The following is a 72,089-nucleotide window of genomic DNA, read 5'->3' on the forward strand; positions in this document are numbered from 1 at the left end:
AAGATAAGCGACCCAAGTGGCCGACACAAACACCTGGCCCATCTAGGAGTGGCACTGCAGTGTCACGCAGGATGGCCCTTCCAAAAAACACTCCCCAAACAGCACATGACGCAAAGAAGAAAAAAAAGAGGCGCAATGAGGTAGCTGTGTGAGTAAGCTAAGCGACCCTAGTGGCCGACACAAACACCTGGCCCATCTAGGAGTGGCACTGCAGTGTCACGCAGGCTGGCCCTTCAAAAAACTACTCCCCAAACAGCACATGACGCAAAGAAGAAAAAAAAGAGGCGCAATGAGGTAGCTGTGTGAGTAAGCTAAGCGACCCTAGTGGCCGACACAAACACCTGGCCCATCTAGGAGTGGCACTGCAGTGTCACGCAGGCTGGCCCTTCCAAAAACTACTCCCCAAACAGCACATGAAGCAAAGAAGAAAAAAAAGAGGCGCAATGAGGTAGCTGTGTGAGTAAGCTAAGCGACCCTAGTGGCCGACACAAACACCTGGCCCATCTAGGAGTGTCACTGCAGTGTCACGCAGGCTGGCCCTTCAAAAAACTACTCCCCAAACAGCACATGACGCAAAGCAGAAAAAAAGAGGCGCAATGAGGTAGCTGTGTGAGTAAGCTAAGCGACCCTAGTGGCCGACACAAACACCTGGCCCATCTAGGAGTGGCACTGCAGTGTCACGCAGGCTGGCCCTTCAAAAAACTACTCCCCAAACAGCACATGACGCAAAGAAAAATGAAAGAAAAAAGAGGTGCAAGATGGAATTGTCCTTGGGCCCTCCCACCCACCCTTATGTTGTATAAACAGGACATGCACACTTTAACCAACCCATCATTTCAGTGACAGGGTCTGCCACACGACTGTGACTGAAATGACGGGTTGGTTTGGACCCCCACCAAAAAAGAAGCAATTAATCTCTCCTTGCACAAACTGGCTCTACAGAGGCAAGATCAGGGCCGGCGCTTCCATTAGGCAGCTTTAGGCAGCTGCCTATGGGCGCCTGGACATGAGGGGGCGGTACGCTGAGGCTGCCAGCCATGTAACCCCCACGCAAAATCAGCAGCAGAGCACCCGGCGGCATAGACACACATAGCAGCGCTGCGGGTAGTCCTGCAACGCTGCTAAGCCAACTGACAGGCAGCTGATGCACTACACGGTGTCCCGGGATCCACCAGCGATTTTCTTTCACTCACCACCTCTATGCAGTGTGAGCAGAGAGGTAGTTTCCCCCTTGGCCAGTCCCGTGTTTCTGACCTTACCTCTCTGCCGGACAGCTCCATAGCCTACTGTACTGCTTGATGGTTTTTTTTTAAAGGGGCGTGGCCACACCTCCGTGATTAGGCCACGCCCCCGAGTATGCTAGGTTCTCGGTCTGTTGTTCTGCTGCCTGGCATGGCTACTCTTTCGGAGACTGACTCCTGTGATCTGAGCTGCATGGAGGTTACTACTGTGCTAGTGGTGTGTGTGTCTCAGTATGAGTGTGTGTGTGTGTGTGTGTGTGTGTGTGTGTGTGTGTGTGTGTGTGTGTGTGTGTGTGTGTGTGTGTGTGTGTGTCTCAGTATGAGCGTATGGGTGCCTCTGCCTCAGTATGTGTGTGTCTCTCAATATCAGTGTGTGTGCCTCAGCATGAGTGTGTGCCTCAATGTGTGTGTGTGTGTGTGTGTGTGTGTGTGTGTGTGTGTGTCTCTGTGTGAGTGTGCCTCAGTTTGAGTGTACTACATGTGCCTCTGCCACAGTATGAGTGTACGTGTGTGTGTTTCTTTATCACTGTGTGTGTCTCAGTATGAGTGCGTGTGCCTCTGCGTCAGTATGAGTGTCAGTGTGGGTCTCAGTATCACTGTGTGTGCATCAGTATGAGTCTATGTGTGCCTCTGCCTCAGTATGAGTCAGTGTGTGTGTGTGTGTGTGTGTGTGTGTGTGTGTGTGTGTGTGTCTTAGTATGAGTGTATGTGTGTTTCTGCCTCAGTATGAGTGTGTGTGTGTGTGTGTGTGTGTGTGTGTGTGTGTGTGTGTGTGTGCCTCAGTATGAGTATATGTGTGCCTCTGCCTCAGTATGAATGTCAGTGTGTGTGTGTCGCAGTATCACTGTGTGTGTGTCTCAGTATGAGTGTGTGTGCCTCAGTATGTGTCCCTATGCCTCAGTATGAGTGTCAGTGTGTGTCTCAGTATCACTGTGTGTGTCTCAGTATGAGTGTGTGTGCGCCTCTGCCTCAGTATGAGTGTCAGTGTGAGTGTATCTCAGTCTCAGTGTGTGTGTGTGTCTCAGTTTCAGTATGAGAGTCAGTGTGTGTCAGTATTACTGTATGTATCAGTATGAGTGTATGTGTGCCTCTGCCTCAGTATAAGTGTCAGTGTGTGTGTGTGTGTGTCTCAGTATGAGTGTGTGTGCCCCAGTATGAGTGTATGTGTGCCTCTGCCTCAGTATGAGTGTCAGTGTGAGTGTGTCTCAGTCTGAGTGTGTGTGTGTGTGTGTGTGTGTGTGTGTGTGTGTGTGTGTGTGTGTGTGTGTGTGTGTGTGTACCTCTGCCTCAGTATGAGTGTCAGTGTGTGTGTGTGTCTCAGTATGAGTGTGTGTTTCAGTATCACTGTGTGTGTGTGTCTCAGTATGAATGTGTGTGCCTCTGCCTCAGTATGAGTGTCAGTGTGTGTGTGTCTCAGTATGAGTGTGTGTTTCAGTATCACTGTGTGTGTGTGTCTCAGTATGAATGTGTGTGCCTCTGCCTCAGTATGAGTGTCAGTGTGTGTGTGTGTGTGTGTGTGTGTGTGTCTCAGTATCACTGTGTGTGTGTCTCAGTATGAGCGTGTGTGCGTGCCTCAGTATGAGTGTGTGTGCGCCTCTGCCTCAGTATGAGTGTCAGTGTGAGTGTATCTCAGTCTCAGTGTGTGTGTGTCTCAGTTTCAGTATGAGTGTCAGTGTGTGTCAGTATCACTGTATGTATCAGTATGAGTGTATGTGTGCCTCTGCCTCAGTATGAGTGTCAGTGTGTGTGTGTGTGTGTGTGTGTGTGTGCGTGTGTATGTGTGTGTGCCTCATTATGAGTGTATGTGTGCCTCTGCCTCAGTATAAGTGTCAGTGTGTGTGTGTGTGTGTGTGTGTGTGTGTGTGTGTGTGTCTCAATATGAGTGTGTGTGCCCCAGTATGAGTGTATGTGTGCCTCTGCCTCAGTATGAGTGTCAGTGTGAGTGTGTGTGTGTACCTCTGCCTCAGTATGAGTGTCAGTGTGTGTGTGTGTCTCAGTATGAGTGTGTGTTTCAGTATCACTGTGTGTGTGTGTCTCAGTATGAATGTGTGTGCCTCTGCCTCAGTATGAGTGTCAGTGTGTGTGTGTGTGTGTGTGTGTGTGTGTGTGTGTGTGTGTGTGTGTGTGTGTGTGTGTGTGTGTGTCTCAGTATCACTGTGTGTGTGTCTCAGTATGAGCGTGTGTGCGTGCCTCAGTATGAGCGTGTGTGTGCCTCTGCCTCAGTATGAGTGTCAGTGTGTGGGCCTCAGTGTGAGTGGTTGTATGTGTGTGTCATAGGGCTCACTGGGAAACATCCAGTACCTGTATTGCTATACCTCACACCCTGACTCTGTTAGTTACAGAAGGTCACTGCACACATACTGTATCACTACAGGCCTGCAGTTGGTGAAGGTACAGGCAGACTCAGTGGCAGCACAGAGCACGCACACACCCTCCCCCCCTGCTTTTTAGGAGGATAATTTAATATTATTATTTTTTTTTGGGGGGGGGGGGGCAGAATGTCATATACACCCCCAGCCTGCTCCGTCACTTATGTCCTTTGCTGCCTCATCTACAGGAAGTGCCCTGGTAGTCCAGTGGTTTATGCATCTGCAGCCTAATCCCACTGTCACTGTGGGACCAGCACCAGCCCGTGATCCTACTACAAACTTTTTTTTTACTTTGTCCTACAGAGCTACGGAACACCTGTAGGTCCATAGGCTGTGATGGATGCTGGCTGATTGCTTCTCCATCTGACGGTTTCTCTTCCTTGCAAGTAGGTAGTGGAGTTTTTTTTCCATGTGTCACCTGTAGCTGATGTGAAACTACATTTCCCAGTATGCCCTGCTTCTTTTTGGCGGGATGTGCTGGGACTCGTAGTTCCACATTGGCTGGGGGTGCCACATTTTCCTATATTTGCAACATAAAAACTGTTTGTTAATGAACCAACATACTGTAGGTATATCACCAGATATATATTGTATGGCTAAACAAGACATCCATACCTGCTGCTCAGAAAACGTATTTGTCAGATTGTCGTGTTCTATTTTTTTGCCATATATTAGTACTGAAATCTAACTGCACACACTAAACAAATGTGCTGCCCGACAACACTCAGAAACCCGACGCCGGAATCCCAAGAGTCAACAAACCGAATGTAAGTATGCCGGGAGGGTTACAGTTAGGCTGTGGGGAGTAGGGGGATAGGGTTAGGCACCAGGGGGAGGGTTAGAATTAGGTTGCAGGGGGGGGGGGTTAAGGTTAGACTGCAGGTAGGGGAGGGGTGGAGGGTTAGCATACTTTCCAACGAGGTATTGGGATTCTAAGCGGCAGGGTCCCTTTCCCAACCTGCTGTTGGGTGTATTCCCTATACAGCCTGCAACATTTTTTATACGTTATAATCCAATCGGCGGGACAGTGGCATAGGGTTAGCCTTACTGCCTCAGAGCACTCAGGTCATGAGGTCAATTCCTGGTCATGGCCTGTCTGTGTGGAGTTTGCATGTTCTTTTTATGTTTGTGTGGGTTTCCTCTGGGTATTCCTGTTTCCTCCCACACTCCAAAAACACATGGGAAGGTTATGTGGAATTGTCTGTGTGTGTTTGTATTTTAGGGAATATCACTCTCATTCCAGTGGGACAGGGAGTGACACGAATTCTGATGTTCTGTGTACAGCGCTGTGCAAATTAGTGGCACTATCAGTAACAATAGTTTTGATACTTTAAGATAGGGCCTTGCACACATGTTGGAGAAGCCATCACATTTTCCCTTTGTACTTAGCAGGAGCACAATCATTTGCTGTTCTGTCAATAATAAATGGGTAAATGCAAATTATGTACTAGGGAGCATTGTGGGATTTTTCCTGTCAGGGCAAATGTGTGTGTTTTTTGTTCTGTGGAGGACAAAGTGTTTTTTTTCTTTTTTCCTGAAAGGGGCAGTGTGTTTGTTATTATTTTTCCTGTGGATGCCAATGTGTTTTATTTTGTCCTGTGGTGCCCAATGGGGGGGGTGGAGGCTGAAGTTTTGCCTAGGGTGCCGAGAAACCTTGCACCGGCCCTGGGCAAGATGTCCACCTCATCATCATCCTCCGATATATCACCGTGTACATCCCCCTCCTCACAGATTATCAATCCGTCCCCACTGGAATCCACCATCTCAGCTCCCTGTGTACTTTGTGGAGGCAATTGCTGCTGGTGAATGTCTCCACGGAGGAATTGATTATAATTCATTTTAATGAACATCATCTTCTCCACATTTTCTGGATGTAACCTCGTACGCCGATTGCTGACAAGGTGAGCGGCGGCACTAAACACTCTTTCGGAGTACACACTTGTGGGAGGGCAACTTAGGTAGAATAAAGCCAGTTTGTGCAAGGGCCCCCAAATTGCCTCTTTTTCCTGCCAGTATAAGTACGGACTGTCTGACGTGCCTACTTGGATGCGGTCACTCATATAATCCTCCACCATTCTTTCAATGGGGAGAGAATCATATGCAGTGACAGTAGACGACATGTCCGTAATCGTTGTAAGGTCCTTCAGTCCGGACCAGATGTCAGCATCAGCAGTAGCTCCAGACTGCCCTGCATCACCGCCAGCGGGTGGGCTCGGAATTCTGAGCCTTTTCCTCACACCCCCAGTTGTGGGAGAATGTGAAGGAGGAGATGTTGACAGGTCGCGTTCCGCTTGACTTGACAATTTTCTCACCAGCAGTTCTTTGAACCCCTGCAGACTTGTGTCTGCCGGAAAGAGAGATCCAAGGTAGGTTTTAAATCTAGGATCGAGCACGGTGGCCAAAATGTAGTGCTCTGATTTCAACAGATTGACCACCCGTGAATCCTTGTTAAGCGAATTAAGGGCTCCATCCACAAGTCCCACATGCCTAGCGGAATCGCTCTGTGTTAGCTCCTCCTTCAATGTCTCCAGCTTCTTCTGCAAAAGCCTGATGAGGGGAATGACCTGACTCAGGCTGGCAGTGTCTGAACTGACTTCACGTGTGGCAAGTTCAAAAGGTTGCAGAACCTTGCACAACGTTGAAATCATTCTCCACTGCGCTTGAGACAGGTGCATTCCACCTCCTATATCGTGCTCAGTTGTATAGGCTTGAATGGCCTTTTGCTGCTCCTCCAACCTCTGAAGCATATAGAGGGTTGAATTCCACCTCGTTACCACTTCTTGCTTCAGATGATGGCAGGGCAGGTTCAAGCGTTTTTGGTGGTGCTCCAATCTTCTGTACGTGGTGCCTGTACGCCGAAAGTGTGCCGCAATTCTTCTGGCCACCGACAGCATCTCTTGCACGCCCCTGTCGTTTTTTTAAATAATTCTGCACCACCAAATTCAAGGTATGTGCAAAACATGGGACGTGCTGGAATTTGCCCAGATTTAATGCACACACAATATTGCTGGCGTTGTCCGATGCCACAAATCCACAGGAGAGTCCAATTGGGGTAAGCCATTCTGCGATGATCTTCCTCAGTTGCCGTAAGAGGTTTTCAGCTGTGTGCGTATTCTGGAAAGCGGTGATACAAAGCGTAGCCTGCCTAGGAAAGAGTTGGCGTTTGCGAGATGCTGCTACTGGTGCCGCCGCTGCTGTTCTTGCGGCGGGAGTCAATACATCTACCCAGTGGGCTGTCACAGTCATATAGTCCTGAGTCTGCCCTGCTCCACTTGTCCACATGTCCGTGGTTAAGTGGACATTGGGTACAACTGCATTTTTTAGGACACTGGTGAGTCTTTTTCTGAGGTCTGTGTACATTTTCGGTATCGCCTGCCTAGAGAAATGGAACCTAGATGGTATTTGGTACCGGGGACACAGTACCTCCAACAAGTCTCTAGTTGGCTCTGCAGTAATGATGGATACCGGAACCACGTTTCTCACCGCCCAGGATGCCAAGGCCTCAGTTATCCGCTTTGCAGCAGGATGACTGCTGTGATATTTCATCTTCCTCGCAAAAGACTGTTGGACAGTCAATTGCTTGGTGGAAGTAGTAAAAGTGGTCTTACGACTTCCCCTCTGGGATGACCATCGACTCCCAGCAGCAACAACAGCAGCGCCAGCAGCAGTAGGCGTTACACGCAAGGATGCATCGGAGGAATCCCAGGCAGGAGAGGACTCGTCAGAATTGCCAGTGACATGGCCTGCAGGACTATTGGCATTCCTGGGGAAGGAGGAAATTGACACTGAGGGAGTTGGTGGGGTGGTTTGCGTGAGCTTGGTTACAAGAGGAAGGGATTTACTGGTCAGTGGACTGCTTCCGCTGTCGCCCAAAGTTTTTGAACTTGTCACTGACTTATGATGAATGCGCTGCAGATGACGTATAAGGGAGGATGTTCCGAGGTGGTTAACGTCCTTACCCCTACTTATTACAGCTTGACAAAGGCAACACACGGCTTGACAAATGTTGTCCGCATTTCTGTTGAAATACTTCCACACTGAAGAGCTGATTTTTTTTGTATTTTCACCGACACAATTGGACTCTCCTTGGGGATTTGTGATTTCGAAGAACGCACAGTTCTTTGCTGTGCTTTTGCCAGCTTAAGTCTTTTAATTTTTCTAGCGAGAGGCTGAGTGCTTCCATCCTCATGTGAAGCTGAACCACTAGCCATGAACATAGGCCAGGGCCTCAGCCGTTCCTTGCCACTCCGTGTGGTAAATGGCATATTGGCAAGTTTACGCTTCTCCTCCGACGATTTTATTTTAGATTTTTGAGTCCTTTTTTTACTGATATTTGGTGTTTTGGATTTTACATGCTCTGTACTATGACATTGGGCATCGGCCTTGGCAGACGACGTTGATGGCATTTCATCGTCTCGGCCATGACTAGTGGCAGCAGCTTCAGCACGAGGTGGAAGTGGATCTTGATCTTTCCCTATTTTTGGAACCTCAACATTTTTGTTCTCCATATTTTAATAGGCACAACTAAAAGGCACCTCAGGTAAACAATGGAGATGGATGGATACTAGTATACTTATGGATGACGAGCGACTGCCGACACAGAGGTAGCTACAGCCGTGGACTACCGTACTGCGTCTGCTAGTATAGACTGGATGATAATGATATAAAAAATATATATATATCACTACTGCAGGACAGGTATATATTGTATAATGACGGACCTGCTGGACACTGTCAGCACTGCAGACTCCTAAACTACTAGTATGAAGAAGATAGAAAAAAAAAAAACCACCACAGGTAGGTATACAATTATGGACGAGCGACTGCCGACACAGAGGTAGCTACAGCCGTGGACTACCGTACTGCGTCTGCTAGTATAGACTGGATGATAATGATATAAAAAATATATATATATCACTACTGCAGGACAGGTATATATTGTATAATGACGGACCTGCTGGACACTGTCAGCACTGCAGACTCCTAAACTACTAGTATGAAGAAGATAGAAAAAAAAAAACCACCACAGGTAGGTGTACAATTATGGACGAGCGACTGTCGACACAGAGGTAGCTACAGCCGTGGACTACCGTACTGCGCGTCTGCTAGTATAGACTGGATGATAATGATATAAAAAATATATATATATCACTACTGCAGGACAGGTATATATTGTATAATGACGGACCTGCTGGACACTGTCAGCACTGCAGACTCCTAAACTACTAGTATGAAGAAGATAGAAAGAAAAAAAACCACCACGGGTAGGTATACAATTATGGACGAGCGACTGCCGACACTGAGGTAGCTACAGCCGTGGACTACCGTACTGCGTCTGCTAGTATAGACTGGATGATAATGATGTAAAAAAATATATATATATCACTACTGCAGGACAGGTATATATTGTATAATGACGGACCTGCTGGACACTGTCAGCACTGCAGACTCCTAAACTACTAGTATGAAGAAGATAGAAAAAAAAAACCCACCACAGGTAGGTATACAATTATGGACGAGCGACTGCCGACACAGAGGTAGCTACAGCCGTGGACTACCGTACTGCGTCTGCTAGTATAGACTGGATGATAATGATATAAAAAATATATATATATCACTACTGCAGGACAGGTATATATTGTATAATGACGGACCTGCTGGACACTGTCAGCACTGCAGACTCCTAAACTACTAGTATGAAGAAGATAGAAAAAAAAAACCACCACAGGTAGGTATACAATTATGGACGAGCGACTGCCGACACAGAGGTAGCTACAGCCGTGGACTACCGTACTGCGTCTGCTAGTATAGACTGGATGATAATGATATAAAAAATATATATATATCACTACTGCAGGACAGGTATATATTGTATAATGACGGACCTGCTGGACACTGTCAGCACTGCAGACTCCTAAACTACTAGTATGAAGAAGATAGAAAAAAAAAACCACCACAGGTAGGTATACAATTATGGACGAGCGACTGCCGACACAGAGGTAGCTACAGCCGTGGACTACCGTACTGCGTCTGCTAGTATAGACTGGATGATAATGATATAAAAAATATATATATATCACTACTGCAGGACAGGTATATATTGTATAATGACGGACCTGCTGGACACTGTCAGCACTGCAGACTCCTAAACTACTAGTATGAAGTAGATAGAAAAAAAAAACCACCACAGGTAGGTATACAATTATGGACGAGCGACTGCCGACACAGAGGTAGCTACAGCCATGGACTACCGTACTGCGTCTGCTAGTATAGACTGGATGCTAATGATATAAAAAATATATATATATCACTACTGCAGGACAGGTATATATTATATAATGACGGACCTGCTGGACACTGTCAGCACTGCAGACTCCTAAACTACTAGTATGAAGAAGATAGAAAAAAAAAACCACCACAGGTAGGTATACAATTATGGACGAGCGACTGCCGACACAGAGGTAGCTACAGCCGTGGACTACCGTACTGCGTCTGCTAGTATAGACTGGATGATAATGATATAAAAAATATATATATATCACTACTGCAGGACAGGTATATATTATATAATGACGGACCTGCTGGACACTGTCAGCACTGCAGACTCCTATACTACCAGTATGAAGAAGATAGAAATATAATGAATGACGGACCTGCTGGACACTGTCAGCAGAATGCGTTTATAGAATAAAATAAAAAAACACCACACGAGTGTTTAACTTTTTCAGGCAGACAATATACTGGTGGTCACTGCTGGTCAGTCACACTGGCACTCTGGCAGCAAAAGTGTGCACTGTTAAATATGTACTCCTGCTATAACTGCTCCCCAGTCTCCCCCACAATTAAGCTGTGTGAGCAGTGAGCACTACTCAGCACAGTCAGATATACATAGATGATATTATCATGCAGCACACTGAGGCTGAGCACAGATATGGTATGTGACTGTGTATCGTTTTTTTTCAGGCAGAGAACGGATTATATTAAATAATAAATAAAACTGGTGGTCACTAGTATAACTATAAGCAAAACTCTGCACTCTCTGAGTACTCCTAATGCTCCAGTAAATCAAGTGTCTCACTCTCTATCTAAACGGAGAGGACGCCAGCCACGTCCTCTCCCTATCAATCTCAATGCACGTGTGAAAATGGCGGCGACGCGCGGCTCCTTATATAGAATCCGAGTCTCGCGATAGAATCCGAGCCTCGCGAGAATCCGACAGCGGGATGATGACGTTCGGGCGCGCTCGGGTTAACCGAGCAAGGCGGGAAGATCCGAGTCTGCCTCGGACCCGTGTAAAAAGCGTGAAGTTCGGGGGGGTTCGGTTTCCGAGAAACCGAACCCGCTCATCACTAATGACAAGCTCTTATGTTCCTTGTTAAACGGTGGAAATAGAATGCATACGGTACCTCTATTTGATACTGGAAAGTGTGAAGGCATAACAGATGGAGAGGAGAGGGGAAGTGTCCATTTTATACTGGGAATTATGTTGTTATGGTTTTATTATATATGGCATAGAATATTTTATATACGAATTAGTAGAAATTAAAATATTTTTTATATTGACTCAATTAAATATTTTTTAACTTAATAATTAATATATTATGTTTCATTATTATTGGGGGCCATTAACACTTTAGAACTACATTAGCTAGCTAGTGTATATCCTTATTTTAGTCATCCTCATGCTGCCACTTGCCTCTGGTATGGTCAGGTGACTAGTGGCTACTAGTCCTACAGGTGACAAGTGCAGCAAGCAGTATGGAAGCTCAGTGCTTCCAAACAGGAAGAACTCACTGCATTTGTCCAAATGGGAGGTGAATGTAGACAACATTCTGCAGGTGCTACTAGCACCGTTTTGTCCTCCATCTGGTAATTGCTGAACTGATAAAACCCATGCCTGCACCAGATACTGGGGATCATTCAGATCTAATCACTGCTGTGCGTTTTTGCATAGCGGGCAATCAGATCCGAACTGCGTATGCACCGCATTGCGCCGGTGCATCACACAGCTGCAACGGACATCGCCGCTCAACGACGGGATGGTGCAAAGGATCTATTCGCACGGGAGTTCGCAAGGAGATTGACCGGAAGAGGCTGTTTGTGGGTGTCAACTGACCATTTTCAGGAAGTGTCCGGAAAAACGCAGATGGGATCGAGCAGTTTCAGAGAGGGTGTCTTACGTCAAATCCGGTCCTGAACAGCCTGATGTGATCGCTGCGGCTGAGTAAGTCCTGGGCTGTGCTGAGACTGCACAAAATCAGTTTGTGCAGCTCTGCTACACATGCGATCGCACACCTGCACAGCGAAAACCCCCTCCCCCTATAGACGGCGACTATCTGATCACAGGGCAGCAAAAAAAGCAGTCCAGTGATCAGATCTGAATGATACGTGAAATATCAGGTTTCAAGATACCAATTTTTTTTTTTATAGTAGACTGTTTGTTTCCTCCATCTGGAGCTGGTTCTGCCTGCCGGAACATGGGCGCCACCTTCTTGTACAAGGTCAGTAGACCGCTGTTAAGTCAATTACTGCGCTGTTCTCCAGCACATGACTCCTATATCCAATCAGCAACCTGAGCATCCTCTCCCTGCTCATTACTCATTGCCAGTACAACTTCTGCTGTATCCTACCTGTTTGTTCCAGACTGCAGAATGCAGAGTTTTGCTCCACAGTACAGTGTTCCACCTACTGGTGTTTTTAACTCCTATACCAGCAAGTCCTCTATTTCTCCAGCACTGTCATTCCCTGCTAAAGCGCTATCCTTATCCTGCATGTAGTTGAGTACTGCAAGTCAGGGGCGGATCCAGAAGAAAATTAAAGGGGGGGAACCATGATAGGTGATAAAGCTAAATATTTATCTTACTTAAAACCCTTTAAGAGGTCAAAGAACACAGTACACTATTGGCGTACGGAATACCGTAAGGGTACGCACGTTGCGTAACAATCGCTTAGCCGTAGTCGAGACGCTCAAGCGTCACGTTCGCTCACGGCCAAGAGATCACAGGCAGGCACGCTATTGGCTGCCGACTAACGTAATGATACGCTATTAGCGTAGCGGACGCTCGGGACCACGAGGAGATCACAAGCGGCGCTGACGCTCACAGTGTAAAACCTTTATAACTATACCATAAAACAATGTATTATGCAGTAAACCTTGGTGTAGTGATAGGGTGTAAATGTAACACAGTGTAACCTTATTAACTTAAAAGCTGTACGAGCGTCTCCGACGCTCTGAGAATACTTAGAAATATAAGAAATACACAGATACCGATCTTAGGTTCTAACACCTTATATGAACGTTCTATTTTGCAAAAGAATAATACAATACAGTCATACACTACCAATATAACATAGACTAACTAACCAGATAACTACACTTAAAATACAATAACAGTACAATAACACTTTATGAGGAAAAGAGGGAGAAAAGGGGAGAAGAGAGAGAGAGAGATATGGCTCACAATAACAATAAAGACAATATGATTGCTGAGAAAACTTACGCACAAAGGAAACAATCGCATGCGCCTCTGGATATCCAGCTCCCGATTATCAGTGGTGAGAACCGTTGAAGAGAATAGAGAGCTGGATCAGATCGGCTTGTCCTTTTATACACTACACACAATACAGTACAATGGTCCCTACAATCTCATTGTTCATTGGACACAGGAATTCGTCTTCGCATTATAACAAAAGGTCATAGGTTGATTCATACAGGTGGGCTGTGACTATTTCCAACTGCTCAGGTGGGTGGGAAACTAGGTTTCCCGCCGCATGGATAATAAAGTGCAAATAATAGTAAAAGTCCATAAACTTCTTATGTCCATAACTATTCGCACGAGCGATTAATCCGCTTCAAACCAACACCGGAATATTGCTAATTGAATACTCTTCCGATGGATACTAAACACCACTGTATAACCCTTGTCTGACCCTTCGTATCAAACAAAGAGGGATCTCTTTGTTCATGAACATGCTACATTAACTAAACTTTCAGATTCTATCAAAGGGACCATAATCTACAAAATACATTATATGGTTAAAATATGTAACGATCGAGTCGCCCGCTAGACGCACACAAACTCTACCGTAAATGTGCATACCGTGCGCCTGCGGGTGCACATAACAGCGAGTATGCGCACGCACGGGAGAGCGCACGCACGGGAGAGCGCACGCATGCGCAGCGGGGACATGTATGAGGTGCAAATATGGTAGTGTGCATCACGATATTTTTCTGACTTTGACAGTCCACCCTTTGGCAGTCACCAATAACTGCCACTTCCTAAAACATTTCAAAAAGAGAAAAATATATGTCATGTGTAAATACATTTCCATGGTTGGGTAGGGGAGAAGAGGAGAAGGTGAGAAAAGGGTATGACCTAGTGAGATAGCAGAAGCATGTGTGTATAAATCCATGTTTGGGGGGTCATGTATCATCGTGCCGTACGTGTTTTAAATCAAGCTTTGAGGTATTGCGAAGTATACATTTGAATTCCTTCTTATCCCGCGGTACGGGTCTGTGGATGGGCTGTCAAACTTTACCGAGCTCTTTTCGGCTTTTGGTTGCAACAAAATGGGGGAGCACATTTTAGTTGATGATACATGAATGGGGGGGATATGTGATTGCTGATATCTGTGCCTGTATTCCCTATCGACTATGTGTGTCATTACCTGAAGGTTGTAGAGATGAAGATAAGAAACAATTATGGTAAATGCAGTGGTATTCTATGTCAGGTTAATGAACATTTGTCGGTTGAAGTCTTGTCTGGTGTCTGTTGAATGCAGTCTTCTTTGGGCTTTTGCCAAAAAGTGCGAGCAAAAAGCTTTGTCAATGTCCATAGACTTACAAAAGTGTTGGGCTAGCGTAAATTTAAAATTTCTAGGGAAACTGGGGGTCTATGGCATAGTTCATCAATTATCTGTGTACAAGGTTGTCAAAACTTCTTCTTTAATCCATCTGTTGTCTGTATACAGGATTGTCAAATTCCTCGTCCAAGTGGGTCTTTTTACCTTGGAGAAAACGGAGAAACAGGTGAAAGAAACGGACCGTATAATCGCATTTTCATCACATCATTGTCTCTACCGTTGGGTCATAAATCAAATCCATTGGAATTACAATTTCTTCACTCCTTAGACTCATTACCCTGGTACTACGTTTGCACTTCGTTAAAGCCTGAACGCATCTAAATATCAAGCCAATCGTTATGACGACACCCAAGATACATAGGAGAAACTTCCCTACATCCATTATGACTCCTTGAGCCCATTCTCCTAAACCAGAGAACCAATTTCGCGGGTTCAACCATGACACCCAACCAGTCAGCTCATTACCCACAGCAGCAAGGGTGAGATTGTGTCTCCTGCGAAATTCCCACTTTAATTGGAGAATATCGTCCATCTTTTGGTCTATGACCTCGACCGGATCCTCGGTACTATTCGTAATATAAGTGCAGCATTTCACGCCGTACTGCGTTGCCAGTGTGACACAATATCCACCTGTCACTGCTGTGAGATAATTGAGAATCATCCTATGCTGAACCAGTTCTGTTTTATAAGCTTGAAGCTCCCTTCCAGTATACCTAAATGTGTCATAATACATTTCAGTGATATTGTCTAATAAATTTGCAAGCGCAGATATATATTTATAGTTCAGCACTCCTCTAGCGGTGCGAGTGAAATCTAACGCAAGTAGAACCTGAATCCCGGTGGATTCATGGATCAGATCAGAGGCCGGGTGCTCTGTCCTTTCTGTCAGTTGCCTTTTAACGACGCGCTCGTAATGAGTGTGAGTATAAGGAGCTTGGGCACCACGGTGTATATCTTTCATTTTGGCATGTGATACAGTCATTACCTCAGGCAGTACTTTTCCAATATAACACAATCCTTCAGAGTTTGGGGCAAGCCACTTATACGCCTTCCTCCCGCATATGAAATATGCATCATCGGGGAGAACATATGGGACGGAGTAGGACATAACCATATTACACATCTTCCATGTGAAATCTCCTAACCCTAATTCTCCCATCTGTCTAGTACACGTATCTGTTTGTATGATATGTGCACAGTATCCTGGTGATACCTCTCCAACTCTCATGATCCTACTTCCTAGGGTATACCTATATCGGAAATATTTTCCGCTACCGGCTATGTGGCGTATAAGTTCTGTATCTGTTGGCATTCTATCGGCTCTGTATGAAAAGGTCATGGTTTGGTTATTCCATGACACTTCCCAATTTCCCGGCTTTCGGGGATTGGAAATGTTAAAACATATTAGGGATCTATCCACATGATATTGGTGGAGCTTCAAACTAGGAGGACTGGAGATATTAAACCTCCTGTCCACGGGGGGGCGTGGCCTGGATGCTGCTCTGAGTGGATGTGCTGACACAGAGCTCTGTCCACCACAGGGTTAATATCACCAATTGCTGCCTACCCCTGTGTCTCTGTCTACCAGCCCAGCCTTACCCACTGCTGGGGACGTTGCCCTGTGCTCGGGGCTGCCGCCGGGTGCTTTTTACAGCTGTTCACTGCCTGAGGCCTACTTTTTGCTGTGAAGCCGGGGCCTCGAGTTTAGAGCCTGCCCAGAAACGAGCTCCAGGACTGGATTGCAGCCAAAACGGGACCTGCAGCTGCTCCCCCTCCTGCCTGAACTCACCCACACAGAGTCTCCTGCCTACATAAGACCCTCAGGTACCTTTGGAAGTGGGGAAGCGCCCTCCCTGTCTGCTATGGCTGTAATTAGTGAGTGAAATCCCCTGCCTGTGCTCCCGGCGGCGGCCATCTTGGTACACCCTGATGCAGTGCTCCTGAGGCTCTCTAGATGTCACTGTGGATGCACACGCTGCAAGTCACACTCTCCCTTCTGCTGCCTGGACCTGCTATCATATCCATCTCACCTGCAGCAGCTTCTACAGGGGGTCTCTGTGTTTAACCCTTGGGAAATTGACACAACAACTCTTGCCTGCTGCTCCCCCCTGATGTGAATTACTCACCGCATGTCTGCCTCACCTACTCCTTCTATGCTATGACATGACACTTTGCCTTCCACGTGGAGCCCTCTCTGTTTGATTTCTTGGATTTCTCTCTAGAACGTACCGTTTTATTCCGCATAGTACCCACCATGCCTCCTAAACGCAATAAAGGGGACAAGGCGGTCTCCCAGGTAGCGTTTTTCAGACCGTCTCCTATGGCTTCTAAATCCAAGGAGGAAAAAAGCAAGGCCCCCAAGGATACCAGCCTCATATCTTCGCCACCTTCACAGCCACCCCCTCCTGCTGCAACCGGCAGCCCGGCCGGCTCCCTCGGGGACACTGTCTCTCTTACGGTGGATGTGTTGAAAAGTGTACTGGCGCAGTTTAAAGACGAAATGGCTGCAGAATTTAGGGCCACTATGAGAGAATGCCAGAAGTCGATAGATGATATTGGGGGCCGCACTGACACCCTGGAAACAAAAATGGGAGAAGTAGTGACCTCCCATAACGACCTCATTTCCTCCCACGAGCTGTTACAGGCCGAAGTTTCTGCCCTTAAAGATAAAATCTCTGAAGCAGAAGACAGATCGAGACGGAACAATTTGAAACTACACGGTGTTCCAGAGAATGTCTCCAACAGTGCTTTGAATGATTTTGCAGTGTCACTTTTCGGCAAGCTTCTCCCATCATACAAACAGGCAGACTTCCTTATCGACCGTATTCATAGACTCCCCAAGGCAAGGAACGCTCCGGACGGAGCTTCCCGAGACGTGCTCATGAGGATGCACTATTACCACGTGAAGGAGGCCCTCTTAAAGGCTGCCAGGCCCTCGGAAGATTCTTCAGAAGTCCTAGGAGAGTTACAGCTGTTTGGAGACCTGTCCCGTGACACTTTGGCTAAAAGACGCTCTCTACACCCCATCACTTCCATTTTACGTAAAGAGAACATTATGTATCGATGGGGCTTCCCTACAAAATTGCTGATTTCCCGAGAGGGCTCCACTGTGGCAATTACGAATGTCGAGGATGGTAAAAGGATCCTCGCAAAATGGAACATTGCAAGCCTTCCCCCACAAGCATCTTCTGACGGTGGCCTCCAGCAGGACTGGGCCTAGTCGGTGGCGATTGTTTGAGTATACTTTCTATCTCCTGTTTGCACTGTTCTTGTTCATGTTTACCTTAGTCATGTCTTACTAGTAGCTCTACAATGTTGGATGTATTTATTGTGGGATCTCATTTTGTTTCAGCACCGGGCTCCAATAATGTTTAGGAAGTTTTGAGGTCCTCATGTGTGTCCCCTGGGTGTCTCTCCTGCCCATCCTGGGTGCCCTCAGTCCCATCTCTCTGTTTCACCCGATCCTCATGCAGGGGGTACCTTGGCTGGGAGCGGGGGAGACCCGAGGGTACAGATATGGAATATGGTAGAGCTACGTCTTAAAATGTTTGTTTCTTTAAAGGTGAGGGCAGTTAGGCCACTAACCCCCCAGTCTAGTTTAGAGACGCCATGGTTAGGCGTCCAAATGTGCCCCCGAGAGGGGCGAATCTTTCTTTCCTTCTGCTTTGTCTACTCTTTCTTCTCTTCTGTCGCCCCCCTCTGTTAGATAGTCCCCCCGGGTTCTCGAGTCATACTGTCAAAGTTGTAATTATTGGTCTGGTTGCATACGTCTTTATTTTATCTTTTGTAATACTACAATGGTTAACATAGTATCTATGAATGTGAAGGGGCTTAACTCCCCCCATAAAAGGAAGTTAGCCCTCAATTACTTTCATAAACTTAAAGCGCACATAGTTGCCCTCCAAGAGACACATTTTATTAAGTCTGCACCCCCGCAGTTCTCTAATACGCGATTCCCACACTGTTACTTCGCAAATGGCTCGGCAAAGAAGGCCGGGGTTGCAATTCTGATTTCTCAGCACTGTCCGTTCTCATTCACCTCGCAATATAGTGACCCCGAAGGGAGATATCTAATTGTGTCAGGTCAACTTGAAAATAAGGAGGTAATTTTAGTGTCCTGCTACGCCCCTAATACTAAACAGCTGACGTTTTGTAGAAAACTCTGCGCCAAGGTACGACAACTGTCCAAAGGCGCGTTGCTCCTGCTAGGCGACTTTAACCTCACTGCTGACCCTGAAATTGACAACTCCCGCAGACAGACTCCGTGTCCCGGTCAGCTTCGTAGGAATGCGCAGGGATTCCGCCAACTGCTGGCGGAACATGACTTGCTGGACGTCTGGCGCGTTAAACACCCGACCGTCCGGGATTACACATACTATTCACATGTACACTCCACCTACTCCAGAATTGATTTTGCTTTAGCAGACAAATGGACCTCCCAATCCATTAGCGCCATATCTATCCTCCCCATGTCATGGTCCGATCACTCCCCATTGTTTATTAAGTGGCACATAGCCAATAGACTCGTCTCTCCTGGTCCCTGGCGCTTGGGTAAACAAAGTCTTCTCAACCCAGAAACTAAGCAGGCTATCCAATCTACTATAACCCATTATCTCTCTGAGAACTGCCCTCGGGACACATCAGTCTTTAACTTTTGGTGCGCCCTTAAGGCAGTGCTTCGGGGAACTGCAATACGAATAGCGGCGAGACTCAAACGGGAATACCGAAAAAACCTTGCCTCTGCTGAACGCAAAGTTTCCTCTTTGGAAGTCTCCCATAAAAGAGACCCGCATAACCGGACTCTCTTGAAACAGCTGCAGACTGCTAGAGATGTGGTAAACTCCTTCTATTTGGCGGAGGTCCACCGTAACATACACAGGTTAAATCAAAAGTTCTATGTACATGGAAACCGAGCCAGTAGACTACTGGCAAGCAAACTACGAGGTAGAAAGGCTAGGGGTAAGATACATACTATTTACTCGGATAAGGGTGCTAGAGTCCATGATCCGGATGAAATTGCGACAGTGTTTGCGACTTACTACTCTAAACTTTACAATTTAAAAGACGACAGTTCTACCTTCCAGCCCACTAGGGGTGCCATCCGGGACTTTCTTGATAGTCTCGAGCTCCCCTCGTTGTCTCCAGAAATGTGTAGAGATATTGGTTCCCCCTGGACCTTAACCGAGATAGAAATAGCTATAGATTCTTTACCTAAAGATAAGACACCGGGCCCGGATGGCTATCCCTCAGCTTTTTATAAATCCTTCAGAGACAGTCTGGCCCCGGTTTTGCTTTCAGTGTTCAATGAGGCCTCAGAGAGGGGTAGTTTCCCCAAAGAAATGTTGGAAGCTCAAATTGTAGCCATCCCTAAACCAGGGAAGTCCCATACCTCTGTACAAAACTTCAGACCAATTGCTCTGCTGAACTCAGACCTTAAGATATACGCCAAAATGGTCGCTAATCGTATTAGTCCTCTTCTCCCTTCCCTAATTCACCCTGACCAGGTTGGCTTTGTGCTGAACCGCCAAGCCCCGGACAATACACGGAAGGTAATAGACTTCATTGAGCACTGCTCAGCAAAACGGGAACCTCTTCTAGTTCTCTCATTGGACGCCGAGAGGGCGTTCGATAGACTAAATTGGGATTTCATGCAGCTGACGCTGGAGAAGTTTGGCTTCGCCGGACGGATCATGGACTCTACCCTAGCATTATACTCCTTGCCCTCGGCAAGGGTTTATGTGAACGGATGCACCTCTCCGAGTTTTGATATTACTAACGGCACCCGACAGGGTTGCCCTCTATCCCCTCTTATTTTTATTTTGGCAGTTGAACCCCTGGCTGCTAGGATCAGATCTCATGATTCGATTAAGGGACCAATTATAGGAGGTGTAGCACATAAAGTTAGCCTATTTGCAGACGATGTCTTACTATGCTTAACAGATCCCGAAGACTCCCTCCTGACCATACACTCGGTCCTTCAACAATACTCAGACGTTTCATATTATAGACTCAACACCTCTAAAACGGAAGCCCTTCCGTTCCACATTTCTTTAAACGCGATCTCCAGAATGAAAGACCTATACAGATATGCCTGGCAGACCCATTCCTTGAAGTACTTAGGGATTCATTTGGCTGGAGAGGAGGAGCTGATTAATCGTAATTTTGACCTTTTATTAAAAGCTTTTGCGGAGCTGACTGGGGAATGGATGATGCATGAGGTCTCCTGGCTAGGTCGGATTGCCGCGGCTAAAATGGTGCTCCTCCCCAAACTTATGTACTTGTTTCGTGCCATACCGAGGCCCCTCCCCAAGCTGTTATATATTAAATTTAATCAAATCATAACCAAGTATGTGTGGAGAGGCTCCCGGCCAAGAGTTGCTAAAAAGACCCTGGTTTTGCCCAAAAGTGCGGGTGGCGTTGCTTTTCCAGATTTGGAACTATACCATATGGCCTGTATCTTGAACCAAACTAGGGATTGGTTCACCGTCGAGAATCCGAAATCATGGGTGATGGTGGAGGCCACTTGCATGCACCCGGTTGCGCTCCCTGATCTCTTGTGGATGCCTCCTTCCGTTGCGAAAGCCAAGGGAAGGTCCTGTAAGTCAGTTGAAACTACTCTGGGTGCGTGGCACAAGTTGGTATTGTCTTCAGATGAGATTACTTTGCCATGCTCCCTTCTATCGCTAGACTCCTTCTCTACCATGATTTTTAATATAGACCTCAGCGACTGGAGGAGGAAAGGCCTCTCCTCCCTAAGTGACTTGTATGTGGCAGGCTCCCTTCTCCCCTTCTCCCGACTACAGGAGCTATATGGCATACGGTCTCAAGATTTTTTTAAATACCTACAGCTGAGGAGTTGGATACACTCCTTCCCTAAGTTTGCTGGCTCTAGAACCTCTCTCCCAGCATATATTAAGCTCCATTTGATGTCACCGAGGTATAGGGGCGGGATCTCCTGGTGGTATAAACTCCAATTAGCAAACTCCACACATACCAAATTGAGGGCACAGACTCTATGGGAGAGGGACTTAAACAGAGCCCTCTCGAATGAGGACTGGGACGGAATATTTAGATCCTGTTTCACAATTTCAAAATGCATAAATCACTCTGAAATGTTCTTTAAGCTCATACAGAGGGCTTACTTTACCCCAGAAAAGCAACACAGAATCTGGCCCTCACAATCCAAATTCTGCTGGAGAAACTGCGGATATACAGGAGACATCTTTCATGTCTTCTGGAAATGCCCTTTACTTAGCCGCCTATGGAGTGATGTGTTCCAACTGATTAATACGGTTTTGGGCTCCTCTATCCCTATGGACCCCGCTTTAGCGCTCTTCCACCTTCATACAGACCACCTCCCTCCAGGCGACAGATACGTCTTGGGCCAGATCTTAGTTGCCACTAAAGCTGCTATAGCTCAATTATGGAAAACAGATAATGTCCCGTCCCTGGTAGTTATACAACAAAAAGTCCATAGGCACTTTGTTTATGAAACAGCTGAAGCCAGATACTTGCCCTCTTCTTCCTCTATTCTCATGAAATGGTCCAAATGGTCTACATATAATACCGAACTAGATTCTTCATTTGTAGTTGCCCCGCTATTTGCTGTGACAGAGTTAAATGAGCTCAATGCCCCCTGACCGCCTATTTCTCTCTGTATCCTGTGCATTAGCCTATCTATGCATATGTGCCTATCGTAGATCTTTACAGTATATTTTTGGACACTTCACCAAAAGTATGTAACCATGTATTGTAGTGTATTTCACTTTATGTCTGACTCTGAACCCTCCCCCAATGTTTTCCCTACTTCTTTTTTTTTCTGTTTCCCTGACTTATTTGTACAAAAAAAGAGAGAGGAGGATTCCTTTTTTTCTTCCCTCTCACCTTTCAATAAAAATTTAATGTTTAAAAAAAAAAAACCTCCTGTCCACCGGCCTCCCACCCTTTAGCTCAAGTACCTCCCCTACCGTTAAAGGGAATGGTACTAATCCTGATTTGCTATGGCCTTGAGGTACTTGAGAGCATACCCAACAATCTGTCTGATTTAACACATTACCCACTAAGGAGTGATAGTCACTCAATGGATGCCGGTCCATGTGGATATTAAAACTGGACTGACATTTCTTGATGCACCCATCCTCAACTACATTGTCACAGAGTCTACAGATACAGTTCTCTTTTCAGCTAACAATCCTTCACAATGTTTACAAATAACATGGCTGCTAGATCGTTTCCGGTACTCGTCTTTGCTTGGTGGTTGTGTTGCTATTGGAAATTTACACCTCCGTCTCAGTCATCAGAACCTTTCTGGATCCTTTCTCGACCTCACTGGTACTCTCGCCGGAACAGACTGCTCTGGTCAACATCAGGGTCAACATGAAAACACGGCTCACAGTCTCTCGAGGCGAGTCCATCTTACAGGAGGAGAAAGGAGAAATTTGTAATGGGGGTACAGAAAAACAGTTTGAGGGGGAGAGAAACTTGTTACAATAATTAGTTCTCTAGTCTTGTTGTTCTTCTTGTTCTGCTGTCATCTCAAAGGTGCTGTCTCTCAGTCTTCCAACCGAACATTCTGGTGATACAATATTTCTTCCAAACCAGCGAACTTTCTGTAAGGAGCAAAAATCTTGTATTACCATTTGTCTAACTGATGTGTGACATACCATCTTTAAAACATGAAAACATGAGTGAGAAGAGAGAAAAAAAAAAAACAAAAGAGAGAGAGAACAATTCATATATGTATATATCACATAAATCAACAATAAACAACAGGAAAAAAAAACATTTTTCAAACATTTTTAAAACATTGTCAGATCATCAGGCTGTCATATCTACATGTCCCATGGTTTCCTTGCGCAGTCCCTCCCACCAGCACCTCCATACTCCACCCTCTGTATCTGGCCAGGATACATTGATGCGGATAGGTCATGCTGGGGTTTGGTAGACTTCTGCAAAGACCAAGCAGATATGCAATGTTTGAGTCCTACCAATAATCGTCAGAGGTGGGGAGAGAAAAAGAAACATTTCACAGATACATTTACAACGTTTCACTCGGTCATTCCTGTGTCTTCAGGGAATGACCTCCCAATTTATTAACTGATACCTCAGGCTTACCATCAGTCCTAATGATCACCTTTCCTGACTACATATTATGGGTGTGGCCCAAAATTCTTCCTATATGATCCCTGATTATAATTTGGTGTGTCATAACTCTGCTCACATCTTTGTCTAGGGGGTTTATATGAATTTGGTCTACTTCTTGGTCTACAATTTCTTGCAAAATGACCTTCCTTCTGGCAATTATAACACCTTGTCACCTTTGACTTACCCACAGGGATCTGAGGCTTCTTTGTTTCCCCGTGCTTGATGCTGTTTTGCTCATGCCCAACAGCAGAGTCCCTTAATGCAGTCACTGATTTATCTCTCCAGTATGGATTGGTGATCTGTATCCTTGCTCTCAACACTTCCTTTAAACCATCCATTAGCACAGATACTGCTACTTCTCTGTGCGGTGCACTTGTTTCGATGTTTTCTATACCTGTATACCTAGTCATGTCCTGTAATGCCCGGTGGAAATAATTAGAAGTACTTTCCCCTTCGTTTTGTCTTATGGAGAAGATTTTGTTCCACTCGACAATGGCTGGGAAATATACTTCTAACTGTTGGTTGATCTGCTTAATACATTCCTGATTGTATTCCTCCGTACAAGGTACCTCCGTGTCTAATTTACAATCAGCAATAAATTTCACAGGGTCAACACTGGAGGGCAAACATGCCCTCAGCACTGTCCGCCACTCTTTGTTGGTGGGTTCTGTGGAGTTTTCCTAGTTCTTTAATAAATCTTTGACATGTGACTAGATTTTTCCTAGGATCAGGAAATTCAGACATAATTGATCTTAATTCGGTCCGGGACCAGGGACAGCGCATTGCACTGTCCTTGACGGGAATGATTCCCTGATCGTCAGTCTTCCCATTGGGGACTGTGATCACCCTGACAGGACTAAACTCGATTACATCACCTTGTTTTGGTCTTACAATATGGGGTACATTTGTTTGTGCGTGATATAAAACATTGTACGTACCTGTGGACACGACCTCACCTGACCCTCCGTTAGGGGGTTTGATTATTGCCTTTACCGATTTGGTCGCGTCCACCTGGATGTCTTGTGTGATGGCTGCTGGTAAAGGTGCCGACATCGTGCTGGGCTCACTCTCTTGCTTGTAGTCCTGAGGGAAGTTTAACATGGGGTGCAACTTGCATAGGTTAATAGTTGTACATTTAACAGTATTAAAATTATCATTGTTATGTTTATTACAATTATTCTTATCATCTATAATACAGTTGCTAAGTGCATTTTTATTGTACCACCTTGTGCCTTTCTCCGCAACCATAATCCTCTCCATTGCCATGTCTCTCCTCCCAAGATGAGAGTCAGATATGTCAGTTAACTCTCTTTGCATTTCACTTTCCTGTTGCCACAATTTTAAACAATCATAATGTTTGATCAGTCTCTTTGCTGATTTAATAAGACCTATCCTTCTCCTTAGATTTAGTAACACATCTGGGCTAAAGCTGCCTACTCTTGGGAACTTCTCCCCGTCATGTACAGTCATTCTTTCCCATTCATCACATAAAACCTCTGTGTGTGAACCGTATTTTTCACACATTACATACCTTGCCGACCCGATTGGTCGGTTTACTAAATCAACCCGAACCGAGGTTGATCGCCCCCTACCTGAACAACTGGCCCCCATAGTTTGCAGGTGTTGCTTGCACAAATCTGACCTTTATATCAGGGTCTTCAGCGAACCCTTACAAAAACCAAGATGTTCAAGATAGGTTGACGGTGGTGGTTTACCGAGTACCCCACTCACTCGCCCACGCCGACCAATACGCCCACACACTGCCTTAGCGCTGGCGTACTTGACCCAGGGCCCCTATGAACCTTTGTTTACTGGAACATGTGAGTGTGATCCGAAGAGCATTAACCCTTTCCAGTAACTGTTAGTTGTTGGATAGTTCCTTAGTGACCAGCGAACTTCCCTTAAAAAAATAAAAAAATTACACAAATCACGTTAGAATGTACAAGTAGCGTTTATGACCCATTCCGTACGCAAATGGTACTGGGTCAAATTACTAACTAATGCACACAATTACGTGCGGTACAATCGTTCAGCACATAAGCAACTAATCTTATGTACGGAGCGACCAGTGGAATCGACATTCAGCAGCTGCGAATTCCTTCAGCCTGAGCTTTATGGCCTATATGGGTCTCGCACCAACCCTTCCTGGTGTTGTGCTACTTGTCTCTATAGCGGACTTCTTTGTCTGCGGTACCTAGACCTCCTGGTCTGCTATAAGACCTCCTGGTCTGACCTCCTGGTCTGCTACAGTATGACCTCCTGGTCTGCTACACTCTAATGCTCAAATTTTATATGTTTAACAAGGGATGCCTCCCTAGCCACCGTGCATGTCACTTACACGTATGTACCTCACGAGAACTCGATGATTTCCTGTGGTTCAATCCCAAAAATTGTAGAAACTTATATATGCAAACACTCACTCACCACATGTACACTTTACTTTTGTTTCTATTTCTTTCTATTTCTGCGCAGAAATTTCTTCCCTTTAGACCAGATGAGTCGTAAATTGGAGAAGGATCTATTAACTTAAATTTCGGACACTAAAATCGATTTGCGCTATTTATCGCGTTGCCACCTTTTCGCCTGTTTAAAATAACACTATCGTGTGATTTGTTACGTGGGCGTACCCAGACGCTCCGTTGCGTAATATACGCTGCGTGCGTCGGCCTTTGGGTTGCGCACGCGGGTCTCAGCCTTTTGTTAGAGACACGTGTACGCAAAGCAGATATCCACCGTAACACAATTAACACGTTTATCAATGTAGGTGATCCTTGATCATCTACCGAGCACCACACCGGTCTCTCCTTGTATCCTTAGGCAGAGCTGTGTGCGTGCTTTACAATTTACCCCTTAATGTATTACTTTTACTTCTTTAACTATTAAATAGCGACAAATCTCTCTCAGCACGTTTATCAATTATAAAATGGCAAACAGGAGAGTGATATGAAAATACACGAATGAAAAGAAATGCAGATATATGCGTGCGTGTGTGCGTACGCAAAACAGAAAAAAACAGTTTTAAAAGACACTAGCGTGTTGTTCTTACCTCCGGTTCCGGATTCCTTCAGCACCCTTTACTAAGCGAAGCAGACGCTTATCCAGGCAGCACTACGAGGAATATGATCTCCCGCCCTTTGCTGATGGATAATGTCTGCTGAAATTACCTAGTACAGATATGTGAAGGACGGATGAGCCCCCAATTGATAAAGCTAAATATTTATCTTACTTAAAACCCTTTAAGAGGTCAAAGAACACAGTACGCTATTGGCGTACGGAATACCGTAAGGGTACGCACGTTGCGTAACAATCGCTTAGCCGTAGTCGAGACGCTCAAGCGTCACGTTCGCTCACAGCCAAGAGATCACAGGCAGGCACGCTATTGGCTGCCGACTAACGTAATGATACGCTATTAGCGTAGCGGACGCTCGGGACCACGAGGAGATCACAAGCGGCGCTGACGCTCACAGTGTAAAACCTTTATAACTATACCATAAAACAATGTATTATGCAGTAAACCTTGGTGTAGTGATAGGGTGTAAATGTAACACAGTGTAACCTTATTAACTTAAAAGCTGTACGAGCATCTCCGACGCTCTGAGAATACTTAGAAATATAAGAAATACACAGATACCGATCTTAGGTTCTAACACCTTATATGAACGTTCTATTTTGCAAAAGAATAATAAAATACAAGTCATACACTACCAATATAACATAGACTAACTAACCAGATAACTACACTTAAAATACAATAACAGTACAATAACACTTTATGAGGAAAAGAGGGAGAAAAGGGGAGAAGAGAGAGAGAGAGATATGGCTCACAATAACAATAAAGACAATATGATTGCAGAGAAAACTTACGCACAAAGGAAACAATCGCATGCGCCTCTGGATATCCAGCTCCCGATTATCAGTGGTGAGAACCGTTGAAGAGAATAGAGAGCTGGATCAGATCGGCTTGTCCTTTTATACACTACACACAATACAGTACAATGGTCCCTACAATCTCATTGTTCATTGGACACAGGAATTCGTCTTCGCATTATAACAAAAGGTCATAGGTTGATTCATACAGGTGGGCTGTGACTATTTCCAACTGCTCAGGTGGGTGGGAAACTAGGTTTCCCGCCGCATGGATAATAAAGTGCAAATAATAGTAAAAGTCCATAAACTTCTTATGTCCATAACTATTCGCACGAGCGATTAATCCGCTTCAAACCAACACCGGAATATTGCTAATTAAATACTCTTCCGATGGATACTAAACACCACTGTATAACCCTTGTCTGACCCTTCATATCAAACAAAGAGGGATCTCTTTGTTCATGAACATGCTACATTAACTAAACTTTCAGATTCTATCAAAGGGACCATAATCTACAAAATACATTATATGGTTAAAATATGTAACGATCGAGTCGCCCGCTAGACGCACACAAACTCTACCGTAAATGCGCATACCGTGCGCCTGCGGGTGCACATAACAGCGAGTATGCGCACGCACGGGAGAGCGTATGCATGCGCAGCGGGGACATGTATGAGGTGCAAATATGGTAGTGTGCATCACGATATTTTTCTGACTTTGACATAGGGTAACGGTAATAGTTATATTTACATGCACCTTAAACACGTGTGCTTCCAGATAAGGTGTGTGGTATCACAGGGGGCGTGGCCTCACAGAATACGCCATCAGGTAATGATTGGTTGTAGGAGTGCATCCTGGTTTATTGCCAATGTTTCACCCTGATGAAAAGGCTGATTGGGCCTTGAAATGTTGGTCACCTGTTCCATTAGGTATGGGAGCCTGGAAGGCACCCCAGCACAATATAATTATTAAAGTCTTTAGTTGGTGGTGGCAGGTGCAGCATACCTTGTTTTGGGCTCTGCACTGAGACTCAGACTGCAGGACACGAACTGCCCATCTTTAATTAGCAATAGCAACCAGCTGGATCTCCAACAAGTAGCATAAGACATCTGCAGGACAGCCCTGTCACAATCACACAGGCCACCTTCTCAAAGCTGAGGCTTAGTTTGACTGCACCTAGCATGGTGGTAAAGGAGGAAGTGCTGGGAAACTGTGTGGTGCAGTGACGGCTAATGAAGCCTTCTGCGCCGTCATAAGTAACAGACTTACTTGATGCTGGCATTTGAACCCCGCGCCTGGTCTGGACTCTGGCCGGCTGGCAGTGGGGGAGGTAGTTTGCGGTGTGAGCATGGGGAGGCTGGAGCTGCAGCTCCAGCCTCCCAATTGGTTACCACACGGACTTGCTGTTAGAGCCGCGGTGGGTCCTAGTGCCTGCCAGCTCTTATATCAAATCTGACTGACAGAATAGCAGTAGTGCTGCTGCTGTTCTCCTTTTGAAAAAAGAAGTCAGAAACAACAGCAGGGGCACGGGCCCGAGTGCCCCCCCCCCCTGGATCCGCCTATGCTGCAAGTAGTAGTAGACATTTACCCGCTTTAGTAGACTTAGGGGTCTATTTACTATGCCGTGGATGGAGATAAAGTACCAGCCAATCAGCTCCTAACTGACACGTCACAGGCTGTGTTTGAAAAATGACAGTTAGGAGCTGATTGGCTGGTACTTTATCTCCATCCACTTTATCTCCATCCAAGGCTTAGTAAACAGACCCCTTAATCTCCGTCCACATTATGTTCTGTATTTTAAGGGCGATATTCAATTGATATATCACGCTCGATCTCCCGTCTAAAGTGACAGGAGATTGCGGGGCGATATTCAAATGTCCCCAGTTATCACCCCTATCGCGTCCATAGCAGTCAGGATTAGCCGCATAAAGAGATCTCCAGTTTCCTTCACATGGCCACCATCAATAATAATACTTTGGGCACTGCCACAAATTCAGACAAACCACAGACTCTGGCAATTGCATCTTGCGGTCAGCGGAAAAACACCCTGGTCACAATGGCGTAACTATAGGGTTGCAAGACTGGCAAATGTCCAGGGGCACACAGGGTCCCACCAAGTACCGGCATCCAAACTCCGGCATTTGGATAGACCTGAGTCTGCGGCCTCCATTTGTAGAAAATTTTTAAGGTGCTAAGAAAGTGCTGAATTAAGAGTTACAATATGATGCCCCAAAGTAGCCAGGCCGCACCACAGTAGGAGAAATAAGTCAACTGAGAGAACAGATAGTAAAATAGCTGTAGAAAAATAAGTCATTATTTTGGTGAAAGATATCTGGTGAAATGACTGTGACAACAAATGACAGTGATTAACTCCCTATTAATTACTGTACTGTAATTCACAGGTAATTAAGGTAATCTCTGAAATTAAGAGGTTATAGGAACACTTTATTGAGAGATGTGGTTTTGTAGCTCTGCTTGTTCTATGGTTCGGTTTGTGATCAAAATTGCTGTTGTTTCTTAATATGAAAGAACAACAGGGAAAAAGCTAGATGGGTTGGTGTTACTTCTGCACTGGGTGCCAGATGTGTGAGGATGACAGCAGGGGAGGCAGCGCAAACGCAGAATTTTTCTGAGGGGGTTTCCAATATATAATTTATATATATATATATATATATTCATATATGCTTAGAGATGTAGTCATGCTCATCTTACTGCAATGCGGCATACTGCATCATAGCATGTTACATGGCGTATCAGCTTGTGACTATTCGCAGCCGACTATCTCTTCACTAATTCCTTTAGGAATTAATAGAGCGATCGCCAGCTGGGAATAGTCGCAGCCTGGCACACTGTGCAGCAAGCTGTGTTGTAGTATGCCGCATCGCAGTAAGATGAGCATGGCTACATCTGTATATATACATATATACACGTACGTACGTACGTACGTACGTACGTACGTACGTACGTACGTACATATATACACAAGTATGTGTGAAAATACATTACCGTATATAAACACTTCAATCCCCCAAAGCAGCCTATAACAGCAGTGTGTTGAAGATAAGGAAGAATGCGGGCACGATATTCCTAAACTCTGCCCCCTCATGGCAAAATGCAGCGAATCGCGGGTCTACCGGGAGGGGGCAGGGCTAAAATTACAAGCTTCTAATGGAATCTCATCATGTTGGCTTCGCTGCCTCCCCATTGACCCGCAAATTGCGCCATTTTGTCGGGAGGGGTGGGGCTTAGTAATCTCATGCCCACTGCGTGTGCTACAGCCCAGTGGTATATCAATGTGGTATATCAATGGTTAATCTGGTTCTGCGGATCACTTAAATAGAAGTCAGGCAACAGAACAATCCCGTGCTCAGGGGAAGTGAGTTCACTTCCTGTCTAAGACGCATAGGCGCACACAGCGGAGCGACACAGCAACATGAGTCTGTCCTGGACCCACAGTGAAAAGGTAAGAGGACAATCTGAAAAAAATTACAGAGACATTGAGGGGGCAATGAGAGCGCTATGAAAAGACAAATAGAGAGCTACTGTATGGAGGGGCAATGAAAGATATTGAGGGGAAATTAGAGAGCTATGGCTGGAGCACTGATAGGCATATACTGTAGAGGGGGCAGTGAAAGAGTTATTGAAGTTGCAGTAAGAGAGATATGAAGAGGAAGTGACAGATACAGAGAGAGGGGCAATGAGAGATGTATGCATATATACAGTGTATGGCTACTTAATGCAAACCCTTCAAAGGTCGGGTCAGTTAAAGTAGCCATTTCCGTATAAACCTATTACAGTATATTGCATAATCATCATTGACTGTAATGGATAACCATATGGCTAGAGCTTGGAGCTGGCTAGTGCAGAAGTTCAAACTACGGTTTGTTGGACATACACTTTACCAGTTTACATTGTCTGTATAACTGTACAGTATATTTCACTATTGTTGGATGACAATAATGCCAGCCAATATCTTTTCCAAATGTACAATTTTGGACAGACTAGGAGAGAGAAGGGAGGTGGGGTGTTGCCAAACTGATTATTTGCCCTGGATAAGAGAGAAACTAGCTCCTCCCCCGCATAACAATTTCTTTACAGTATCAGGTGCTCTTCCCATTTTATTTGTTCCTAAATAATAAATATGAATGAGGTGGAACCTTATTTTTATGTACATACTTAATAAATAGACATTTCAGTTTATGCTCTCCCCTGTGATGTCTCAGCAAGTTTAGGCACAGTCCCATAATGTCAATAATGCCAGGTGCTTCCCTACTTAAATGTACTTAGACTATTGTTTGGAGCCTGAATAACAGGTTCTATTGGTGTTCAGCGAGCGTTCTTGTTTCTGTTCCTGTAACTGTCTTTGATTGCTCCATAAGCTTCATATTTGCATCTACATGACCTTGATTTGTGAATTGACCTCATCTGGTCCATCTCTGTAATCAGATCTCATATGACAGGGGTACTGTAAGTTTGGGTGCTGTAACCTATATATTCCTTATGGGGTCTATTACATTCTGAGTTTTCCATTTAATTGGCCACTGACAATCCCTAGCAGCATACATCTAAGAAAATTCATCACATTAAAAAAAATATAAATTAACACATGATTAATGTGATTATTTGGATAATTAAATGGAACTACAGAAACCAAACAGCTTCCCATGGAGAGTGTAGGCCAAGGGCTGTTTTTACACCTATCGGGTTATGTGCAAAAATCCCTTTTGAAGGGAGACAACGGGAGCAATACAGAGACGGCTGCAGCCGCGCGTCTGTATACATTCTGGAGGGATGCGGCCACAAGGTGAATGATAGCAGCAGGCAATCGGGGAGCGGCACAACATCGGCATTTTGCAAGCGTGATGGCCCAAACGGGCTTGTCGGCAGCATTTTCGGGGCGGCTGCTTGACATCATATGCAGCTGCTCCGAAAAAAAAAAATGCCACCAGACCGCCTGCCAGTGTATCCAGGCTGCGCAGGCAGGGGTCAACCACAAATCGATGCGTCCACAATTAAATTGCAGGTGCATCGTGAGGCAGTGTCACATACATGCTGAGCGGCCTTGCCCTGTGCTGGGCGGCCCCCAGCATGTGAGGAGATGGACGCAGATCTTGCTGTGAATGCAACTATCTGAGTCCATCGCTGAATTAGTTCCAAAATGTTGTGTATTACCACACTAATAGGGAATGCTCTTATATGTGTGTAAGCCAGTTTTGATGTTTATAGTACCTTGGACTTTCTATAGTACTTAATATTAACATAACCAAAGCCTGAAAACACCTGTGAAAAAGGGTCAATGCACTTATGTACAGTTGGGTCAAAAATTCAAGTGTAAAAAAAATCACTTTTTCTTGTCTTTTCGCTAATCCAGAAAAAACAAAGTAGAATATTGAGTATAGCATTAGTTGCTCTAGTGACCCCTATGCATGAAGATGTGGATAAGTGCCACTTATACACATTAAGCATGTATTCAAAGTGTAAATAGAGTATGCTGTATCTACACCACATAGAGCTACCACCTTTACAAGGACATGACCAAGAAGTGTGGCCAGTAGAATGGGCAAAACCACAGTTGGGTTATAACCATTTTATTTGTCAGATTTCAGGACATTTTCTACCCACTCTAATAATGTGCCTCTCACGCCCTTTTCTATGCCTCAAAACCCTGTTTCTCCTATGCTGCAGCCCTCCTGCATATTTCCAGTTCCAGCCCCTTTCTGTCTCTCCAGCTCCAGTACCACTAATTCCTTCCATCTCAAGCCCCACTAGTTTCTCCAGCTCCAGACCCTGTGCGTCTCTCCAGATCCATGCCTGGTGTCTCTCTAGCACCAGATCCAATTGTGTCTCCACCTACAGTCCCCATTCTGTCTCTCCAGCCCCAGCACTCCTTCTATCTCTGCAGCTCCATACTCCCTTGTATCTCTTTAGCTCTAGCCTCTCTGCGTCTCTTTAGCTCAAGAGCCCTTGTCTTTCTCCAGCTCCATTGGCGCAACATGATGCCATCACGCAAGCTGCATCCACAATAGAAAGGAGGAGGTAGCTGCAGGTAGGACTGAATCAGTACAGGGGCTGGCCAGAAACCTTTACTGCTAGTAATCACCAGCCATTCTGTTTTGTTATTCCAGCCATATCTGTTTCCGGACTTATGGACCCATCCATCCAGGATTGGGCAGACACCAGACAGTGCTTTCTGATTATTAGGCTGTCTGGAAAAATCTTGGATGACTGGTAACCCTAACAACACAGGAGAACAAAAAAGATGATGTACACTCTCAAGAGGTTATGTCATGTTTGACTTATGACACTATAGAAAACAGAGCCACGCCTGGAACAAATGTTCAAAGAATGTACATCTGCCCAGGAAGAACCTAGCCCTATCACACATGCAGACAAACAGTGTCAGTTGCTCAATCATTCCTGGAGATAATTATATATCAGGTGCTAGACAGGAGGAGGGGTCACAACCAAACCGCAGACAGAGAGGGGGGGTGCTTTTTTCCCCCTGGTATCCCCCCAGCACACTAAAAAATATCTGTAACCATATCTGAACCTATCTGGCAATAGAATTTCAGAGAAATTGGTCGCATGCGTTTGCAAAGACATGTTTAGCTACTGGCCGCGTCAAGGCTTCTCTGATATCAGCAGTCCTAACACTACATAATGGCAGTGCCCACATAGGGCCATGTGATTTGTCTACAGTAAGGCCTATGATAAAGGCTCATACTAAAACGCATCCAGACAGAGGGCTAGCTTACCTGGGAGCCACCCCCAGAATCTCCCATCAGCACTACAAGGAACAGCATGCCTTCCAAATGCTGCTCCCATTCAATGCCTTCTCACACATGCAGACAAACAGTGGCAGTTGCTCAATCATTCCTGGAAATAATTATATATCAGGTGCTAGAAAGAGGGAGGAGTCACAAACAAACAGCAGACAGAGAGCGGAGGGTTTTTTCCCCTGGTATCCCCCCGGCACACTAAAAATTACCTGTAACCACATCTGAACCTATCTGGTAATAAAATTTCAGAGAAATTGGTCGCATGCGTTTGCAAAGACATGTTTAGCTGCTGGCGCATCAAGGCGTCTCCGATATCAGCAGTCCTAACACTACATAATGGCAGTGCCCACATAGGACCATGTGATTTGTCTACAGTAAGGCCTCATGATAAAGGCTCATACTAAAATGCATCCAGACAGCGGGCTATCTTACCTGGGAGCCACCCCCAGGATCTCCCATCAGCACTACAAGGAAGAGCATGCCTTCCAAATGCTGCTCCCATTCAATGCCTTCTCACACATGCAGACAAACAGTGGCAGTTGCTCAATCATTCCTGGAGATAATTATATATCAGGTGCTAGAAAGGGGGAGGGGTCACAAACAAACAGAAGACAGAGAGGGGGTGATGTTTCTTCCCCTGGTATCCCCTCAGCACACTAAAAATTACCTGTAACATCTGAACCTATCTGATAATAGAATTTCAGAGAAATTGGTTGCATGCGTTTGCAAAGACATGTTTAACTGCTGGCCATGTCAAGGCTTCTCCAATATCAGCAGTCCTAACACTACATAATGGCAGTGCCCACATAGGGCCATGTGATTTGTCTACAGTAAGGCCTCATGATAAAGGCTCATACTAAAATGCATCCAGACAGAGGGCTAGCTTACCCTATGCCAAGTGGTAATGAGGCTGTTTCCAACCCCCTGAGGCTGGTTTACATTAGCATGAGGAGCACATAACCTTGTGCAGGTTATTACATTTGTGCTGGACCCATGCCCTTTGTCCCGGCTAACATGTTTTGATGACAAGCAGCCCATGCTATAAGCCATGGGTCTTCAACCTGCGACCCTCCAGCTGCTGTGGAACTACACATCCCAGCATGCCCTGCCTCAGTTTTAGCATACCTTAATAGCAAAACTGTGGCAGGGCATGCTGGGATGTGTAGTTTCACAGCAGCTGGAGGGCCACAGGATGAAGACCCATGCTATAAGCCCTTGTGATGGGGGGGTGGACAAAGGCTTGTTTTATTAATTCTTTTTACTTAAACATCATGTGGCAGGAGAGGTACTTTGCCACCTGTAAGCTACACACAGGGTCCTGGAGGTAGATGGGAAGTGTGGATGGACCGGACCATTTGGCCCAGACCAGGTCTTATAGGCTTCTTAGCCCAAGAAGCTGCTTCATCAGCCAGCACCTGGGTGCTGGGTTTAAAGCAGAGTCTCTCCCATGAGTCAGGGCTCCTGAAGGCAGTTAGTGTCCAGGTGATAGGCCTGCTAGGGACAGTGGGATCCGGAGGGCTGGGTTACTAGTGTCAGGATGCTGGGACCTGGAGGGTTCCTTATTAAGTAAGTGGGAGTGAGGCAGGGTCTAACCTCCCTCGTAGTTTATACTAAAAACAGTGATCTTTGTTTTATGTATATCTTTGTTTTTGAGCTACCTGAATAAAAGGTATTTGTTGTTTTTGTACAAGCCTGGAGTCGGTCGTTGGTGGATTTTTGTAGCAGAGCACATTCTAGCAAGTCTCCTGTTACAATCAGTTATCACATTATCAATTTAATGATAGTGAGTAGCATAGCTTTTATGAAGCTAAGTCCAGAAATGCTTAGTGTACTGTATCATGATGCAGCGTGCAGCTACATACCATACTTACATACTGTATTTGTGTAATTCGCAATCGACCTGATTCGGAGTTGTACACAATGCCAATATTTACAGAGTAGAGCAAATGTTGGCAAGCTGCACACACGCCAAGGTACCTTAGTGATGTTGCTCGTTGTGAATGACAATCAGGGACCATATGGGTGAGGCAACAGGAAGTGGTGCCAACAACTGCAATCCCGTACACAGTAAAACATGGCTCCAGCATCCTAATTCCATGGCCATTCTACACAACCTTAAGGTTACTCAGGAATTCGATTATCCAAGGCTCAGCAACCACTATATATATGCACTTGAGTGGATCTGCTAAGCAGTCGGTGGGCGTCTCAATAAAAATCCAGGTGTCTGTGTCATTTGAATATATTATAACATCTGCTGCAAATGAGATTACATCTGCAAATGCATTAGCATACAACTCTGAATCTGGCCCACTCCACAGATTAGATTAAATGTCATTTTTGTTTTCTGGTCACAAAATTGCTACCTCTTCTAAATTAAGTTCAAAGTGAGCTTAGTTAATTCTGGATAAAGGCCTAAATCATACAGAAACAATAAGTGATGGCTCTTGTCTTACACACAGAAAACAGCTGTGAAATAATGAATACCATACATTGAATTGTAGTCTGTTACTAGCTGTTCTACCCGTTCTTCACACGGAAGTTTCTGATTTTTACAGTTGTAAATATAAATGTGTCAAAAATTTGGTAAATCTATAGAGCTGCAAATTTGAGACATCTTATTGTAAGTAAATATTAATCCATGTTTCGTGACGTTACCCGAGGAGCCCCCATACCATGGGGGTAACTCTGAGTTGATCGCAGCAGGAACTTAATTATCAGTTGGGCAAAACCATGTGCACTGCAGGGGAGGCAGATATAACATGTGCAGAGAGAGATAGATTTGGGTGTGGTGAGTTCAATCTGCAATCTAAATTGCAGTGTAAAGCTAAAGCAGCCAGTATTTACCCTGCACAGAAACAAAATAACCCCCCCAAATCTAACTCTCTCTGCACATGTTATATCTGCCTCCCCTGCAGTGCACATGGTTTTGCCCAACTGCTAAAAAATTTCCTTCTGCGATCAACTTGGAATTACCCCCCATATACGATAAAAAGTAATAGGACCACTTTTGTAGTTTATTGAATTCTACCCACTAGAGGTGCAATCCAAATTTTGATCCAATTGTCCTTTTGGGCACTATCGTTCACGCAACGCAAGCCACGCATTGGTAATGATGTAATTACGTCAACCCCCTTTTCATCCCCTTAGAGGAGCTTTATTAAAATTCTATTTATGTAGTTTTTCTATTTCCCACCTGAAGAATACCTATTTTACATTTCAGCTTCCTAACACATCGGGAAGTAGTAGAATAAGTGATAAGCCAGTCAGTGGGTAAATAAGTAATTGCTTTCGCATTTATATATATATATATATATATATATATATATATATATAGATTATATAATAAAAAGATTACAAAGATATTAAAAATAAATAACACCTAGTCAGGGGTGTAGCGAGGGTAGACCTGGTAGAGCCCATGCTCCAGGCGCCTGCACTGGCCAGGTGTATCATGCAGGTTGCATCCTTTTTTTTGTTTCTGGGCACCACTGGCACTGACAACAGGGGATAATTTCCCTTGTGGTCAGTGATGTTTCCAGTGGAGTCCAGAATTCACTTGCCACCATCCTGCTCTGCTCCATCCCACCTCCCCCTGCTTCATCCCTCCTGGCCTCTGCTACCCCTGGCTTTGTCTCTCCTCCCTTCTGCTACAGTACAACATGCCTCCTCCTGGCTTCATCCCTTCTACCTTCTGCTCTGCCAGGCCTCCCCTGGCTCTTCTGCTCTGTCCCAACTCCCCCTGGTTCTGTTACTCCTCCATTCTGCTCTTTCCTGCCTTCCCCTGGCTCAGCGGGCAGGGTATAATGCCTGGAGACCCAAAGGGTTATAACCCAGCATTCAGTGACAGATCGGGGGGGGGGGGGGTGTTTGCATGAGGGCTCATGTCCCTTTCCTGGCATTTCTGCCATTTTTCTTTAAATAGACAGCACTAAAACTAGCGCCAGTGAAGGGGACTTCCTATCTAGTGACCATCCCAGTGCAAAAACCAGAGGAGAGGACCTGGCCTGCCTTCCTAGTTTAAGCCATACATGTCGGGTATGCCAGTTCTGGTCTCCTCTATCACACACGTTTGCTCCTGCTGTGTTAGCTACGTGCACAAGTGTCTGTGATTGGGTAAAAGGTCAGTTCTTCACTCACAATACACTCTCTCTCTCTGCCCCTCTTTCTCTCTTTCTGCCTCTCTCCCCTTCTTTCACTGTCTCTCTTCCCCTCTCTCGATCTCTCTGCCCCCTCTCTCTCTCCTTCCATCTTTCCCTCCTTTATCTCTCTCTCCCTACTCTCTCTCTCTGCCCCTATCTCTCCCCTCTCTCATTAACTCTCTCTCCCCCTCTTTCTCTGTCTCCCTCTCCTCTCTCTCTCACTCTCACTTTCTCTCTCTCCTTCCCCTCTCCCACTCTCTCACTTTCTTTCTCTGCCTCTTTCATTTCTCTCTCCCCTTCTCTATCGCTCTCCCCTTCTTTCTATCTCCTCTCTCTTCCCCCTCTCTCTCTCTCTCTCTCATTTTATCTCTATCTTCCCCTTCGCTCTCAGTCCCGCTCTGTCTCTCTGCTCCTCTCTCCCCCATCTCTCCCTCTCACTTTCTCTCTCTCCGCCTTTCCCTCCCTTTCTGTCTCTGTTCCCTCCCTCTTGCTCTCTCCATCTCTTTCATCCCTCTCTCCCTCTCTCTTTACCTCTCTCTCCCCCACTCCCTCTTTCTTTCCCCCTCTTTCTCTCCACCATCTTTTCTCCCCCCCCCCCTCTCCTCTCAGCTCTAATGTAAAACCCCCAGGTCTCCCCCAATAATACTTTCCCTTCATGCCCCAGTGAACACTTTTAGCCCAATTTACTCCCTTTTACTCCCTCATAGAGAGGCCTCAAATATCCTCTGCCTCTCCTGTCACCCTCTGCCTCCACCCTTCATCCTCTGCCTGTCACCCACTGCCTTTCCCCATCACCCACTGCTGATCACCCTCTCTCTGTCACCCTCTACCTCTCCCTTTTACCCATTCTCTGTCACCCTCTGCCTATCCCTGTTACCCTCTCCCTTATAACAAATGCTTCTCCCTGTCACCCTCTCCCTATTACCCTCTCTGTTACCAACTGCTTCTTCGTCACCCCCTGCTTGTCATCCTTTCTCACTCTCCGTCATCCACTACCTCTCCATGTCATCCTCTACCTCCCCCTGTCACCCACTATCCTGTGAGGCCACACCCTATGTACTGAGGCCATGCCCCTTTTCTTTATGTGACATGGCTAACCACCCACCCAACCTTCCCTTATGAATTCGCCCCTGCCAATATTGTTCCTAATGTTTAATTTTATTTCCATTTAATTTCCCTCCTCCAAATGCCAGATGTGCTTGCAACCCTGGCACATTAAGGACAAGGGTGGGTGCTATGCCATAGAATGCATGTGCTCCAGGCACCATGGCTATACAAAACAGCTTTGCACATACAGTAGTAAAGATAAATACCACAAAGGAAACCATTAAAATATCATCAAAAATGTGGCAAGTATCTGTAGATAAATCTGCTTTCCTGATTTTCCAGCTCTGGGCTGAGTGAGCCATTGTCTGTGTTCACCTACGTAAATAAAAAACAAAATGTAAGCAAGACACTTTTATTAGTATACTGTATTATTTGCAGTTGGTATTTATGGTATATTGGATAACAACATAACCAGAAAAAAAATATCAGTTGTCAATGATTACAGGGTGTGTGTTTGCTTTATTTCAATCATTAATGGCTTAAGTATACTCTAGGAAACGATTGTCTAAAAGCTTTATATTCAGCTTTAGCAATGGGTGGCTCTCTTTCATTAATCCATCACCTTCATGGAATATAGATATTGTGTATATACTGCAATCGCTTCCTGTTTGCACACTGCACTGTGAGATTACCTGCATGGGGCTTTTTGTTCAGATACAGTTGTTTACTAACAATTACAATGAAATTACATTCAGACTTGCAGAATCAAAAAAGGTTATTGAGCTGTTTGTGTAGAGCTCTAAGGCTGCTGTATATCAGGAACAAAGATTGTTCTACAGTAAATTGATTGTCACTATTGGTTTTGTCCAGACATGCCTGCTGTCTATAACCTGTTTATATGCAATTTTAAAACTCATTTCCTTTACTTCATAGAACAATATGGTAGATCTTAATTCTTTACAATTCTTTCTTATGTTGTTGGTTCTGGTGTAACATTCAGTCCAGACGTGTACCTGCTATTCAGCTAATGATGCAAACTGCGTACATCTTTGAATCCCCCCCCCCCCCCCCCTGAGTCTAACAGGAACTTTTGGATTTCTGTAAGGGAGAATTGGGCTTTCACATTGGGAACCCACAGGGAACTCTGCCGGCTAAAAAATTTTGCATTTGAACCTGGTAACATAAGAGCACAGTTTTATTTACATTTTTATTTATGCATTTGTTGTATTTAAAATGATTCTGCGTTGGGAATAAAGAAAGTAACTGTTGCCTAGACGAACCATGTTGAGGTGCAAGGGGTGAAAATACATACATTGTTTTGAATGTAGAGTAAATGCTGTCTACTTTTGCATGTAGCCCACAAATGATGGACAGCTTTATTTTAATATGGTAATTTAGATTTCAGCGTGGACACACCTTTCTTACACATCTAAGGGGTCTATTCATTAAGGAGTGAAGAGAGTTTATAAGTGAGCTAGTAGAGAAGTTGTCCATGGCAACCAATCAGTGTTGAGGTAACATTTATAAGTTAATTCTATAACATTATACATAGCAGTTGATTGGTTGCAACTTCTCCACTTACTCACTCCTCAGCAGTTTTCACTGCTTCATAAATTAGACCCCTTAAATCTCTCTGCACCTGTTACATCTGCCCCACCTTCAGTGCAGCATGGTTTTTCCAATTTGCAGTTACTTGCTCTTTTTTCTTTGCTCCCAACTCAAAATCAGGACCTAGGTTTTGTCATGACTGAGGTTTTTGTGAACCCGGTGTAGTGAAGTCTGTGCGGGCGACTGGAGGATTATGTGAATACTACCACTGACCTGGTTTGGAAATGCTGTGGACTCTGGGTTTCCTCCGGAGACTGGGGAGAGGAACCGCAGCAGAGATGGCCGAATCTAGGTTCTCCTCATGCAGGATTAGGTCGGCAGACAGGAGGCATGCTGAAGGTCTCCTGAAAGACAGAACTGGAAAGGCACTGATGAATCAGTGAAGAATACCAGGTATAATTGTGCTAAAGGGCACGGGGTGCTTGGAGACACTGAGGTGCTTGCGGACACTGAGGTGCTTGGAGACACTGAGGTGCTTGGAGACACTGAGGTGCTTGGAGACACTGAGGTGCTTGGAGACACTGGGGTGCGTAGGGGTGCTGAGGCACGGAGGTGCTGGAAGCACGGAGATGCTGTGGCACGGAGGTACTGAGGCACGGAGGTGCTGTGGCACGGAGGTGCTGGAAGCACGGAAGTGCTGGAAGCACGGAGGTGCTGGAAGCACGGAGGTACTGAGGCACTGAGGCACGGAGATGCTGAGGCACTAAGGTGCTGAGGCACGGAGATGCTGAGTCACGGAGATACTGAGGTGCTGGAAGCACGGAGGTACTGAGGCACGGAGGTACTGAGGCACGGAGGTGCTGAGGCACGGAGGTGCTGTGGCACGGAGGTGCTGTGGCACGGAGGTGCTGGAAGCACGGAGGTACTGAGGCACGGAGATGCTGAGGCACTGAGGTGCTGAGGCACGGAGATGCTGAGGCACGAAGATACTGAGGTGCTGGAAGCACGGAGGTACTGAGGCACGGAGGTACTGAGGCACGGAGATGCTGAGGCACTGAGGTACTGAGGCACGGAGATACTGGAAGCACGGAGATGCTGAGGCACGAGGTACTGAGCCCTGGAGATCCCAACTACAACAGTAGTAAAACTGAAACACGACAGCTGTGGTTTTCAGTGGAGAACACGGAATTCAGTACTGTGCCTTTAAGACGAAACATTGCAGCTGTACCTTTACATTGAGACTCAGGGAAATGGTGAAATCAAATGGCAACACACAAATAAACCAAACGGTAACAAGGGAACAGAGTTTCCACAGGAACTTAGGTACAAAGGTTACCTTTAGGGAGCTCAGCTTAAGACCCACACAAGGCTGTATGTGACACAAGGAACTGGCCCAGATTCCAACTCAGCCTCCTGATTTATACTTCCTGGTCCTTGATGATTGGTGGGCAGGATTAGGTGATGTCACTGTCATGTGACTACTCTAGCCAAGGCTGTGATGTAGAATGAGGCCTAGCAGGCCAAGAGAACACTGAAGCCTGGACTTCTGCAAAACACAGGATGCTTGCTTTTAGATTACTGAATTCAGCCTCACACAGGAGATCACCACAGGTGGAGCTAATTAACTATTACCTCTCAGGCAGAGAACTCAGGAAAACTGACAAGCTGTTTAACTCCGTGAGTGAAAAGACACAGGATCCAGGACAGATGGCAGGGGTAAGTCACCAAATATAAAACCTACAGTCAGGATTGTGACAGTATCCCCCTCTTCAAGAGTGGACTCCGGACACCCATCTTGAATCTTAGAGGAACTTGAGAAATTCATACAGAAGAATTTAGGACCTTCGTTGATGCAGATTCCAAAGGTTTAGGACTAAATTCTTTAACTACAGCGTTACTGAAAGTCTGTAAGTCATGGAACACAGGATCATTACTCTCAAAGAGCATGTTGGCCCACTCCAAAGCTCTTCCTCTGAATGCCAGGAACAGATATCGAGTAACGTTGGAAAGAGTTACTGCACCTGAAGGATCAGACTCCATCCGAGAGAGAAATTGTTCAACCAGAGCGGCATATTGCAATAAATCTCCATCAAAGTAGATAGGTGGAAAACCATCAGACGAAAGCTTAGAGGATGAAACTGAAGAAAGCTTTGGCTGGACGAGTAGGACTGGATTGGATCCAAGGATACTTGAATTGGCTGGAGCCAAAGGAGACGGACCAGGCTGGTCCTGGAGTATTGCTGGACCGGCTGGAACCGGAACGGACTGGCCAAGCTGGGCCTGGAGTATTGCTGGACCGGCTGGAACCGGGACGGACTGACCAGGCGGAGCCTGGAGTATTGATGGACCGGCTGGAACCGGGACAGACTGACCAGGCGGAGCCTGGAGTATTGCTGGACCGGCTGGAACCGGGACGGACTGAGCAGGCTGGGCCTGGAGTATTGCTGGACCGGCTGGAACCGGGACGGACTGACCAGGCAGGGCCTGGAGTATTGCTGGACCGGCTGGAACCGGGACGGGCTGAGCCCTTTCTTCACAGGGCTGGGCTGAGGCAAGAGCCCCCACTTCACGGGGCTGGGCTGAGGCAAGAGCCCCCTCTTCACGGGGCTGGGCTGAGGCAAGAGCCCCCTCTTCACGGGGCTGGGCTGAGGCAAGAGCCCCCTCTTCACGGAGCTGGGCAGCACTCTGTAGAATCTCTGGCTGGGCAGCACTCTGTAGAATCTCTGGCTGGGCAGCACTCTGTAGAATCTCTGGCTGGGCAGCACTCTGTAGAATCTCTGGCTGGGCAGCACTCTGTAGAATCTCTGGCTGGGCAGCACTCTGTAGAATCTCTGGCTGGGCAGCACTCTGTAAACTCTCTGGCTGGGCAGCATTTTGTAGACTCTCTGGCTGGGCAGCACTCTGAAGACTCACTGGCTGGGCAGCACTCTGAAGACTCACTGGCTGGGAAGCACTCTGAAGACTCTCTGGGGCTGGACGCTCTGAAGACGCCCCTCCTGGGGCTGGACGCTCTGAAGACGCCCCTCCTGGGGCTGGACGCTCTGAAGACGCCCCTCCTGGGGCTGGACGCTCTGAAGACGCCCCTCCTGGGGCTGGACGCTCTGAAAACGCCCCTCCTGGGGCTGGATGCTCTGAAGACGCCCCTCCTGGGGCTGGACGCTCTGAAAACGCCCCTCCTGGGTCTGTGGACACGGACTCCTCTGTGACTGTAAATGGCTTGAACATTCTTCTCTGGACACCCAACTTGGGATAAGGTCTTTTAACCACCGGACCCCAGTCATAAATTTGAGTCTCTCTCAGAAGAGTAGCCTTCTTGATACCCTCGTCAGCAGCAGCAGAAGGATCGGATACTGTGGATGACTTGTAGACATGAGCACTATGATACTGAGATTTGTCACTATTACCTGGCTTGCGAAGAATGCAGTCTTTAACAAAATGACCAGAATTTCCACAGTAAAGACAGAGATGTAGCTCCTTACGCCGCTGACGTTCAGCTTCAGAGAGCTTGGGCCGTGGATAGCTCTGATGAAAAACTTTCCCTTGCGCAGAGGAAGAGACTCTATTAACTGGATGAGACAAAACAGGATCAACAACGTTGGTAGTATTCCTGAGGAGATCAGGCATCACAGAGAGCATACTAGGCAAAAGTTCTTGTAACTGTAGTAACATCTGGTAGAAAATCTGCAGTTGGTCAGGAGTCTTAGAGCAGAAGGTCATAGAATCTCTGGAGGACGAATTCCGCTGCAGACACTGTGCCAATCGATGCTGAGTCGACTCCAGACCTTCCAAGCGTCCTGCAATATTGCTTAGGAGGTCATGCGTCAGACTAACACTTTCGGCCGGGTCCATGTGGCCAGTTCCTACTGTCATGACTGAGGTTTTTGTGAACCCGGTGTAGTGAAGTCTGTGCGGGCGACTGGAGGATTATGTGAATACTACCACTGACCTGGTTTGGAAATGCTGTGGACTCTGGGTTTCCTCCGGAGACTGGGGAGAGGAACCGCAGCAGAGATGGCCGAATCTAGGTTCTCCTCATGCAGGATTAGGTCGGCAGACAGGAGGCATGCTGAAGGTCTCCTGAAAGACAGAACTGGAAAGGCACTGATGAATCAGTGAAGAATACCAGGTATAATTGTGCTAAAGGGCACGGGGTGCTTGGAGACACTGAGGTGCTTGCGGACACTGAGGTGCTTGGAGACACTGAGGTGCTTGGAGACACTGAGGTGCTTGGAGACACTGAGGTGCTTGGAGACACTGGGGTGCGTAGGGGTGCTGAGGCACGGAGGTGCTGGAAGCACGGAGATGCTGTGGCACGGAGGTACTGAGGCACGGAGGTGCTGTGGCACGGAGGTGCTGGAAGCACGGAAGTGCTGGAAGCACGGAGGTGCTGGAAGCACGGAGGTACTGAGGCACTGAGGCACGGAGATGCTGAGGCACTAAGGTGCTGAGGCACGGAGATGCTGAGTCACGGAGATACTGAGGTGCTGGAAGCACGGAGGTACTGAGGCACGGAGGTACTGAGGCACGGAGGTGCTGAGGCACGGAGGTGCTGTGGCACGGAGGTGCTGTGGCACGGAGGTGCTGGAAGCACGGAGGTACTGAGGCACGGAGATGCTGAGGCACTGAGGTGCTGAGGCACGGAGATGCTGAGGCACGGAGATACTGAGGTGCTGGAAGCACGGAGGTACTGAGGCACGGAGGTACTGAGGCACGGAGATGCTGAGGCACTGAGGTACTGAGGCACGGAGATACTGGAAGCACGGAGATGCTGAGGCACGAGGTACTGAGCCCTGGAGATCCCAACTACAACAGTAGTAAAACTGAAACACGACAGCTGTGGTTTTCAGTGGAGAACACGGAATTCAGTACTGTGCCTTTAAGACGAAACATTGCAGCTGTACCTTTACATTGAGACTCAGGGAAATGGTGAAATCAAATGGCAACACACAAATAAACCAAACGGTAACAAGGGAACAGAGTTTCCACAGGAACTTAGGTACAAAGGTTACCTTTAGGGAGCTCAGCTTAAGACCCACACAAGGCTGTATGTGACACAAGGAACTGGCCCAGATTCCAACTCAGCCTCCTGATTTATACTTCCTGGTCCTTGATGATTGGTGGGCAGGATTAGGTGATGTCACTGTCATGTGACTACTCTAGCCAAGGCTGTGATGTAGAATGAGGCCTAGCAGGCCAAGAGAACACTGAAGCCTGGACTTCTGCAAAACACAGGATGCTTGCTTTTAGATTACTGAATTCAGCCTCACACAGGAGATCACCACAGGTGGAGCTAATTAACTATTACCTCTCAGGCAGAGAACTCAGGAAAACTGACAAGCTGTTTAACTCCGTGAGTGAAAAGACACAGGATCCAGGACAGATGGCAGGGGTAAGTCACCAAATATAAAACCTACAGTCAGGATTGTGACAGGTTTCTGAATTTACCAACTTCATACAGTATGTCACATAAATAATATTATGGAGACCACGCTGGGTGTCATGCGTGTTGACAGAGGTTTCATGCTCTGGGATCCATGCTCGTTGCCAAGAGGGCATATATTCGCTGGTGGGCGCTAGCCTGCCAGCACTGAAATCCCTCTCCCCCTCCTCCCTCTTTCCTACTACTCTGCTCGGGGGGTGGAGTTTAACAGAATTAGGCAGTTGCGTTGTGACATCATGACGCAACCACATCATTCCACGAATTTCCACCCCCCAAGGGGAGTATGAGGGAGGAGGGGAAGTAGAATGCATTCACAAAGTGCCACGGTTGGCGAGCCATGCGATCACACAGCTCGCCCATCACTAGAAACGGCACTGCCTGTTGAATTTGCTGGACATACCCCGGAAATCTTCCGGGATAGCCAATATCGGCAGTGCAGCTGACTCTGGAGTCTATCCAGGCATACCACTGAAGTGGTTAAGGTATAATACTTCTCTATGCCCCAATTTGGTTCCAATTAACTTCCTAGACTGCAGTCTTTAAATGCTTCCTAAATCTTATAGTATACAATATGAATCACCGCCAATCCCAAGAGATAATTGTTCTGCACTAATACTAACTTTAGACATTAGATGGCAGTAGTACTATATTTAGTATAATACTACATCAGCTGAACAAAGTACAACATACCTAAGTATGTGTAAATATTTAATTATCAAGTCTGTCTATGCCTAAATTCATCATCACATTGGAATGGAAAGCATTAAATTATCTCAGTTTCTTGTCTTAAGTTACAAGATCTAAAGACTAACAAAAAAGTTACGTTGCAATTAACTCATGCATGCAGTGTTTAATAATTGCAAAGTAGAAAGAAAACTTAATATCAATTTTATCATATAACATATATATTTATTCTCATTTCATAAATTAAGGTGAATTTGTAATAATACTTTGTGCTAGATGGTGTTGACACTTCCTAATGTAATTGAACCCATCCCTAAAAGTTTATTTCCTTGTTTTCCAATTAATATATCCCCTTCCCCTCACCTGTAATTCATTCCCAACTCTGCCACTTCTTACCTCCTATAAGAAACCTTAAGGTTTCACTTAAATAGTTGTGAAGCAGCTACAGAGTGTATCCAGGTATTTCACTGGTAGGGATTTGGCATGCTAAGCTGAGACTAATGCTGCGTACACATTAGATGTTAGGCTCCATGAGCAATATTATCAGTGTTTCCCCTTGGTATCCCTGGCACACGAGGTAGTGTATACACACTGAACGATATCGCTAACTATATCGTTCAGAGACGTCATTCTGCCTCCATTCTGTACATACATCGTCAACGACATAGTCAAAATTGACCTGCATGTACAGATGACAGAAGCCCTCATTAACGAACTGAGGAAGCGCGCATTGTTAATGATACTGTGCATACACATTGGACGATATTACAAATGATATCGCTCAAAAGGGTGAAAATTAGCAATATTGTTTAAAATATCGCCTAGTGTGTAGTCAGCTTTATGTTACAGAATGGGACATTTGGTTAAAGAAAGCAATTCTGCACCTTAGCCACTTGGCCAAGCTGACATTTTATATGTGTAGGTGAAGCTTGCTCATGATTCCAAGCTGTCAGCCCACAGAGAAAATGATAAGACCCACAAATTACTATCTTATTTATTCTGGTGGTCAAATTACGATGAGGCTGTTACAAAATGATGTTGGCTTGCAAAGTATCTACCCACATTAAGACTCTCCACGCCTCTTTCCTTGGACTTTTACAAACTTTGCTTATATTCTCTCATCCAGAGGATGTCATCTGCATTGAGTTCATTGTAGATTTACCTGGTTTTGGCTCTAAATTGCACCATGCACCTTGTGGTATATAGCTGAATGACTCTAGTTGTATGAGGACACATCCTTAATCCAGTGGTCAGACAGAATACTCCAATCACACAGTGGACCAACATCTTCAGTTTTATATGTGCTATCTGCAAGTTATACTCTACATTATACTATAGCCAGGACAAATATAAAATAACTGCTGACAGGCACCCTGAGGATGAACCAGTTTAACATACCAGCAATTAAATGTTGCTCTCCATTTGAAATTAGGCTCAATATTTCTATGATCCTGGCAAAGGCCAGTCCAGCTCACATTTTCAACCTTCCATGAAGGTTCATTCAGTTTTTCTACTGAGACCAGTGATCTCAAATCCATTTCTTCTAATGCAAAGGTTCTCAAACTCGGTCCTCAGGACCCCACACAGTGCATGTTTTGCAGGTAACCCAGCAGGTGCACAGGTGTATTAATTACTCACTGACACATTTTAAAAGGCCCACAGGTGCAGCTAATTATTTCACTTGTGATTCTGTGAGGAGACCTGCAAAACATGCACTGTGTGGGGTCCTGAGGACCGAGTTTGAGAACCTATGTTCTAATGCATATTGTCTCCTTGATATTTTGTTTGAGTTGATGAACATGAAAATCTTCTTGTAGGAAAAATTCTAGATTCATACATTTTTCAAAAGTGTCTTCAATATTCAGGACAATGACAGGAGTATGGTCCAGAAGACAATTACTGGGAACAAAAAAAGAATATATAGGCGCCTTGAATGTTGAGTGATTTTCATCAGGGGTTACAGATAAAACTAGCAATAGCACTACCCTGAGGATGTTGTTGTGAGGGAGAAATACTGTTTGGAATAGTCTTGGTCAATATTACTTCCATCTACCAGTGATCACTACTTTTTAGGGCTGTACAAATGGTGTAATGGTTAGCATTGCTGCCTCACAGCACTGAGGTCATGAGTTCGATTCCTACCATGGTTTCTAACTGTGCGGAGTTTGTATATTCTCGCTGTACTTGCGTGGGTTTCCTCCGGGTATTCTGGTTTCCTCCCACAATCCAAAAATATACTGCTAGGTTAGTTGGATCACAACAAAATCAACCCTAGAACGAATGGGTGTGTACATGTGGTAGGGAATATAGATTGTAAGCTCCATTGGGGCAGGGACTGATGTGAATGGCCAAATATTCTCTGTAAAGTGCTGCGGAATATGTGTGCACTATATAAATAACTGGTAATAAATAAATAATAATAAATAATATTTTCATTAATACTTGACCTCACAGTATATAAGATACTCGGTGAAGCCTCAGAAGAATGCATCTTCAATCCTTTCTCCTGTTTGGGTCTATATAATAGCACACCCTTACTGAAGCCTTTGCTACAGTATTTTTTTCTCCAGCTGCTGCTGCCTGTACATATTCCTCCTGTAGTAATGTTTTGGGTTGACCTGGCTTGCTATGAATGTTTGCTTTTGTGCCAACACAACTTGCTACTAACAGTTTTTAATTGTCCTGGTTTATGTCTTACTACTTACTTGTCTGCCAGTGCCAACCTGCCTAATGTCAGACTACTGTCTAGTGTATCAACTTGATGACTTACATCTGACTATCCACTTATGTCTAGATCCAGTCCTAATCTTAACTGCATCTAAATGAATTCCTAATTGCTTATGGATCACAATGCAATGATGAAAGAAGGGGGGATTTGCCCACTTCTGCATCTCTGCATCTCCATATTTGCCTCTGAAAAAACTATGTCTACAAAGAAATGTTTTAAACCCCTTTATATATTTTATATTTATTGTATCTTTATCTATTATATTACCTACTTGGGATTATTATTATTGCCTTAAATAAAAGTGATTGCATTCTGTAGATGAGCTGTTTTGCTAAATACATACTGTGTAATAATTACATATATTATTACAAAAGTCCATAGCACACAGCACTGAGGTCATGGGTTCAATTCCCACCACGGTCCTAGTTTGTTTATTCTCCCCGTACCTGCGTGGGTTTCCTCCGGGTTCTCCGGTTTCCTCCCACAATTCAAAAATATACTGGTAGGTTCATTGGCTCCCAACAAAATTAACCTTAGCATGTGCGTGTACATGTGGTAGGGAATATAGATTGTAAGCTCCACTGGGGCAGGGACTGATGTGAATGGACAATTATTATCTGTAAAGCGCTGCGGAATATGTGTGCGCAATATAAATAACTGGCAATAAATAAATAAATAAATAAATAATAAATAAATAGTATTTTATTAATTTGAAACTATTAACTTATTTATTATGTTATATTATATGTGGGTCTGATACTGATTTGAACGTAGATGTTCCCACTTTCCGTTCACAGAAATAAATGTGTATATTAGCCTGTATGCTGGGTTGTATGGGACTTAGTGGTATGCCTGCCCTGATCAGATGCTTGGTTTGCTAGTAGTCATTATAATCAGAGTGGACCAGAATATACTTGGTGCAAATCCTGGAAATTCACCATAGCCCACAGTTCCGTCATAATGCCCACACTGAACTTTACCAATGTGTCAATTACAGCCCAGATATGCCTCTTTTATCGAAATGTTACGGGAATGCATTTGCCCAGTTCTTGTTGCTTGCGTAGTCTAAAAACATGCAACACACTCTGCAAATGGTGTTTTTGGCTCACATATAACTGACCTCTTATTGTTATACAGGTTGAGTATCCCATATCCAAATATTCCGAAATACGGAATATTCCGAAATACGGACTTTTTTGAGTGAGAGTGAGATAGTGAAACCTTTGTTTTCTGATGGCTCAATGTACACAAACTTTGTTTAATACACAAAGTTATTAAAAATATTGTATTAAATGACCTTCAGGCTGTGTGTATAAGGTGTATATGAAACATAAATGAATTGTGTGAATGTACACACCGTTTGTTTAATGTACAAAGTTATTAAAAACATTGGCTAAAATGACCTTCAGGCTGTGTGTATACGGTGTATATGAAACATAAATGCATTCTGTGCATAGACTTGGGTCCTATCGCCATGATATCTTATTATGGTATGCAATTATTCCAAAAGACGGAAAAATCCGATATCCAAAATACTTCTGGTCCCAAGCATTTTGGATAAGGGATACTCAACCTGTAGTATCATATGAGATTGCTGTTTGTTCAAATACATGCATATACAGGTTGAGTCTCCCATATACAAAATGCCAAAACACTGAAAATTCCGAAATGTTTTTTTTTTTTGAGCGAGACTGAGATATTGACATTTTTGTTAGTGTGTAAGGTGTAAAACATAAATTAATTTCATGTACACAAACTTTATTTCATGCAGAAAATTATTACAAATATTGTATAAAATTACCTTCGGGCTATGTGTATAAGGTGATTATAAAACATAAATGCATTCTGTGTTTAAACCCAAGATGTCTCATTATGGTATTTAAATATTCAAAAACATGGAAAAATTCTGAAATCCAAAATACTTCTGGTGCCAAACATTTGGATATTGGAGACTCATCCTGTACAGTGCCGGCGCTAGCCGCTCAGCAAGGTCCGCAAAGCAGGGAGGCGCCTGGCATTAAAGGCGCCCTCCCTGCTCTGCTACTGTACTTTGCTGATGTGCAGTGTTGGTGCAGCCTGCGCCTGTCACACTGTGTGACAAGCAGAAGGCAGACGCGGTGCTGGCAGCATGAACACAGGATCCTCGGTCTCCTCCTGTGTCAGAGCCCTCCCCCTTCCCTGCCCGTCTTGCTCCTCCCCGCTGCACATGTCATGCTGGGAGGCAGGAGCATCGTCCCCACCTCCTCTCTTCCCTCCCCCCTCACAGCAGACTTCAGCACCGCCCCTCCACGGAGTCCCCTCTCATCAATGATGGATTCAAGACCAGGTAGGGAGAAAAAGCATATTAGTGTGTGTGTGTAAAGTAGTATGTTACTGTGTGCTGGGAAGGGGGGGGACTGGTGTGTTACTGTGTGCTGGGGGGAGGGGGGACTGGTATGTTTCTGTGTGCTGGGGGGGGAGATAAAGTGAAATATTACTGTGTGCTGGGGGGGACGACTGGTATATTACTGTGTGCTGGGGGGGAGATAAAGTGAAATATTACTGTGTACTGGGGTCGGGGGGGGAAGAACTGGTATGTTACTGTGTGCTGGGGTGGGGGGGGGAGATAAAGTGAAGTATTACTGTGTACTGGGGTGGGGGGGGACTGGTATGTTACTGTGTGCTGGGGTGGGGGGGGAGATAAAGTGAAATATTACTGTGTACTGGGATCGGGGGGGGGGGATAAACTGGTATGTTACTGTGTGCTGGGATGGGGGGGTATAAAGTGGAATATTACTGTACTGGGGTCGGGGGGAGGGGATAAACTGGTATGTTACTGTGTGCTGGGGTGAGGGGGATAATGTGGAATATTAATATGTACTGGGGTCGGGGTGGGGGGGGATAAGCTGGTATGTTACTGTGTGCTGGGGTGGGGGGGATAAAGTGGTATGTTACTGTGTGCTGGGGTGAGGGGGATAAAGTGGAATATTACTGTGTACTGGGGTCGGGGGGGGGGGGAAACTAGTATGTTACTGTGTGCTGGGGTGGGTGGGATAAAGTGGAATATTAGTGTTTGCTGGGGTGGGGGGTGGATAAAGTGGCATATAATGTGTGCTGGGTGGTGGTGGTAGTGTAGTTTTTGCGGGGACTGGGCTGCAGGGTAGCTGTGGTGTAGCGTGTGGGGAGGGGGGATTAATTGCTTAATTAGTCATTGTGGGGAGGTAGAGGAAAAAAAATCCTTTATAAGCCATGTCTCGCACAGCCTTATCAGGGCTAATTGAATAGCCCCTTGGAGACACAATTACCCGCGATCAGTGACCGTGGGTAATAGGATACCTCAATATGTTGTGTAAAGGTCACTAGGACTAACAGATTTTACTTATAGACTACCTGGCTGCATCCCCCCAGTAAAATCTGCCACCCGCAGGGACTGCCTAGCAGTGGCAGTGACTTACTGTACCATAGGAAGTGTTTCTCTTTATGGGACTGTAAGTCCGGACTTGTAATGTTACTATTTTTTTTAATTTATGTTAAATGCAGTTTCTCCACTGCCTGCCACCCGCTGCCTCTCCACAGCCGTCACCTCTCTCTCCTGTCACCCACTCACTCTCATCCTCTCACCATCACCTCTCTCTCCAGTCACTCCGTCACCCCCCCTCCCCATCACCTCTCTCTCCTATCACCCTCTCCCTGTCATCCAACCCTCTCCCCGCCACCTCTTTCCTGTCACTCTCTCCCTGTCATCCAACCCTCTCCCCGTCACCTCTTTCCTGTCACTCTCTCCCTGTCACCCACCCCTCTCCGCATCACCTCTCTCTCCTGTTGAACTATCCCTGTCACCCACTGATTCTCACCCTTTCCCCATCACCTCTCTCTCCTGTCACCCACTGACGCTCATCCTCTCCCCGTCATTCTCTTTTTTCACCCTCTGCTTGTCACCCTCTCATCGTCACCTTCCGGTTCTCACTGTTGCCCACTGCCTCTCCCTAGCTTCACTCTGTGCCCGTCTCCCACTATCTCTCACTGTAGCTATCCTCTCCCTGTCACCCACTGACATTCCTGTTACCCACTTACTCTCACCCTCTACCCGTCACCCTTTCTCTCCTGCTATCCTCTCTCTCTCACACACCCGTGATCCATACGATCGCATGGTGTGTGCACTCCCACTAACTGGATGCAGCTAGTCGCAAGCGCAATGTGGCTGCTTGTGGGTAGGATGAGAGCGGAGTAGGAGGGCGCAAAATTTAGAGTTTGCAGGAGTGCGCCGAATAACCTAGCACCGGCCCTGATCCTGTATATATTTTATTTATACGGACAATGGCAAGACTCTTAATTTTGTTTTATGTTTGAACAAACAAGCATTTTAAGCTGTATGGGAAAAAAATACTTGTTATGTTCTGAGTATTTTGACAATAAAGAAAAAGAAGAAAACGAAGAAAAATAAAATAAAAATAAAGATGTATTGTAAATTGCATTTTTTATTTTAGACTTTTAGAATTTTCAACGCAATTAAAACATCGTCCTAATGTTTATGATATCAGTGTCAATATGTTAACTTCAATAAACATTAAGTAAGAAGATCAATAGCTAATGGGGGGAAAAAATCAGTTAAGATTTTAGTGTATCACTTTTAATGAAATAAAACCAAATTCTGATAATTACTTGGAAGATAGATAAATCATTATGTTTTTAATGTGGTGGAACTAACTAAAAGGCAATTATTGTATTATCAATTGAAACTATCAAGAGAAATTTAAGTAGTCACAATTAATTTGATTAAATAACATCCCTGAAATGGGAATAGTCACTATTCTAACTCTAAAAATATATAAATAAGAAAACATTATGAATTATATGTAGGAATTATGAAAAAAAAAATAATAATATTATTCATTCAGATAAGTGGTCATATATCCCAAAACCGTTTAGCAAGAAAGTTCCAAAACCACATTGTAAGTAATTAACGATTGCTGCTGTTCAGTAATAAAATTACATACATTCATGCATATTAAGTACTAGGCGATTCATCGCGCCCTACGGGCGCTCTTCACACCATCGTTTGTGGCTAAGCCCCGTTAACCCCTGCACTCCTTTGAACATACGCAGGCCGGTAGAGAACAGATGCAGAAATGCAGGGCAATATAGAGGGCATACAGAAAAGAGAGAGGCGTAGGGGGGAAGGTGGGGGAGGGAATGTACAGAAACGCTGTGCGATGGGTAAAGGATAGGGAGAGGCAGGGTGGTAGGGAGAGGATAAAGAGAGGCAAGGTGTTACAAAACAAAATACCGGTGGGTGCTGTGGGTGCCACGGGTGGGGAAGGGGTGTTGCGGTTGGGGGAGGGAGTGCTGCGGGTGGTGGAGGTGAGGGTGTGGGTGCTATGGGTGGGGGAAGGGGCAGGAGTGCCGGGGGTGGGGGAGGGACGTGTGCCGCGGGAGGGGGGCGGATGTGAAGGATGCTGTTGGTGCCGTGGGTGTTTAGGTGGGGGAGGGGCGTGTGGCACGGGTGGGGGGCGTATGTGGTGGATGCCGCGGGGAGGGTGGTGGGTTGTAGGGGGGAGAGGTGGGTATGGGGGTGGTGCAGGGTTTTTGGGGTTGGGCCGGTGGCTTTTGCTGGTTGTGGGTGTTACGGGAGGCGGCGGGAGTGCCGTGGGTGGGGGAGGGGTGTGTGCCGCGGGTGGGGGGCGAATGAGGTGGGTGCTGTGGGTGGGGGAGGGGCGGGGGGTGCGGATGTGGTGGATGCTGTGGGTGGGGTGGAGGGTGCAGGGGGGTAGGTAGAGGTAGGTGTGGGGTGGGGGAGGTGGGGGGGTGCTGCGGGTGGGGGAGGGGTGGGTGGCGTGGAGGGTGTAGCGGGGGGAGAGGTTGGTATAGGGGTGGGGGTGGTGCGGGTGGGGGAGGGGCATGGGGTTTTGCGGGGTGTGGGTGTTACGGGTGGGGGAGGGGGCAGGAGTGCAGCGGGTGGGAGAGGGGTGTGTGCTGCGGGTGGGGGAGGGGTGCTGCGGGTGGGGGAGGGGGCGGGAATGCCGCGGGTGGGGGAGGGGGTGGGAGTGCCGTGGGTGGGGGAGGGGTGTGTGCGGGGGGTGGGGGAGGGGGCGGGAATGGCGCCGGTGGGGGAGGGGTGCCAAGGGTGGGGGAGGGGTGCTTGACGCGGGTGGGGGAGGGGTGCGTGTTGCGGGTTGGGGATGGGTGCGTGCCGCGGGTGGGGGAGGGGTGCCGCGGGTGGGGGAGGGGTGCGTGACGCGGGTGGGGGAGGGGTGCATGCTGCGGGTGGGGGAGGGGTGCGTGACACTGGTGGGAAGGGGTGTGTGCCGCGGGTGGGGGAGGGGTGCCACGGGTGGGGGAGGGGTGCGTGTCGCGGGTGGGGGTGGGGTGCGTTCCGCGGGTGGGGGAGGGGTGCATGCCACGGGTGGGGGAGGGGTGTGTGCCGCAGGTGGGGAGGGGTGCCGCGGGTGGGGGAGGGGTGCGTGCCGCGGGTGGGGGAGGGGGCGGGAGTGCCACGGGTTGGGTGGATGCCGCGGGTGGGAGGGTGCGGGATGCCGCGGGCTGTGTGCCGTGGTTGGGTGGGGTGGATTCTGTGGTTGGCGCGGGCCGTGTGCGGCGGGTGGAGGTGTTGGGTGGTGTGTGTGCCGCGGGTGCGGCTGTCAGCGTTGGTTCTCCTCCACACTGTGCAGCAGGCAGCGGTGAGAGCGCCGCTTACAGTCCTCGGCTGCAGTGTCACCACCAGGTGCAGCAGGGAGTGTACGGGGAAGGGGGAGAGAGGGGAAGGGGCGGAGATGGGGAGGGGACTGGGCGGGGATGGGTGGACAGAGGGAGGGGACTGTTCCTGCCCTGCAACCAGCCGCCCAGATCTGTGCCTGTGACTCCGCCCAGCGTTACGGCCAACACAGAGTCACAGACTAAGGCTAATATATAGGAGATGACTATCTCACAGATGTCTCCCGGTCTCTTACAGTCTCCCAGTCCCTGTCTCACATAACTGGCTCCCAGTCCCTGTGTATCACATATAACTGTCTCCCGGTCCCTTACTGTCTCCCAGTCCCTGTGTATCACATATGACTATCTCACAGATGTCTCCCGGTCTCTTACAGTCTCCCAGTCCCTGTCTCACATGACTGTCTCCCAGTCCCTGTGTATCACATATGACTATCTCACAGATGTCTCCCGGTCCCTTACAGTCTCCCAGTCCCTGTCTCACATGACTGTCTCCCAGTCCCTGTGTATCACATATGACTGTCTCCCAAATCCCCAGCAGTGTCCCGGATCAGAGCACCCACCTTTCGGGCCAGGCGTATCACGCACAGCACGCAGCTCAGCACAGATTGCCGGAACCCCTCGGATGTCAGCCAGTCCCAGAGCCGCTGAAGCAGGATGGAGAGGCGGGACCCGGCCCAGCGAGCCCCCTTCCTGACCTGCCGAGCGCCGGACGCGGCCGCTCTACTGCCCAGAGCCCGGAGCAGCACGGTGCGGAGCAGGAGGAGCGGGGCGGGCATAGTGCGGGGGCGGCTGGGGGGAGATGGGCAGCGGTCCCAGAGGGACGGGACTGTTCCTGCCCTGCATCCAGCCGCCCAGATCTGTGCCTGTGACTCCGCCCAGCGTTACGGGCACAGAGTCACAGACTAAGGCAAATATATAGGAGATTTCCTCATATTATTGTAAGGAGCACTGTTAATTTATTTTAGAAGGAAGGGATTGCATGTGGTAGTGGCTGATAGACAGGGGTGAATTATGACCCTATGAAAGTACCCGCTGGTCATGTCCCATGCCCCCCTCTGCTGAGCTGGGCTGATTCATAGTAAGGCTCAGGGCTGCCAGCTGCCATGCTTCTGCGATTTGCATTGCACTGTGGAACGTAAACTTGAAACTGTCATCTGCTCCAGCTAGTGGCACTTCTGAGTGCCATTAGCTGGGAGGTATGGACCATGCAGGAACCACTCAGACTAACCCAAACCGAAAACTTACGGTCCCATCCACCCTCTCCTCCTCTGTACAACTACAATGTGTCAAAAGTTAAAACTGACATTGGGAGCTGTATTTCTATTTCTGTTCCCAGTACAGTGTTGTGAGTTCAGAGGGGCTGGGGACATTTTATCGAAGACCAAAAATTATATTAAAGTGGTTGGTGAGTGTCTTAGGGAAAATGGCTGCTGCAAATGTAGACAAAAACGCTGCACAGCCCAAGATCTGTGGTTGGCCAGCTATTTGAATGAGATCTTTGAGATGAGTAGTCTCGAGGATCCAAAATGGAACGCAGATGGCCATGTCACGTGATCTGACAGGTTATTTGCTGGCTGCTGGGGAGGAGTAGAAAGAGAACTGGGCAGTATCATGGTAGATGCAGTGGGTGAGAGCAGCTCTGATGTATGTAGGCTAGAATAGACTCTGCACCCACATACATACACTGAGGGGACTACTATACGGTCATTCATTGGAATGTGCATGCATTTCTTTCTCCTTAGGTGCATGTTGTTATTATTATTATTATTATTATTATTATTATTATTATTAACAACTTTTATTAATAAGGTGTCACAGAGTAAACTTTATGCATTGTTGTTTCTTTAGATATTATTGATATTATTAGTATTATTGTTGATACTAACAGCTTTATCTGTAGGCACCACAAAGTGTATGCAGCACTGTACAAAGTGCGCTGTATGAAGAGCGGATTGGCCACACACCCCGGTAAGATTCCCGGCGGGTCCATGTGCATACAGGGCCTGTTTAATTTCTTAACATGTGAGGGGTGGTGCTGCTGCCATAGTTACACGGTATACCTCTGGTGCTGCCCGTGTGAGGCCACTTTTCTACTAGCTTTTCCAGGACCACTTTCACTTCCCAATCCGCCCCTGGTTGTATGTATCCATCTGTTACTGTGCAGGCAGGCTGTACCTGCAACCAGCCACCTGCATTATGCGTGTGCCCCCTTCCAAGTATGTGAGCTGGTGACCCTATAGGCTGGCTACTTTCTGCTTTCAGTAGGTTGATATGTCCTGTGCAATGTATTGCTGACAATGCTGAAACAGTGCAAGGGCAAAAATGCTGAAACAAGATGTAATGTAGAAGACGCCTGCTTTTCTATTATTTACTTCTGAGATTATGTCACTGATTCCTTCCTTGTTTCTGGAACTATTTATAGTAATTGAAAAATGATACCACAAGAATGTTCTGGTGCTGCATTCTCTTGAGTTGCATCAGAAAAATTAAAAACATGAGGCTTGTTATTTATGAGAAGCATAATCATAGCATTTTTATTTTTTGCTAATAAATTATTAGTGCATTAGAAATTAAATTGATAAAAATATATTAAGAGTGGGAGGTCAGGATACATATTCTAAATCTGCGATTGAACAATCCTTTAGTGGCAAGCAACATCTAGTATCCTTTTTACACTCCACCAGGGGTAAGAGATAATCTCTTATTATATACAACCAGAGTTGCTTGGAAAAAGATCCACAAATACCTTAAAGTTGAGAGTACATCTTCACTGTTTCTTACACTTTGGGGTAGCCCCTCTTATCCTCCAGGTAGGATTTATACTCAATTCTCTTATTGGCATAAACATGGTCTTAGATATGTCTATCAATTTCTGCATCTGCATACGCATTGTCCCCTCACATACTCGGTGCTGAGAGGAAAATTCCCTGGGCTCGACATCCAATTGTTCCCGTTCCTACAAACCTCCAGTTACATTAAGAATGCAGGGCTTTCTTTTAGTATGGGCTCAATGGGCTCTTGCCCAAGGGCCCCATGAGTATAAGGGCCCTATGCTGATAGCTGAGGGTCCCCTATTTCCAGGGGTACCAGATTTCTGAAAAACGGCCCTGGGTAACTGGAAATAACCAACTTGAAAACATTGGTCCCCATCCAAGCCTGTTAGTTGCTCTTCCCAGACAGTTATCTCAGATTCTATCTCACTTAGAGTTATTCTAAGGTTATAAACCAGCATAATTAACCTAAAATGGTTAACTACCTTTTTACAGAATACTAATGTTGAGCACTGTCTTTCTTTATCATGGAGATTTTTATTTATGACAGATGTCAACTTTATGCAAATTAATGTGAATATTAAGTGCTTCTGAGTGGTGTATGCAGATTAGAGGCACTGATGAATTCTTAGTTCTGTTACTAGCCAAACATTGACTCTGCATTGGCTGGCAATGAATAGTTAACAACCAATAGGATATGACTTTGTCATTGTGAGTGGAGACTCTCCACTGCTTTCTCAGTGGACGCCTAGACACAGCCCAGCCCATTACTTCTGATTGGTCTACAGTCACATGACCAATACAGCAGTTAATTTTCTGTAGTTTATTAAGAGCAGTGAACCAATGTATACTCCACCTCTATTGTACACAGAGATTCCCTTTGTTTACCCATTTTTTTCAACTGTTGCTGGGACCATCCGCAAGAGAAACCATTGACAGTTCTCCAGAAAACAGTCTGAAACCAGCATAGCCAACCAAGAACGGTTAACTCGTAAGTTAAACTACGTTTTTACAGAATACTAGTGTTGAGCACTGTCTTTCTTTATCATGGAGATTTTTATTTATGACAGATGTCAACTTTATGCAAATGAATGTGAATATTAAGTGCCGCTGAGTGGTGTATGCAGATTAGAGGCCCTGATGAATTCTTGGTTCTGTTACTAGCCAAACATTGACTCTGCATTGGCTGGCAATGAAGAGTTAACAACCAATAGGAGATGACTTTGTCATTGTGAGTGGAGACTCTCCCACTGCTTTCCCAGTGGACGCCTAGACACAGCCCAGCACCTTACTTCTGATTGGTCCACAGTCACACGACCAATACAGCACTGAAACAATGTATACTCCACCTCTATTGTACACAGAGCTTCCCTTTATTTATCTATTTTTTTCAACTGTTGCTGGGACCACCCACAGAAGAAACCATTGACAGTTCTCCTGTAAACAGTCTGAAACCAGCATAGCCAACCAACAATAGTTAACTTATAAGTTCACCTACGTTTTTACTGAATACTAGTGTTGAGCACTGTCTTTCTTTATCATGGAGATTTTTATTTATGACAGATGTCAACTTTATGCAAATGAATGTGAATATTAAGTGCTTCTGAGTAATGTATGCAGATTAGAGGCACTGATGAATTCTTAGTTCTGTTACTAGTCGAACATTGACTCTGCATTGGCTGGCAATGAATAGTTAAAAGAGGATTTTGGTACTTACCGATAAATCCATTTCTCTGAATCCTCTAGGGGACACTGGAGCAGTCTTAGACATTAGGGGTGTGAAGCTTGCAACCGCAGGTGTGGCACAATCTAAAATTAGCATTGTCTGCACAGCCGGTTCCTCCCCCTTCACATCCCTTCTCCCTCAGTTTGGAAAATTTGACCGAGAGAATAGGACATGGGCCCTCATTCCGAGTTGTTCGCTCGCAAGCTGCTTTTAGCAGCTTTGCACACGCTAAGCCGCCGCCTACTGGGAGTGAATCTTAGCATAGTAAAATTGCGAACGAAAGATTCTCAAAATTGCGATTACACACCTCTTAGCAGTTTCTGAGTAGCTTCAAACTTACTCGGCATCTGCGATCAGTTCAGTGCTTGTCGTTCCTGGTTTGACGTCACAAACACACCCAGCGTTCGCCCAGACACTCCTCCGTTTCTTCAGCCACTCCCGCGTTTTTCCCAGAAACGGTAGCGTTTTTTCGCACACACCCATAAAACGGCCTGTTTCCGCCCAGAAACACCCACTTCCTGTCAATCACATTACGATCACCAGGACGAAGAAAAAACCGTGAGTAAAATTCCTAACTGCATAGCAAATTTACTTGGCGCAGTCGCACTGCGGACATTGCGCATGTGCATTCGCGACTAATCGCTCCGTTGTGAAAAAATAATAACGAGCGAACAACTCGGAATGACCCCCATGATACTATAGCCCATGGCGAGGAACCGAACCGTACAACATAGCAAACAGCAACCAATAACTCTTTTGACAGAAAAACTAATGCTGTTTGCACAAACTGTTTTAACAAGAACTTTTGAACACAGCAGATCGACAGCACCGAGGCGGGCGTCCAGTGTCCCCTAGAGGATTCAGAGAAATGGATTTATCGGTAAGTACCAAAATCCTCTTTTCTCTTTCATCCACTAGGGCAGAGGTTCTCAAACTCGGTCCTCAGGACCCCACACAGTGCATGTTTTGCAGGTCTCCTCACAGAATCGCAAGTGAAATAATTAGCTCCACCTGTGGACCTTTTAAAATGTGTCAGTGAGTAATTAATACACCTGTGCACCTGCTGGGTTACCTGCAAAACATGCACTGTGTGGGGTCCTGAGGACCGAGTTTGAGAACCTCTGCACTAGGGGACACTGGAGCAGTCTTAGACATTAGGGGACGTCCCAAAGTTTTCCCCCAGGGAGGGAGTGCTATTGGTGGCCTGCAAGACCAAACGTCCGAACTGAGACCCTTCGGACGCAAAAGTATCAAACCTGGAAATTTCCGCGAACGTGTGGACTGAAGACCACGTCGCCGCTCTGCAAAGTTGAGTAGTGGAAATGCCTCTGGCAACCGCCCCTGAGGCCCCCACTGATTGGGTGGCATGAACACCCACCTGAAGCAGAACCTGTGTGTCACAGGAAAATAAGCTTTGCCAATGGCAAGACCAATCCATCTAGACAGAGCCTGCCTAGCTGCTGGCCAACCCAGCCTTGGCCCCTCATAAAGGCAAACAAAAGGTCCGACGGTCTGAAGGACGACGTAACTTGTACGTATACACGTAAAGCTTGGACAACATCCATGGACACGTCCCCATCTGCGGGACCCTGGAAAGATGGGACCACAAGTGGCTGGTTTACGTGAAACCCCGAAACAACCTTCGGAAAGAAATATGCTCTTGTACGAAGTTCTGCTCCATCCTCATGAAAAAGTTAAAAGGGACTCTTACACGATAAGCTCCCAACGCAGAAACCCGACTGGCCGAAGCCAAGGTAAGCAAAAATACGACCATCTAAGAGAGATATTTCAGGTCTGTCCTTGCTAACGGCTCAAAAGTTGGTGACCATCCAAATTCCAAAACCCAATTTAAGTCCCACAGTGTAGCGGGCGAATGAAAAAGGGGGGTTGGATTGTTAGAACCCACTGTAAAAAGGTTTAGCAAGGATGTTACTGTTGAAATAGGATGGAGAGAGCCGAAACTTGAACCTTCAGAGAGCCCAGCCTCGGTTCAATATTGAAGAAAAAGTAGAAATCTGGATAAGTGGAAGTTTGTCGAATTCCACCCACGTTCTTGACACCAGTCCATGTATCTCTTCCAAATCCTGTAGTAGTGCATGGCTGTGACCGGCGTCCTAGCGGCAAACATAGGAGGAATGGCCGTTCTTGGTTTCCCTCTGGTTTTTTTTAAATCTGGGATTCAATGGCCACGCCATTAAAAGCAGCCTGATCAGGTCTATTTGAACGGTCCCTGAGATAGTAGATCCTTTCTCTGAGGAAACCGCCAAAAGATCTTCCGCTAGTACCCTTTGCAGGTCTGAGTCCCAACTACTGCGGGGTCAATATGGTGTGATTAAAATGACCCCCACTCATTCTCGTTTCAGAACCCTGGGTATGAGTGGAAAAACGTAAACCCTCCTGTAACACCATGGACGTGTTAATGCGTCCCCTCCGTCTGCTGCTGGATCTCCTGTCCTGGGCAGCTGATGGTTTCGCTGAGACGCCGCTAGGTCCACTTGAGGTAGACCCGATCTTCTCACCACTCAATCAAAAATCCATGGAAGCCGGCACCCTTTTCCCGGATGCACGTCCTGGCGACTGAGATAAGCTGCATCCCAGTTATCCACACCTAGAATGAATACCGCCGATAGGATGATGTTTCGCCTCGTTGCCCAACAAGATCTTTGTGGCTTCCGTTAACGCCATCCCGCTCTTATGTCCGTCTTTACGCCTCATGTAAGCCGTCGATGTGACAGTGCTCGACTGTATTGACTAGGTCTTCGGTTAAGAGACGCGCATTGTAAGCCGCTCTCAGGTAACATCCACCTGCCCTGAAACTGACGTCTCTGCAGGACATCTCGGATTCTTCGATGTAAAAGCCAGTGCGACCTACTCTTTGCGCAAGGAGGGTCATCTGGAATGATTGGGAGTGAAGTCTGCTATACTGCAGAGCTCCCAAGAACTGCACCATCTTCCCGAGGATTTGTACCCCAGGTATAGCGAAACAGTCTGTCCCTGTAGTCCTTGAGCCACCAGACGCTGAATGTCCTGGATCTTGCTCTCTAGTAAGGCTACCCTCAAATTTACCGTTTTCCAGATGAGACCTGTAAATTGACCTCATGAATTGGCAGGAGGTTGTATTCTGGAAATCACAATCCTTCCATGTGGAGTGAGAAATATCAGCTGTACTTGGAGGGCGCCCTAGATCAGCAGCTCACCTAGACGAGGTACGATCGTGACCTTTAACCTTGTAAAAACTTGCGACCCTTCTCTGCCAAAATTCCCAGGGCTGTATACAGACCGAAAGGTACGGCCCCAACTGGCAATGATCTTCCACCAGCACGAACTCTAAGTATGCATGGTGAGGAGTCCAAATTAGAATATGAAAGAATGCATTTATTATGTCCAAGGACACTCTGACTTCTCCGGGACAATGTCTGCAATGACCTATTGGATAGATTCCATTTGTGGGCACGACAAACGAGATTCGAAGAGTACCCCGTGAATAGGGATGTTAATAGTAATTTCACTCCCCGCTGGGTATCAAAGCTGGGGGTTCACGCTTTACGGGCGGACAAGGTATGCGTTAGGCCACAGGCAACTGTATAGTAACTTCCGAATAGTGTTCGGTAACGCCTTTGTCTTTGAACGGTAGGGCAGCCTAGGCGTTGTTAATATCTATCTTTAAGATATATATGGAGGTAAAACCTGTTGATACAAACTTCTCGTCTCCATCATCGGATTTGGTCTACCTAGACCCTTCTAACCATTACCTCCCCATTGGGGGTCCAAGGTGAGCCATGACTACTGGCTATTGGGAGTATTCTCTTTTATCCAAGACTCCCCCAGCCCGAGACTAAGAACCAAACTAGTATAATAATGGATAAGAATAACTGATACTGTCTATGGGTATATTTCTATAATACCCGGTAGGCAGAGATATGGTCTCACTCCTCCTGTCTGAAAATAATTGGACCAAATTAAGGCTTCCCCTCCTAGGGAAATTGTCTTCCAACCCGGTACCTATACCTTTACCGAAACACGAACCTCCCAGGTCCGTGAGGTCGTGCAACTAGCAGTTGAATTGTCATGTCAATTGCAACCTACATACTTTTTTTTTTTGTGGGACTGCTATAATAAAGAATGTCCCATTAACAGACTAGACAAGGGAAACCCCACCATTCATATGGGATCCTTTCCCCTTCTGTGAAATCCGCAATCCTGTTAGTCACAGAAACCATTGAGAGATATAGCCCAGATTGGGATGTTAACATCCCTCTTAGCCTGGCCCTGTAAGTATAAGCGGTTAACACCCAGACATGTTCCGCTAGGTAAAAACAGTATTTGGGAATCTGGTAGCCTTTACTGGCCTCCTCTAGTCCTACTGTAGGGTTGAAAGGGGTCTCCGTATCGTTTCTGGTCATTTTGTTATACCCCTGCGAATGGAGTAATTGTAACTATGAATTAGAGATGAGCGCCTGAAATTTTTCGGGTTTTGTGTTTTGGTTTTGGGTTCGGTTCCGCGGCCGTGTTTTGGGTTCGAACGCGTTTTGGCAAAACCTCACCGAATTTTTTTTGTCGGATTCGGGTGTGTTTTGGATTCGGGTGTTTTTTTCAAAAAACACTAAAAAACAGCTTAAATCATAGAATTTGGGGGTCATTTTGATCCCAAAGTATTATTAACCTCAAAAACCATAATTTACACTCATTTTCAGTCTATTCTGAATACCTCACACCTCACAATATTATTTTTAGTCCTAAAATTTGCACCGAGGTCGCTGTGTGAGTAAGATAAGCGACCCTAGTGGCCGACACAAACACCGGGCCCATCTAGGAGTGGCACTGCAGTGTCACGCAGGATGTCCCTTCCAAAAAACCCTCCCCAAACAGCACATGACGCAAAGAAAAAAAGAGGCGCAATGAGGTAGCTGTGTGAGTAAGATTAGCGACCCTAGTGGCCGACACAAACACCGGGCCCATCTAGGAGTGGCACTGCAGTGTCACGCAGGATGGCCCTTCCAAAAAACCCTCCCCAAACAGCACATGACGCAAAGAAAAAAAGAGGCGCAATGAGGTAGCTGTGTGAGTAAGATTAGCGACCCTAGTGGCCGACACAAACACCGGGCCCATCTAGGAGTGGCACTGCAGTGTCACGCAGGATGTCCCTTCCAAAAAACCCTCCCCAAACAGCACATGACGCAAAGAAAAAAAGAGGCGCAATGAGGTAGCTGTGTGAGTAAGATTAGCGACCCTAGTGGCCGACACAAACACCGGGCCCATCTAGGAGTGGCACTGCAGTGTCACGCAGGATGTCCCTTCCAAAAAACCCTCCCCAAACAGCACATGACGCAAAGAAAAAAAGAGGCGCAATGAGGAAGCTGACTGTGTGAGTAAGATTAGCGACCCTAGTGGCCGACACAAACACCGGGCCCATTTAGGAGTGGCACTGCAGTGTCACGCAGGATGTCCCTTCCAAAAAACCCTCCCCAATCAGCACATGATGCAAAGAAAAAGAAAAGAAAAAAGAGGTGCAAGATGGAATTGTCCTTGGGCCCTCCCACCCACCCTTATGTTGTATAAACAAAACAGGACATGCACACTTTAACCAACCCATCATTTCAGTGACAGGGTCTGCCACACGACTGTGACTGATATGACGGGTTGGTTTGGACCCCCCCAAAAAAGAAGCAATTAATCTCTCCTTGCACAAACTGGCTCTACAGAGGCAAGATGTCCACCTCATCATCACCCTCCGATATATCACCGTGTACATCCCCCTCCTCACAGATTATCAATTCGTCCCCACTGGAATCCATCATCTCAGCTCCCTGTGTACTTTGTGGAGGCAATTGCTGCTGGTCAATGTCTCCGCGGAGGAATTGATTATAATTCATTTTAATGAACATCATCTTCTCCACATTTTCTGGATGTAACCTCGTACGCCGATTGCTGACAAGGTGAGCGGCGGCACTAAACACTCTTTCGGAGTACACACTTGTGGGAGGGCAACTTAGGTAGAATAAAGCCAGTTTGTGCAAGGGCCTCCAAATTGCCTCTTTTTCCTGCCAGTATAAGTACGGACTGTGTGACGTGCCTACTTGGATGCGGTCACTCATATAATCCTCCACCATTCTATCAATGTTGAGAGAATCATATGCAGTGACAGTAGACGACATGTCCGTAATCGTTGTCAGGTCCTTCAGTCCGGACCAGATGTCAGCATCAGCAGTCGCTCCAGACTGCCCTGCATCACCGCCAGCGGGTGGGCTCGGAATTCTGAGCCTTTTCCTCGCACCCCCAGTTGCGGGAGAATGTGAAGGAGGAGATGTTGACAGGTCGCGTTCCGCTTGACTTGACAATTTTGTCACCAGCAGGTCTTTCAACCCCAGCAGACTTGTGTCTGCCGGAAAGAGAGATCCAAGGTAGGCTTTAAATCTAGGATCGAGCACGGTGGCCAAAATGTAGTGCTCTGATTTCAACAGATTGACCACCCGTGAATCCTTGTTAAGCGAATTAAGGGCTCCATCCACAAGTCCCACATGCCTAGCGGAATCGCTCCATGTTAGCTCCTCCTTCAATGTCTCCAGCTTCTTCTGCAAAAGCCTGATGAGGGGAATGACCTGACTCAGGCTGGCAGTGTCTGAACTGACTTCACGTGTGGCAAGTTCAAAGGGCATCAGAACCTTGCACAACGTTGAAATCATTCTCCACTGCGCTTGAGACAGGTGCATTCCACCTACTATATCGTGCTCAATTGTATAGGCTTGAATGGCCTTTTGCTGCTCCTCCAACCTCTGAAGCATATAGAGGGTTGAATTCCACCTCGTTACCACTTCTTGCTTCAGATGATGGCAGGCAGGTTCAGTAGTTTTTGGTGGTGCTCCAGTCTTCTGTACGTGGTGCCTGTACGCCGAAAGTGTCCCGCAATTCTTCTGGCCACCGACAGCATCTCTTGCACGCCCCTGTCGTTTTTTAAAAAATTCTGCACCACCAAATTCAAGGTATGTGCAAAACATGGGACGTGCTGGAATTTGCCCATATTTAATGCACACACAATATTGCTGGCGTTGTCCGATGCCACAAATCCACAGGAGAGTCCAATTGGGGTAAGCCATTCCGCGATGATCTTCCTCAGTTGCCGTAAGAGGTTTTCAGCTGTGTGCGTATTCTGGAAAGCGGTGATACAAAGCGTAGCCTGCCTAGGAAAGAGTTGGCGTTTGCGAGATGCTGCTACTGGTGCCGCCGCTGCTGTTCTTGCGGCGGGAGTCCATACATCTACCCAGTGGGCTGTCACAGTCATATAGTCCTAACCCTGCCCTGCTCCTCTTGTCCACATGTCCGTGGTTAAGTGGACATTGGGTACAACTGCATTTTTTAGGACACTGGTGAGTCTTTTTCTGACGTCCGTGTACATTCTCGGTATCGCCTGCCTAGAGAAGTGGAACCTAGATGGTATTTGGTAACGGGGGCACACTGCCTCAATAAATTGTCTAGTTCCCTGTGAACTAACGGCGGATACCGGATGCACGTCTAACACCAACATAGTTGTCAAGGCCTCAGTTATCCGCTTTGCAGTAGGATGACTGCTGTGATATTTCATCTTCCTCGCAAAGGACTGTTGAACAGTCAATTGCTTACTGGAAGTAGTACAAGTGGGCTTACGACTTCCCCTCTGGGATGACCATCGACTCCCAGCGGCAACAACAGCAGCGCCAGCAGCAGTAGGCGTTACACGCAAGGATGCATCGGAGGAATCCCAGGCAGGAGAGGACTCGTCAGAATTGCCAGTGACATGGCCTGCAGGACTATTGGCATTCCTGGGGAAGGAGGAAATTGACACTGAGGGAGTTGGTGGGGTGGTTTGCGTGAGCTTGGTTACAAGAGGAAGGGATTTACTGGTCAGTGGACTGCTTCCGCTGTCACCCAAAGTTTTTGAACTTGTCACTGACTTATTATGAATGCGCTGCAGGTGACGTATAAGGGAGGATGTTCCGAGGTGGTTAACGTCCTTACCCCTACTTATTACAGCTTGACAAAGGCAACACACGGCTTGACACCTGTTGTCCGCATTTCTGGTGAAATACCTCCACACCGAAGAGCTGATTTTTTTGGTATTTTCACCTGGCATGTCAACGGCCATATTCCTCCCACGGACAACGGGTGTCTCCCCGGGTGCCTGACTTAAACAAACCACCTCACCATCAGAATCCTCCTGGTCAATTTCCTCCCCAGCGCCAGCAACACCCATATCCTCCTCATCCTGGTGTACTTCAACACTGACATCTTCAATCTGACTATCAGGAACTGGACTGCGGGTGCTCCTTCCAGCACTTGCAGGGGGCGTGCAAATGGTGGAAGGCGCATGCTCTTCACGTCCAGTGTTGGGAAGGTCAGGCATCGCAACCGACACAATTGGACTCTCCTTGTGGATTTGGGATTTCGAAGAATGCACAGTTCTTTGCTGTGCTGCTTTTGCCAGCTTGAGTCTTTTCATTTTTCTAGCGAGAGGCTGAGTGCTTCCATCCTCATGTGAAGCTGAACCACTAGCCATGAACATAGGCCAGGGCCTCAGCCGTTCCTTGCCACTCCGTGTCGTAAATGGCATATTGGCAAGTTTACGCTTCTCCTCCGACAATTTTATTTTAGGTTTTGGAGTCCTTTTTTTTCTGATATTTGGTGTTTTGGATTTGACATGCTCTGTACTATGACATTGGGCATCGGCCTTGGCAGACGACGTTGCTGGCATTTCATCGTCTCGGCCATGACTAGTGGCAGCAGCTTCAGCACGAGGTGGAAGTGGATCTTGATCTTTCCCTAATTTTGGAACCTCAACATTTTTGTTCTCCATATTTTAATAGGCACAACTAAAAGGCACCTCAGGTAAACAATGGAGATGGATACTAGTATACAATTATGGACTGCCTGCCGAGTGCAGACACAGAGGTAGCCACAGCCGTGAACTACCGTACTGTACTGTGTCTGCTGCTAATATAGACTGGTTGATAAAGAGATAGTATACTCGTAACTAGTATGTATGTATAAAGAAAGAAAGAAAAACCACGGTTAGGTGGTATATACAATTATGGACGGGCTGCCGAGTGCCGACACAGAGGTAGCCACAGCCGTGAACTACCGCACTGTACTGTGTCTGCTGCTAATATATAGACTGGTTGATAAAGAGATAGTATACTCGTAACTAGTATGTATGTATAAAGAAAGAAAAAAAACCACGGTTAGGTGGTATATACAATTATGGACGGGCTGCCGAGTGCCGACACAGAGGTAGCCACAGCCGTGAACTACCGCACTGTACTGTGTCTGCTGCTAATATATAGACTGGTTGATAAAGAGATAGTATACTCGTAACTAGTATGTATGTATAAAGAAAGAAAAAAAAACCACGGTTAGGTGGTATATACAATTATGGACGGGCTGCCGAGTGCCGACACAGAGGTAGCCACAGCCGTGAACTACCGCACTGTACTGTGTCTGCTGCTAATATAGACTGGTTGATAAAGAGATAGTATACTCGTAACTAGTATGTATGTATAAAGAAAGAAAAAAAAACCACGGTTAGGTGGTATATACAATTATGGACGGGCTGCCGAGTGCCGACACAGAGGTAGCCACAGCCGTGAACTACCGTACTGTACTGTGTCTGCTGCTAATATAGACTGGTTGATAAAGAGATAGTATACTCGTAACTAGTATGTATGTATAAAGAAAGAAAGAAAAACCACGGTTAGGTGGTATATACAATTATGGACAGGCTGCCGAGTGCCGACACAGAGGTAGCCACAGCCGTGAACTACCGCACTGTACTGTGTCTGCTGCTAATATATAGACTGGTTGATAAAGAGATAGTATACTCGTAACTAGTATGTATGTATAAAGAAAGAAAAAAAAACCACGGTTAGGTGGTATATACAATTATGGACGGGCTGCCGAGTGCCGACACAGAGGTAGCCACAGCCGTGAACTACCGCACTGTACTGTGTCTGCTGCTAATATATAGACTGGTTAATAAAGAGATAGTATACTCGTAACTAGTATGTATGTATAAAGAAAGAAAAAAAAACCACGGTTAGGTGGTATATACAATTATGGACGGGCTGCCGAGTGCCGACACAGAGGTAGCCACAGCCGTGAACTACCGCACTGTACTGTGTCTGCTGCTAATATAGACTGGTTGATAAAGAGATAGTATACTCGTAACTAGTATGTATGTATAAAGAAAGAAAAAAAAACCACGGTTAGGTGGTATATACAATTATGGACGGGCTGCCGAGTGCAGACACAGAGGTAGCCACAGCCGTGAACTACCGCACTGTACTGTGTCTGCTGCTAATATAGACTGGTTGATAAAGAGATAGTATACTCGTAACTAGTATGACTATAAAGAAAGAAAAAAAAAACCACGGTTAGGTGGTATATACAATTATGGACGGGCTGCCGAGTGCCGACACAGAGGTAGCCACAGCCGTGAACTACCGCACTGTACTGTGTCTGCTGCTAATATATAGACTGGTTGATAAAGAGATAGTATACTCGTAACTAGTATGTATGTATAAAGAAAGAAAAAAAAACCACGGTTAGGTGGTATATACAATTATGGACGGGCTGCCGAGTGCCGACACAGAGGTAGCCACAGCCGTGAACTACCGCACTGTACTGTGTCTGCTGCTAATATAGACTGGTTGATAAAGAGATAGTATACTCGTAACTAGTATGTATGCATAAAGAAAGAAAAAAAAACCACGGTTAGGTGGTATATACAATTATGGACGGGCTGCCGAGTGCCGACACAGAGGTAGCCACAGCCGTGAACTACCGCACTGTACTGTGTCTGCTGCTAATATATAGACTGGTTGATAAAGAGATAGTATACTCGTAACTAGTATGTATGTATAAAGAAAGAAAAAAAAACCACGGTTAGGTGGTATATACAATTATGGACGGGCTGCCGAGTGCCGACACAGAGGTAGCCACAGCCGTGAACTACCGCACTGTACTGTGTCTGCTGCTAATATATAGACTGGTTGATAAAGAGATAGTATACTCGTAACTGTTAGG

The sequence above is a fragment of the Pseudophryne corroboree genome, chromosome 2 (genome assembly GCF_028390025.1).
Source record: "Pseudophryne corroboree isolate aPseCor3 chromosome 2, aPseCor3.hap2, whole genome shotgun sequence".
Taxonomy (NCBI): Eukaryota; Metazoa; Chordata; class Amphibia; order Anura; family Myobatrachidae; genus Pseudophryne; species Pseudophryne corroboree.